This window comes from Peromyscus leucopus, chromosome 3 (genome assembly GCF_004664715.2).
Source record: "Peromyscus leucopus breed LL Stock chromosome 3, UCI_PerLeu_2.1, whole genome shotgun sequence".
In the NCBI taxonomy this organism is placed as follows: Eukaryota; Metazoa; Chordata; class Mammalia; order Rodentia; family Cricetidae; genus Peromyscus; species Peromyscus leucopus.
In genome coordinates, this window is record NC_051065.1 from 142,387,900 (window position 1) to 142,459,988 (window position 72,089).

General features: G+C 40.9%; 2 protein-coding genes and 1 long non-coding RNA gene across 4 annotated transcripts in view; 1 reads left to right on the forward strand and 2 right to left on the reverse strand.

Moving 5' to 3' along the window:
* Nucleotides 1-12,911: 12,911 nt before the first annotated feature.
* Nucleotides 12,912-38,473, reverse strand: LOC114701466 (C-type lectin domain family 2 member H-like). Its single transcript, XM_037204100.1, has 5 exons — nucleotides 37,887-38,473; nucleotides 17,489-17,626; nucleotides 15,246-15,412; nucleotides 14,593-14,699; nucleotides 12,912-13,647 (listed from the first exon to the last, which is right to left on the reverse strand). Exons 1-5 carry the CDS (start codon nucleotides 37,954-37,956, stop codon nucleotides 13,539-13,541), a joined length of 591 nt encoding a protein of 196 aa, XP_037059995.1. The 5' UTR covers nucleotides 37,957-38,473; the 3' UTR covers nucleotides 12,912-13,538.
* Nucleotides 38,474-63,180: 24,707 nt separating this feature from the next.
* The window catches only part of LOC114701467 (C-type lectin domain family 2 member D11-like), a 13,590-nt gene continuing 4,681 nt past the window's right edge, over nucleotides 63,181-72,089 (reverse strand). Inside the window, exons 2-5 of one of the 2 annotated variants that reach the window (XM_037204099.1) lie at nucleotides 68,485-68,610; nucleotides 65,022-65,104; nucleotides 64,361-64,467; nucleotides 63,181-63,401 (exon numbers count right to left, since the gene is read on the reverse strand). In XM_037204099.1, the coding sequence (XP_037059994.1) occupies nucleotides 63,248-63,401; nucleotides 64,361-64,467; nucleotides 65,022-65,104; nucleotides 68,485-68,610 (470 nt within the window). In that variant the 3' untranslated portion in view covers nucleotides 63,181-63,247. Of the gene's footprint in view, nucleotides 63,402-64,360; nucleotides 64,468-65,021; nucleotides 65,189-68,484; nucleotides 68,611-72,089 lie in introns of both variants that reach the window. The other variant, XM_037204098.1, reaches the window with a different exon arrangement.
* The window catches only part of LOC119087661, a 5,676-nt gene continuing 4,915 nt past the window's right edge, over nucleotides 71,329-72,089 (forward strand). The window contains exon 1 of the long non-coding RNA XR_005091170.1: nucleotides 71,329-71,643. This is a non-coding gene — a long non-coding RNA (uncharacterized LOC119087661). The remainder of the gene's footprint in view (nucleotides 71,644-72,089) is intronic.

A 72,089-nucleotide genomic window follows, 5' to 3' on the forward strand; every position in this document is an offset into this window, starting at 1 on the left:
CAGCAGTCAAAGGCAAGAACAGTTTCTTTACCTAACCATTGTGGCTAGACTTGCCACAATAAAAGCAAACTTCATAAGGAGTTTCTTCAGTGCCCATCATCTTCTCTGAAGTAAATTGGTACTACCACAAACAGATTTGTCTCATTGTCCTGAAAAATCCTAAGTTAACAAAACAGTTTAAATGCCACACTCTATAGGTCTTTGAAAGGTTTGAAGACCATCTTTCTATCTATCTAAAATATATGTCTATATGATCTGGAAAGCATACCTAACATATCTATAAATTTGATTGTTATAAATGACAAACCACTAACCTATTTTTCCTGATTATCCTATATAGTTTATAATAACAGCTTTCAAAAACTAGAATTTCACCCTACATTTTTACATAAACTGCATATGTACAATACCTTAAGCAAAAATAGAAACATATATACACTATGATATAACAAAAATAACCTTCAGTTTGTATCAATGTACAAAAATCCTTTAAGCAAGAGTAGAAACGTATATACAGTGTAACAAAAATAACTTTAAATTTGAGTCAATATTCTACACTCCCCTAAATGATAACAAACATCCATAACCCACAAAATAATAAGAGACCACCAACCCCATCATTTGGGAATGTGGGCATAGTATTCTCCATACTTCTTCCCACTGTCTGTGAATGAAGTATCTTTAGGGTCCCAAAGAGAAAATTTGAGATAATGACCAAGTACTGGGAAGACCAGCAGTAACTTTTACTGATAGATATCACCTGTCAATTGTCAGGAGGTCTTGCCTGATCAAACCTGATCCATATTAACCCTGAAGGAATCCACAGCCTCTCATCTCCTGTGGGAACAAAACTGCAAAGCATTTTTGATTTCCATTTGGCAAATATATTTTTGACTTCTTTTTTAAAGTTAAGGCATTTCTAAAATATCTAGATTGGTTCAATTTAGCAGTCCAGTTCACAATCCCATGTGTCCTAGCAGCTGTCTTTTGTTTCTCAACAGTCAAACAATTGAAAATCAACACATAGAGGATCGCGACAACCTGTGTATTTCCCATCTTACATGGCATTTTTCTTTTATATTACTTTTACTCTCTCTTTAAAGACTTTATTAATACTTTTAAACTATTCCTTTCTATGACCATCCATACCGTTTCTTAAGCCTACGCACATTGTAAAACACACTGGAACTCGATGAGCGTTTTTCTGTCGGAATCTCTTTTACTGTCTATCTTTCAACCTTTTTTGACTGCACAAGCAAACTTTTAAACTGATAAGGTACACCTGGAGTCTCTGTGTGCCTGTGGCTCTCAGCTGCCTCTGCCTGCTGCTTGGGTCAGGAAAGCCAAGCACATGGTGCTGCTTTTAGGAGCTTTGTCTGACAGGAACTGCATCCAAGCTCCCTAGAGCTCTGCACTGCTGATGCTCGCACTGCAGCAGGCGTTTTTACTTAGTTACTTGAGTTTTTTTCTCCTGCTTCACGTACTGGCTGCTCAAGAGCTTACTGACCAGCAGAAACTGTCTTGGTGAAAATCTTAAAGGAGTTGTTTCTCCAACTGCCTTCTCCTCTTCTTACTGAGAATATGGTTCTTTCTCTCTCTCTCTCTCTCTCTCTCTCTCTCTCTCTCTCTCTCTCTCTCTCTCTCTCTCTCTCTCTCTCTCTCTCTCTGGTGTCAAGGCCCAGCCCAGTGTTGGGGTTCAGCCCCTACCTACCAAAGGGTCCCTTGATAGGGAAAGGGAGGAATTGCTGGATAGGAAATACAGAAGAGGAAGAAAAAAGATAGAGACACAGGATAACTGCAGAAGGGCCCTGAGTCAATACCCAGCAGCCTCGACTTCATTTCTAATGGGCTCTTTATATGCTATCAAGGGGAGAGGAAAAAGACCTCCCCCTTTCAAGATCAAAGCACAAGCCAGGCAGTGGTGGTACACACCTTTAATCCCAGCACTCAGGAGGCAGAGCCAGGCAGATCTCTGTGAGTTCAAGGCCAGTCTGGTCTACAGAGCAAGATCCAAGACAGGCACCAAAACTACACAGAGAAACCCTGTCTCGAAAAAAAAAAAAAAATCAGAGCACAACATACAACCAAGTGTAGACTCTTCAAAATGCCTGGTAACCATGCCCCCACAGCAAAACATCTTGTTGTCAAGCCTTTATGTATAAGACACCTGATAACCATCCTTTGCACCTTATTATGTAGCCTTGGAGAATAACATAAACTCTGATTCAGTGATTTGGAAACAAACCACAAGCTGGGATTTTGTGGGCTCTGACATCCTGGGTTAATTGATATTATGCAAATCGTACTTATTTACAAAAATCTTGGTCACATCCAGGAACTTCTTGTTAACCCATTTGGAACCAAGTCACTAGGGAGAGAATGCTCTCCCCATGATTTGGGAAATTCTACAGGACTTTTGGGTTTAATTGAGATGTCCTGAGAACTAAAAGTCTTGCTCCATAAACAATTATTCTCCCTGCGTCTCTGCTCTCTGCATCTGACTGCATGCAATCTCCACTCTCATTTCAGCCTCCACCTTCACCGCTCCCACCCACCCTCCCACTCCGGGTGGTCCACCTAACTGAAGCAGGTACCCTGCTGACGCTTGCCTCTTACAACTAAAGTCTACAGTTCTCACCAAGACATCAAGATCTTCCCCTTTAACATTTTAAAATAACCTTTCCCCTCTCTTCCACCCATGAAACATCTGTTTTTGGTCTCTTTCCTGCACCTAATTTATCTCATAGTGCATTATGAATGATTTATAAGATTGCCAACTTCCCTATACATTTATGATTAAGAGCTTTCATTTTCATACTAAAACCACTTCAATTCAAACATTATTTTTTAGGCTAAATCTAGCAATAATAAAATATAAAGTTCTAAGTTTATACAGACAACTAACTTATACTATGCACTGTTAGAATAGATTTACTTAAACTTTAACCTATTAAACATAATTAAATAATATAACTTAATGTCTAGTCAGTCATCTACCCCTCACCCTATGGGATTTGGTACAACAGATGGGTATATGGCTGATGTCTTCTAATGAACTAGTATCACCTCAAATGTTACAGATGGAAATGAACACTGAAAAGGGCTTGGATAAACTTGCCCAGGATAAAATTGAGCCCATTATTCCAAAGATTAAAAATGACGGATCAGACATAGGATATCAAAATTTAACACAGGGGCCACTGTCCCTTTAACTACTGATCCCATTAACTGGAAGTCTAATGCTCCCCTCTGGGTGGGACAGTGGCCTTTACCCTGTGAAAAGAATCAGGTAGTTGCCTGTCTGGTAGAGGAACAAATTCAAAAGGGTCACATTGAGCCTTCCACCAGCCCTTAGAACACTCCAATTTTTCTTATTAAACAAAATCAGGCAAATAAGGATTGTTACAAGATCTTAGAAAATTAAATGAAATCATGGAGCCTATGGGCACTTTACAACCTGGTCTGCCATCACTGTCTGCCATCCCTAATGGCCACAATATAATAGTTATAGACTTACAAGATGGTTTCTTTACCCTACCATTACATCCCCAAGATGGTCAGGCTTTTGCCTTTAGCCTGCCTTCACCAAATTTTCAGAGACCTTCTCAGAGATATCAATGGAAAACTTTACCTCAAGAGAGCAGGACAAGCCTGACTTTATGTCAGAAGTTTCTAAATACAGCTCTCTTGCAAGTTCTTAAATAGTACTCTGCTTATCTTGTTCATTATGTGGATGATATATTGATTTCTCATGCTGATAGACTTTATGTACAGGAGGTGTTACAATTCCTAGTTCAACAGTTAACTTTATATGGGCTTCAGGTGGACCCTGAAAAAAATCAATTTCAGCCTCCATTTCCTATTTGGGACATGTTATTCACACAGACTTCATTTCTCTACAACCTTTTCAATTAGGGACTGACCATTTAAAAACTTTAAATGATTTCAAAAACTGCTTGGAGAAATGAATTAGATTTGTCCTTATCTGGATATACCCACAGCCAAATTCAAATCTTTATTCAATATTCTCCAAGGTGACCCTAATCCTAAGTCATCATGAAAGTTAACACCTGAAGCTCAAACTTCCTTGGCTCTTATAGAAGAAAAACTTAATTCTCAGAGACTTCTTCATGTAGATTATACTAACCCATGGAGTCTTGTTGTACTACCCACTGAATATATCCCCACTGCCTGTTTGTGGCAGAAAGAGCCACTGGAATTATAACATTTGCCAGCAACCCATAAAAAAAATTGTAACTGCCTTATCCCCTTTGCTTGCCTCATTACTAAGTAAAGGAAGAAAATGGAATACAGAATTGTTTGGGCAAGATGTTCATGACATAATAATCCTTACACAGCTAAACAACATAACATTTTGTCTTATGAGTCTGTAGAATGGCAATTTTCTGATATCAATTACCTGACCATTATGTGTTAAAACTCATATTAGTACATCCTGCTTTATTTCCTTATAGAACTAAATCAGCTCCACTTCCTCCTCCAGCTGCCTTTTCTTCACTGATGGCTCACCCTCACGTCAAGATGCATTGATTATCATTGGTCAAAAAGAGTCCTGTCCTACACAGGAAACCTCCGCATAGGGACTGGAATTAATAACAGTGATTAATGGTTTTGAAAGACCTTGTAATTTATGTACTGATTCTCAATACATGGTCAGATTGTTTCCTCACCTAGAATCTGCATCACTCCCAATCTAGCCAATAGCCTCAACTACTAACTGTTACAGATAACTTTTACTTAAATCATAACCTATTAAAAAGAAACAATTTAATACTTAATATGTTACAAATGATTATATTCTTATATTATATTATATGTATAATATATATTATTATATTCAAAACTATATCTCTAAACATGCTAAATATTAATATAAACAATTCCTTGCTTACCCCCTGACATTTAAAATGTTTAAACTTCTCACAATAAAGGAAACTGTGCCTTGTTTTGATTTCTATCAGGGCTCTACTTTAATTATGAATACTTTAGACTCAATAGCCTTCCTTTGTCTGATAAAAAGGTGGTGTCTATTCCCCAAGTTACTCCTTTACACAAAAATCTCAGACCTAAATTTAACAGCTAAAGGCCCATATTGCTCCTACTCACAACTAAAATCTACAATCATTGCCTCCAATAAAGCTATGGTGAAATATGATACACACCCTTCCTGAGGTTTCAGTTGCCTTCTCAACTTTTCTTATTAACTAAAAATCAGGCCACTGGCCTCACTTCCTTGTGTTAACGCCAAATCTGAGAACAAATAGTTATGCTACCAGATTCCAAATAAAAAATAAATTCCCTATACAGGTTTCAAAATAAGTTATTGTCTTACATTGACTCCCCTCGATAATCAACCACCTGTGTTTCCTGACAAATTAAATACAAAGAAGATATTTTAGGATATAAAGTTTGTACAAACTATAACAGCTTGAGCTTTGAGTGTGAAAGTTTAACTAAGTCATAAAGGTCTGAGTAAATGATTTTGGGGTTCAAAATAAGGACTGAGATATAAAAGCTAAAATTATATAAGTGAAGGAAAATGAATGATATGAGGTATACACTACACTATTCATCTAGCACTACTACTATTATCTTAGCCACAGGCTTGTTTTGTTGTTTTTGGTTGTTTTTTTACTATGCACTTAAAGATGCTTCCAATTATGTTGGGGGAATCTGTCTAATCTATATACATCCAGTTTTTCTGGATACAGAAAATGCTTTTACCAAAATCATTTTTAGTTTTCAAAACTCTTATTATGACTCAAACTATGCCTCTTTGCCTCTTCTACAACATGGATTTCAAAACAAATCATAAATAATAATAATGCTAACATATCTGACATTTTTGCCTCTTAAAAAGGGTCTTATAACCCTCAGGAAATCAACTTGGATCCATTATCACAGATCAAAATAAAATCAGATAAGTATTACTTATCAACAGTTTGTTTTCCCACCTGCCTAATTTGGGGAGGGGGAGAGATTGGGGACTGTCTTTTCTCACTGCCCTGGAATGCCCTTCTCTCATCTGCAAAAATGTACAATTAAAAATTCCAAATGTACAACTAAAACATAAGTTTCCTCTTTAAATTACCTTGACTTCACATTATGCCATTAATATATATTTGTCACCAGATTTCTAAACAATTAAAAATTTACAAATTGCTCCATCTGCCCTCTGACCTCCAGCTCAATATACCAGAGGGCCATGCTGCACCCTCCCAATGCGTACTGCTCCAAAGCTGCCTGTATGTCTATCAGAGCCTGGAAAATAAATGAAACAATCTACTCTTCCCAGGTTTCCAATCCATTCCAGATTGTGAGCCCAACACAGTTTTGCCCCCATATCAAAAGGAAGTAACCATGAGCAATTTCTATACCCCTGTCACTTACCCTTTTTCTATATTGAACTCTGTAGCTGCAAGTTTCTCTGTCCTGCCTGATCCTGCCAAACCTTGTGTTCCTCTGGCCTGGTGGTCCCACAGCCACTTATAAAATAATCACTGAGAAGCTTATATCAATTGTAACTGCTCCGCCATTAGCTCAGGCTTATTACTGACTAGCTCTTACACATAAATTAACCCATAATTCCTATCTATGTTTAGCCATGTAGCTTGGTCCCTTTTCTCAGTTCTGCCTTGTCACCTTGCTTCCTCTGGGTCAGGCTGGCAACTCCTAACTCCTTTTCCTCTTCCCAGAATTCTTCTCATCCTCTCACCCTGCCTGTACTTCCTGTCTGGCTACTGGCTAATCAGCATTGTATTTATCAACCAATCAGAACAACACATACACAGCATACAAAACAACATCCCACAGCACTTCCCCTCTTCTGTCTAATCAAAAGGGAAGGTTTTAACTTTAATATGGTAAAATTACATATAATAGAACAGTTATCAAGCAAGAATTAGAGTTACAATATCTAGTCTATTTATATTTGGCAAACTCAAAGAAAATATTCTACTTATCCTATATTTCTGAGTCTAAGGTTTTATATCTAATTTATCTTTTATCATAAAGGAAAGGAAAACTATAATTGTAACTATCTAGTCTTCAACTACATCAAAGACCTCAGAAGGATATAATATTACCTAAGTAAACAGGAAGAGCATTGTAAGCAACTTCCAAAAATCTAGAATGACAGAGACACCTGGCTACCTGGACAGTTACCCAAAGTTCCTCTCTAACGTTGGGACATCCATCTTCAGCCAACAGGACTAGAGTTTTTTAGTGGCTTCTCCCTGTGTCCTGTAGAATATTTGGCAGTCTCTTATGTGAAGCAGGAACCTGAAGGACCATTTCACCTTCTTTTAGCAAATTCAGTGGTCATTTTTCCATGGGTCTTGCACTTCAAGTGGATACAACATTTCGTCAAGCAGTTCAGGCAAGAAAAGTTTCTTACCCAAATAGCTATTTTTGCCAAAAAGAAGATAAACTCCATATGGAGTATTTTTGATGCCCATCCTCTTCTCTGAAGTAAATTGGTGCTGCCAGGAGTATACATGTCTCGTTGTCCAGAAAGTATAAGTCTTTTAAAACATTTTAAATGCCATATTCTGTAGGTCTTTGAAGTGTTTGAAGATTACATATCTAATTAAAATACATTTTTATATACCTAAAAAACTTAATTAACAAGACTATAAATTTGATTATCCTAGATGACTATTAATCTGTATTTCTTAATTATCCATTACAATTTAAATGAGTTACATAAACATAATACCTTAAATGAGAGTAGAAATATATATACAGTATAACAAAATTAACTTTAAATTTGTAATAAACTAATATGTATAGCAATTTAAAACAAGTTGTTGCTCCTTAAAAGTAGGTTCAATAATCTACCCTTTTATCCTATCATATGTATAATATCATCCCTTTTCTTCTTTAGAAAGAGATTGTATTTATAATCAGTCTGCTTTAAATAAAAACAAACATTTATACACAATTTTTTCAGAATATAAGCATAGCTTCTCATACTACTTCCTGCTGGTTGAGGGCACTGGCAATCTAATGGAGATCCTGAAATAATTAAGAATTAAGGTCAAGTCCTGACAGGACTAGTCTGTGGTACTGCATCGTCTGAGCCAGTTGCCTTGAAGCCGTTTTGGATGTTGGATCATTTGGGCCATGGTGTCATCAGAGACCTTTCAGGGGATCTTTGATGATCAAACCATATTAGCCTGGAAGTAATTAATAAGTTTTAATCTTCTGTGGAAACCAAAGCAACATAACCTTAGATCCAAGTTTTAAAGTCAAGATAACTTTAAAATATACTTTTTGGTTTAACTGAGAAGCCTTTTCAATCAAATGTCTCTCTCCAGTAAATATACCAAAAACATAATCCGGATTCTCTGTGTAATCTTCATCTTTACGTGGTTTAACATTTATATTACTTTTACTGTCTCTTTAAAGACTATTTTTTAAAACTATTTCTTAATATAACTCCTTTTCTATACTCCTTTTCCTCTCTCTTCCAAGCCAACAAATATTTTTACACATAATGTAAATCATCTAGGGGTTTATTTCATCTGAATCTGTCTTTTTGTGAATCTATTGTTTAAGCTGCAGCATGACTAGGACTGAAATGGCAGCTTTGGCTGCTGGATCCACCCACCTCAGCTTTCCAACTAGACGGAACTACATTTACTGCCAGCTCAGGGGGAACCATGCAGTGGATCTAGGCTTCCATCCATCAGTGTGTAGCCCCAAAACCTTTTCTTTCTTTTCTTATTTTTCTTTTTTTCCTTTCTTTTTATTTTATTTATTTATTTTTTTTTTTTGTATTTTTTTTTTTGTCTGTACTGGCAAAAGCTATTTCAACCATGCACCATGCTGCATGGCTTGCAGACGCCACTTCATACAGTGGCAAGAATCTGCAATGCTGTACTGAAACCCATACACTGTGAATCCACAATAGTAGCTCAAGTCCACATGCTACAGTATCTCTGTATGTTGGTGTCTCTATATCTCAATCCACATGAGACTTGAAGTAAAAAGCTGTTTTTTGGCTCCATTATTCTGTTTTTAGAAGCCCTTTTTAAACTCTTTTAGGCCTTATGGAAATTCAAGAGCCCCAGATTGGTATACCAAATGTAGCTGAAAGTTTCTCCATCCTGCCTGGTCCCACTAGACCCCATATTCCTCTGGTCTGGTGGTCCCAAAGCTGCTTATAAAATAATCACTCAGAAGCTTATATTAATTGTAACTACTCAGCCATTAGCTCAGGCTTATTACTGACTAGCTCTTACACCTAAATTAACCCATAATTCTTATTTATGTTTTGCCATGTGGCTTTGTACCTTTTCTCAGTTCTGCCTTGTCATCTTGTTTCCTCTGGATCAGGCTGGCAACTCCTGACTCCTTTCCTCTTCCCAGTATTCTCCTAGGCTGCTAGCCCCACCTATACTTCCTGCCTGGCTACTGGCCAATCAGAGTTTTATTTATCAACATTATAAATGTGTTATTTATGCAACACATTCACAACATACACAACAACATCCCACAGCAGAACTCTCCAGCCCAGGAGCTGGACTCTCTTTAAAAAATGTTCTATTACTAACTGTATAAATTGTGCCCATGATCCTGAAATGTATATACTATCAAACAATCTCCATACGTACTTCTGACAATTGTTCTGATATGTAAATCTTGCTATGTATACAATGAGACCAGTTGGTACTGCTCTCTCAGAGCTAAAATGGTTTATAATTGCTTTGGTTACAAGTTTAAGATATAAGACAACTTCACCTACAGCTTTTGTCCTACAGATGTACACCACTAATTCAGGTATACTCTTTATCCAAAAATGCTTCATTAAAATACAGACTAATCAAATTAATACAATTATTCAAAGATTAATGTTCTAAACTAAACTATTCTGTTTTTATAACTCATAATCATAATATTTAGACACACTTAACCACATCATATCATGCTAACTAATGATAGATTTTTATATTACTCCTCTGCCTTACTATAGATCAAAGGTATTCTGAGACCATATGCAACTATACCTACAGGGTGTTTACACTAGTTCTCAGCTTACCATCAGTATAGATAATTGATTATTAATTATAAATATGAACTATTGATTCATTATAAATATTGGTCATTAATAAAAAAGTTGATTACATGTCTATTGATTGATTCTTATTAATTTCAATATCATTACAATATTACTTATCATTCTTCAAATCATCTTTAGACTTTTAATTTATCCACATACTCACTGCCCTAAGAGAGATTTACATGCTTCCTTTTTATTAAATGAAAAAGGGGGAGGTGTTGGAGGCCGTGCAGGTATATAGCAGGTGAAAACTAGTGTTCAGCAGGTCTACCCACCAGACTGACTCCTTCATGGGAAGCCCCACTTGGCGAGGCCATGGGATCAATGACTGTAAATGACTGGTTGCTTCTGTCTGTAATTTTTCTCATGTGCCACTATATCTCTTTCCTAAAAACAGTTACGGGTATTCTCCCCAATGCTTGTGTATTTATCTTGTGAATAAATTCCATCTACTGGGCACACACACAGTTGTGGATGGTCTGGAAGTTGATTTCTACTGAAGATGTATAATTTTGATGAAGAGAATATCCTAGGATATGCTTTATAACTAGATCTATTGCCCCACAAGGACTGTAAGATACTTAAAAGCCTGCTTTGTTCCTTAAACTCAGACTAACATAAGAAAACAACAATTTCACCCCAGTCTATGATAAGCTAAATACATTTCACTGATTTGGAACCTCAGAGCAGTTTCAAACTAGACTGAATATTTCTGGAAATAAGTCATAACTTAAAAACTTTACAGATACGCACAAGGTCAGAGTTGCAGATGTCTAACCAGGGTTTTCTTTTCTTTCTTTTTTTTTTTCTTGGTTTATTAAGACAGGGATTCTCTGTGTAGCCTGGGGGCCTGTCCTGAAACTCACTCTGTAGACCAAGCTAACCTCGAATTCGCAGATATCTGCCTGCCTCTGCCTCCCAAGTGCTGGTTATTAACACAAAGACTCAAATATTATGTCAATTCTTCACTTGCCAAGTCTAGCCGATAAAGACCTGACTCCCTGTGCAGATCTCTCAGCAGCCTGTCTCACCACTGTGCCCCTAGTCTCAGGTCACAGTTGATACACAAGGAGCCTTGGAACATTGAGTTGCCATGGTGAATGGATCTGCCCCTTATTGTTTACTCAAGGATGCACTATGACCTTCAGAGGTAGCCTTGTAACTCTTTGTTATTGAAAAAAGCCTCCTGAAAAATATGTATATAGCTGTGCAGAACAGAACTAGAAAGAATTAGAACTTAGAAGGAATTAGAACTAAGAAGAATTAGAGCTGTAAAGAAAATTAGAGCTGAAGAATAAAGAGCATGACCTGACAAGATCGTATGTGAAGTTATAGAAATCTTTCTATCTTCACTCTTGAAAAGTCTGAGTTACTCTAGGTAGTGGCTTAGTAGCTGGATTCAAAGGCAGCTAAAATCAACATGGCCTCAGGCAGCAACAAGAACCACAGACACCTACATGGGCCCCAGTGGCAGGATGGACCACAGATATCAACATAGCCTCAGGCTGCAGCATAGATCATAGATGGCCTGTGATCTGTGTTACATCCACACAGCCTCTGGATGTAACACAGATCACAGACATCAACATGGCCTTCAGCAGCAGCATGGACAATGAACATCAACATGGCCTCAGACAGCAGACAAGGTCAATGGACATCCACTTGTCTTCTGGAAGAAGTATGGACCAAGAATATCAATATGGTCTAAGGCTGAATCATGGATCAGGGACACCAACATGGTCTCTATTGGCAACACAGACCACAGACATCAAACAAGGCCTCTGGTGGTAGCTCAGACCAGGGGCACCAACATGGGCTCCAATGGCAACAGGGACAATGGGCATCAACAAAGGCCTCCGGCAGTAGCAAAATCCACTGACTTCAGCATGGCCCCAGGTAGCATCATGAACAAGGGATGCCAACATGGCTTGATGTCAACTGTGACAGCACAGACCATGGACCAAATCATGAATATCAATATGGCCTCCAGTGGTAGCACAGACCACAGAGGCCAACAGGGTCCCTACTGGTAATAGGAGCCATGCTAATCAGCATGGCCCCCAGAAGCATCTCAGACTGTGGACAGGAGCACGGCCTCAGGGGGCAGCACAGACTAGAACATCAACACAGCTCCAGGCGAGAACACAGACCAGGGACGTCCGATTGGTCTCCAGTAACAATATGCTCCATGGGTATCAACACAGCCTGCAACGGCAGACAGAACCATGACTCCAGAAGAGCCCCAGCTGTAGCACGGACCACGTAAAGCACCATGGAGTCTGGTGGCAGCACACACCATGGAGATTTTCTGAGAAGGCCCAATCCAGAAAATGAACCATTCTCCATCTTGGATATCCCAACGTTGCTCAGATTCAGGGGGGTCGTGGAGCTGGGTAGTGCATTGTGGGCAGAGGTGGCAAGAGATCCAGGCTGCTGTTTACCACCCTGCCAGCACCAGGTTTCCTGAGGAGGCCCAATCCAGAAAATGAACTGTTCTCCATCACAGATCCTGATGTTCCTCAGAGCCTGGGTGATCGTAGACTATCACTAGGACTGGTCTGGGATATCCTGTGGTTGCCCAGAGACAGGGTGATCTTTCGGCTGGGCAGGGTATCTGAGGCAGGACCCACTCGAGCTCCAGGCCTCTGCACATCTCTCTGTCCTTGGTGAAGGTCGTCCTGCTGACTTATTGGGTATGACCATCATACCTGTGGCCCATGGGCAGCTCCACAGCAGTGTTGTCTCCAGTTGGAACCAAGAACCCACCCTACAAACCAACCTCTTGAATCAGCCTTCAAACATTTTTTAAAGGTTCTGACAACAGATATTCCAGACATGTGAGAGCACATTTACTGAAGATACAACCATTCTCTCTGACACTTTTCCCTGACTTTCTAACAGAAGGACATCACTCTTGCTTTGGCTTGGGTTGCTGAGGCTGTGGCATTGGAGTGTGAGGCTCCTCCTTGGTGGTTGCAGACCAGTGACGTGGCCTGGTGCAGGATACCCAGAGCTGTGGGGGAAGGGTGCAGGAGGATGCCTCCCCTCTAGCCCTCTATAGCAGCCATGTATGCTGCAGCCATCTTGGCTCAATATTGTCCTCCCCTCATTTTTTTAAGGTCTCAGTGATTCAAAGGAAAAACTAATGGAAAAAATCATATCTGGTCATAAAAGAGAAGGTCACTAATGCTGACAGGATTGCTATTCACATTTAAGATATGAGTACCAACTCATACCAAAGCACTGAAATTAATTTAGAATCTCTCAAAGATACCCAAACACTCTTAAGTATAGATGTCTATGATGGTTTTCATCTTGGATATCACCACGGATTATGAATTGACTTTGATAATTTTAGAAGATAAACAAATGAGTCAGTGACTATAGATAACATGTTACAGGTCTCTCATGATATCTTTGACACAAGCTATGAAACTTCTGGGCACTATAAAGTTTAGCTCTTGGGCTTGCTACAAATCCACTTCCTGGGCATGTACTCCTTGCCACTGCTGATCCCTCTGTCACTCAGGTAGGCATATTGTCCTTCTCCTCGGATGGGAACCCTAAAACAAAAAACAAAATTTCTGCAGAGTCTGTCATTGCATTCACTTCTGCAATGATAGCTCACTCGTCTCCACTGCTTATTTATAACATGGATCACATAAAGGCAGAGCCAGGAGGAATCACCAGCACGAGATTTACACCTAGTGACTTTTGCATTCTCAGGGTTTGATGTGATGACCAGACCTTTGACATTCGTCCATGTTGAAGCCTGAACTGTGTCTACAAAGCATTGACTGGTACTTGCTGCCATGTTCAAATGAACTTCAGCCATGGGTAGCACCACAGGGTGATCATCAATTCTATCTTGAAGTATTTTTCACATGTATAAAAGTGGGAGGAAACATACCACTTAGTAAATTGCTGAAAGGTCTTTAATGATGGACATGACTAGGGCTCTATTTCACTGTTCCAGTAAAATGGGCCTATTCAAATGGCTATGCTCACATCCAGGAGCTGTCTGGGGTGCTCTTTGATGATGAGACTTCAGAGGAGGTTCCCAAAGCCCCTGGAGTCTCTGCTTCTGTGACAGGTGCAGCTGTGCAAACAGCTGTCTGACAAGTCCCAGCTGTTCTGCAGTGGCTTCCTGGGGTTTCAGAGCCCTTAGCAGCCATCAGCAGTTCTGCCTACACCCCACAAGGGCAGTCATCAGCAAGGAAAGATTTTCAAGTGGTGATAGCACAAAACATCTACCCCAGGTGCCACCATCATCCTTAAGATTTGGAGTAAAACAACACTAAGTAAATCCAATGGATTTAAATTTGTCCAGATGTGGAGTTCACTGGAGATTGACTGTGGCATGTACCACCAACCTACCCCTCAAGGCACACCTCCAGCCTAAAGGTTTATGTTTCCAGTACAACTGGCTCCACATGACACTGCCTTTCATTTCTCATAACCACAACTCACACACATCACAACACAAGAAAAGAGGTCTGAAAACATACAAGTCGTTATATTTAGTGTTGTCTGTCCACGTCCATGGGTGTTGTGTTGACTCTCTGTGCAGGCCAATCCAGTAGGCAGAATCATTCTTGTGTCCATTTAGGAAATCCTGTCATAATACACAGGAAGCAAATACATGTGTCTCTCAGCTTCAGATGACCATGGAGTCTCTGCCCTACAGCCTCCTCTCAGGATGGCAACAGGTTTGAACTCAGGATAATCGACTAAATAGCCCTCAGTTCTCAGTGGATGCATTTTACTACCGTAATCCATAGTACACTGACCACCACCCACCCTTCTGCAGCTGAGCAAGTCCCTTGTTAAGCCTGTATTCGCAATTATTAATAGTTGTCACCTTAAGTATGCAACACCTGCCAACTTGGACAAAGACTGACAGGACCACCATGTCTCTCAGTCAAACATATGTCTGGCCATGCAGGTTGACTATTAGCATTACAGGACAGAATATCTTTGGAATGTCTCAGGGCTCCAGACAGATGAGTTATCATCATAAATGGCACATACTACCATGTGTCCCATGTCCCTCAATTCCTAGGGTGTAATCCTTCCTCACACTTCAGCTTGGAGCTCCCTATCTCAAAGAAGTAAATATTCAACAGAACAAACAACAAACCAATTCCTGATCCTTTCTTACCAGATCCTCCTGGCTCTCAAATTGAGCTAGTTGAGCATTGTGTTCCACACAGAATTTCTGGCTGGATATCCAGTCTGTTAGGTTTTCAGAAAAATAGAAATATTTACTCCCATTTCCAATCCAGTCAATTGAGCAAGCAGTATGGTTATTTTCATTCTTTCCTCCTCCTGTAATGACAACATAAAGAAAACTCTTCACTTCTCTGGATTTAATTATGGTTAAATACCAGTATGCAAATCACGACATGGTCAAAATAGGTTTTTGATACCAAAACTTTGATCAAGGATTTCCTCTTATCATGTACACACACATGAAATCCATATGAAAATATACTGGCTATCATTAGAGGATGTCAGAACGGCAATCATTAAGAAATCTCACAACAGATGTCAGAACTCTGGGCAGAAATTGGGACAATTATTCACTTCTGGAGAAAGTATAACTTGTACATCCAGTATGGAGTCTCCTTTAAAAATTACAAATCGACCTTTTGTGTCTAAGCTATAACACTCCTGGGCAAATATCAAGAGAACACTACATCATAACACAGAGATACTTGCACATCCATGCTTATTAATGGCTCTCTATTTACAATAGTAACAAAATGAACGAAATAGATGCCCATCAATTGACTAACAGAACATGACAATGAATTACATATATAAACTCAGACATAAAGAACAATGAAAGTTGCAGCAAAGTGGAGGACCTAGAAAATATAATATTAAATAAGGTCACACAAACTCAGAAAAGACCCCATGCACTCCCCCATATGCTTATCCTAACCCATAATGTACAGTGTAAACAGCTGTGAGTATGGGCATAGTGTAACACCAAGAACAAGGAAGAGTAGCATAAGGTGAAGAGGAAGGACAGGATGCAGCAAAGGGCACATAAGCTATGAACAGGGTTATAAAGAGCATTATTTTTCTAGTTTCAACTTTGCTGGTGTTTTTTTTTATACTTTGTGACTGATAAGTGTATAACAATGTAAATACAGCAAAAGTCTAAAACCATAACCCAAGTTCCTTGGCTTCAGGTTGTCTATTCTCACTGTGTGGAAGTTCATTGAGATATATAGGGTTTGGAACTTTCAAGTGCTGGAGTGGTTATGTTGATGGAGCTTTGTGATATGTTCATTTGTGAGTCTATTATAATAAGCTGGGGTGTGTGTGTGTGTGTGTGTGTGTGTGTGTGTGTGTGTGTGTGTAAGAATTTCTGAATGTGTGTGTGTGTGCACGAATATGTGTAAGAAACCCTGAATGCAGCAAGTTTTCAGAGGGCTGCTTAGAAAAATAAAAACATTTTTCTTTCATAACTTTGTATTTTTCTCCTTTAACAGATAAGAACAAATGCATGGCTCTTTGAAGGGATTTTGAGCCTAGAAATGAGTAATTTGATAAGAAATATTAAATACTAGAAATGACCCACATGCACACACACACTCACTTATTTTTAGTGTAGGGCAACTTGTTGTAGCTGTTCCCTGTTCTCGTGTGCAGTACCATGAGGCTTTAATGAAAGGGACAAATACAACAGGAAAGGAAGATTACTGTGTCTTCTTTTTATCTGACTCTTTTCACAGTTACATAACAGTTTAGGTTACACTGACTGTCTTCTTGGGAAATGTTTGTCCAAGTTTAGACTTGTGTATTATTCATTGACATTGTTAAAGTTGATTTTATAAAACAGTATCATGAATCATTTATTCTAGCTATGGCAGGAAAGCTATACAATATTTTATCACATTATTCAAAAGAGTCTAAAAATGAGAGCTTGGGAATCACATATTTCTGGAACATTCGATTTAATATTTTCAGACCATGGTTGAAGATCATGGTTGGGGTGGGGTTCTGTACTTTGCCCAACCACATTGCTCTTCACTCCCCTCACTTCCCTTAGCTGCAGCAGCCTCCTTGAGGCTACTCCTTTGGGTTTTCCTTTCCTTGTTCTCTGACTTCATTTGGTCTCCCATGTGGACATATGTCTCCAGCATCTCTGTCTAGAGGTTGCCGAATGCCATCTTCCCAGGGATGCTGAGCCTGGCCTCCTGTGCACACCACAGCCTGTGCTGATCCTTCACTGCATCTTCTTGCTAGACCCCAAGTTCCCAGAGAACAGGAATTTCCAGTGAGTTTTCTCCCCAGCCCTCCCCACAGTGCCTGGCTCACAGTGGTCAGTAAGTCTAAGTGACAATGTGGATGTGGACAGAACGCTGCAGAATCTGGAGATGAGTCACTCACCTGACGGTGACAAAACTAAGGGAAACACAACTGCAGCTACAACAACCATAAAGATGATGATCCCTGCCCAGCAGCAGAGACGCTTAACAGGAAACACAGACTCGATGATTCTGTGAAATTTTCCTTGGAGCTTTTCACCTGTAAAATATGAATATAGGAATGCCAACTTCTTAAGGAAAACGAAAGAAACTGACCACAAAAACCCACTTCACAACTGCCCACAAGTACCTGAAAGGACACTGCAAATCCCTTTCAGAGAAGGTCCTGGTCCATAAAGGATGCCATGGTGGAAAGAAGACTAGAGAGGGTGGAAACAGAACCTTGACCAGGGTCTTCCAGTTCCTGAACTAAGGGTGAATCATCAAAGAGCAAGAAACAACAGGAGTGAGGAGCAGTGGGAAGCAACAACAATAGTCAGCTGGATTTCTCTCCATAAAGTGTTCTGGTTAGAAGGAGGAACAGACACATTAGGGGAAAATCAGTGTAATTAGACCTATGAACAAACTAAGAAAAGAAGAAAAATAGAAATATCTCAATAAACACACCAAAAGTGTGTGAAAATTAGGAATCAGAGGAACTTCCTCAACCCTACAAAAGTTATCCATTAAAAACAAAACGATAAGCCGGGCGGTGGTGGCGCACACCTTTAATCCCAGCACTCGGGAGGCAGAGGCAGGTGGATCTCTGGGAGTTCGAGGCCAGCCTGGGCTACCAAGTGAGTTCCAGGAAAGGCGCAAAGCTACGCAGAGAAACCCTGTCTCGAAAAAAACAAAAACAAAAAAAAAAAAAAAAAAAACCGATAAATCCAACTGCAGTCTGCTTCATTCTTAAAGGTGCAGTTATAAAGGCTTTATCAGCAATCAGGAGCAGGAGTAGGATGTCTGCTCACTACTACAGGATGACTTTTCACAGGAGGGCCTCACCAGAGCAAGGAAATGGGGTCATGTGGGTGGAGAATGGCTCAGCAGTTAAGACCATTGGCTTCTCTTCCAGAGGACACAGGCTCAATTACTAGCACCTACAAAGTAGCTTTCAACTGTGCACAACTCCAGTTCCAGGAGACACATCACCCTATTCTGGCTTCTATAGTCACCAGGATGCATGTGATGAACAAATGTGTGGGCCAAACAGCCATACACATAAAAAGAAAGTTTCTTAACGAAAGATGGAAAGTTTACACTTCTTGAAAACAGATGAAAGTGTTTCTCTTCACAGATGACATGGTCCTATGTGCATAAAAATTCTAACAACTCTATAAAAGACTACTGGATGTAAAAAATGAGTTTACAAAGCTGCAGGACACAATGTCAGCATGGCAAAGTCAGTTGCATTTTACTGTCAAAAGGAAGTTAACATGTAAGACCGCACCATTTACAGTAATGCCAAAAACCACAAAATTATAAATCTAAAAAAAAGTTCATAATCAGCATAATAAAAACTACATGTAAAATTATGAAGAAATCAGGACAGGGCTGGAGAGTTAGCTCAGTGGTGAAGAGCACTTGTTGCTCTTGCAGAGGATCTGGGTTTGATTCCAGCACCCACATAGTAGCTTACAATCATCTTTAATTCCAGTTTCAGAAATCTGATACCTTTCCTGACCTTGGTGGGCATTAGGAATGCATGTGATGCATAGATATTTCTGCAGGGAAAACACTCATATGCATAAAATTTTTAAATTAAAAAAAAGAAATCAAGGCAGATCTAAACACATAATTGTTGCAGGATATTTGTTCACACAGACACTCCAAGACTGCCAATAAAGTGTAACATTGAATCATGGGCAGAGCTAGTGACTAGCTGACCAGAATTAGCCATGGATGTTGTGTAGGACCTGAGAGAGAGAGAGAGAGAGAGAGAGAGAGAGAGAGAGAGAGAGAGAGAGAGAGAGAGAGAGAGAGTAGGGAGGGCCTAAGAAAGATTCCCAGGCCATTTTGGATTGGGGAAGGCAAGAGACAGGAGGCAATTGTTCGCTTCTCCACTGCTTCTCTGATCAATCACGTTTTTTTACCCCATTACTTGACTGTGGGGCATTTACCCACCAACCCCACAGTTCCCCAGAGTTTTCTTGAGTGTGAGCAGCAGGAAATATTAGATAGAAGGATTTAGATTATGGAGATAAACAGATAGAAAATAAAGGATAGCCTCGAGAGGGCCTGGAACCTATTCCAATGAGCCCTGACTGTTTCTGCCCCAGAATATTTATGGAGACACCAAGGGGTGGAGCAAAAGACCTCCCCCACCCCCACCTCCCACCCCCGCCCCAAACACAGCCAAGTGCAGACCATTTCAGACATCTGAACTCAGGCCCCTGGCCCTAATCATCCTCTATGCGGACGGACGTGCTAGGTAAAGCCACAAGGAACCTGAAAATGAGCTCCCACAGGTCCCCCTTTCTTAATATATAAAAAATTACTCATTATTAATAGTTTACAGCATTCTCCATAGCTGTTACACCTCCCAGTATGGGAGTAGAAGATGATAAAGATGGTATTTCTTTTTTTGATTAGGTCCAAGATGATTACAGCAGTCTTAGGTGCATCAAGCCCTTTCTAAACCAAAAACTTAATGCAATCGCACACTTAAAGAATCCCTTAGCATCATCATTACCATTACCAGGTTAATATAAATATTGCTATGCATATTCACAGCTCTCCCAATCTTACACAACTCAAAGCAAATTCTTAACAGAACCATTTGAATTAACAAATATAGTGCTATATATAGTTAACAATTTTCTCAATCTTACAACTTTAACTCTTAATAGAATCATTTGAATTTTCTTGCTAACAGAACATAGGAAAAACTTCGATGTATTCACATCAAACTTAAATATTTCCTTAACTCCACAAAACCAGGGTACATTAATATCAATAGGTTAAACATAATTTCTGCAAACATGCATTTAAATAGACTAAGGAATATTAACTCTCCCCTTTATAATTTTTTAAGCAAAATCTCTAGCCTAGTTAGAAAACCCAAACTTTTCTATTTAAACAGTTCCATTTGCAACACAAAACCAGTTCCATAAATAATTCCATTTTTATATAAACAGTTCCATAAAACAATTCATGAATCACCAATTAATAAAGCATATATGCATACATAAATTACATCTTGATTCTAGGTAGAAACAATAAATTTCTTAATTTAAACAGTTCCAGAAAACAGTTCCTAGGTCATTACTATAAGTACATTCAAAAGTATCCCATTGCAATGAAATCACTATTGTTCATTTCATTTATTAAATCCCAAAATTCAAATACATTATGGTACTAGCCTTCCAAATATGAAGAAATTCATAACCAAAATCTTTTTGTAGTTTTATCTCATTATTTTAAGTTCAAAAAAAGTAAATTCTGATATCAGACTTCAACTTCCAAATATGAAGAGACGTTTTACAACCAGAACTTTTTGCAGTTAAAATTTTAGTTCAAACAAGCGTCTCTGCAACTTTCGTTCTCAAGAACAGAGATCTTTTCAGTTACAGTAGTATTCTAAATCCCATCATTTTTGGTGTTAGCTCAGGTTTTTCTGTGTTGTGTTGATTTTCCATGGATCTCAGCTGCGGATGCCTTGTTGTGCTGGTTCTGGCATCCGCCATTCTTAGCTTCTTAGCAGTTTCTGGAGCTTTTGAAACCATTCAGACTGCCTACTTTGCAGTCTACTGGGACACTAACCTTCTGTGTCTCAGGTTCTTTCACCATATACATTAAGAATAGACTCACACTTAACATTTACACTTTTTTACAAACTCACATATAACATATTTTGCCTTGCAAAGCATTTAGACTCACATTCAACTGTGGTATTGTATTCCCCCAAATATTGTGCATGCTAATAAACTTATCTGGGGTCAGAGACAGAGCAGCCACAATCTTAAACATAAAGGATAGGCAGTGGTAGCACATGCCTTTAATCCTAGCATTCCAGAGGCAGAGATCCATGTGCTCAAGGATACAGCCAGGCATGGTGACTCATCACGCCTTTAATCCCAGAAATAAGTCTTTAATCCGAGGGAGTGGTGGTAGAAAGCAGAAAGATATATAAGGCATGAGGACCAGAAACTAGAAGCATTTGGCTAGCAGCATTTGGCTGGTTAAGCATTTGGCTGGTTAAGCATTCAGGCTTTTGAGCAGCAGTTCAGCTGAGACCCATTCAGGATGAGAACTCAGAGGCCTCCAGTCTGAGGAGACAAGAACAGCTGAGCATCCGGCTAGGTGAGGTAGCTGTGGCTTGTTCTGTCTCTCTGATATTCCAGTGTTCACCCCAATAACTGGCCTCAGGTTTGATTTTATTAATAAGAACTTTTAAGATTCATGCTACATCTTACACTTTTTTACAAACTCACATATAACATTAACATCTACTTATTTATACTTCTTAAGGAAACTATAGAACTACTTTAGCAAATATATTTCTTATTTACTTCTTATTTTCATCTTTTACAACTAGAATCTTTACTTATTTACGTATATTTACATATACAAATTCTTATTTAAACTTACATTTACAGCTAGCATCTTTACTTCTTACAAGCTTATTACTACATGTCTTAAGACTACCTTAGATACTTCTTGCAAGCTTATATTCTTAGAGGAACTCTATAGATCCATTTTACAAACTTATATAGGGCTACAATTAGCATATATTTAACTTAGTAAACACCTAAAGATTTCTTAACACAGATCTAACAAAACAAAATAATTTCTACAAACTCACATATCTTATTTTCATTTTTTTCTACTACTGTTAATTATCATCACTATTCTCTATAAGAAAGATTCTCTTAACTAGACAGGAAGTACGTACATCATTTCTAAAGTTTAGAGTTTGTAGTCAGCTTTGCTATACAACACTGGGATTTAGTGAGTGTTGTTGTTATAGAATTGTGATAGTTGTTGCTAGGGGACTGCAACCTTCCCAGTTCGAAGCCACATCCTAAAGTTGTCGAGTTCTCTCACCCATTCCAGAACCGGCAGAGATGCACTGTCAGCGGTAGACAGTCTTTAACTAGAGGCTGTCCCTTCACCCAAATTCATAATAGCTCCCCTAAGTGCTTCAATTCAGACAAACGTTTCTATTACAGCAGTACTTTGGGTTTGTTCTACCGAAATACTTCACTTCATGCTGAGGGTGAAATTACTGTATTTAGCTGCTATAAAGCTCTTCGCCAAATACTGCACAGCTATTAGGTGATATAAAGTATTTTTCTAAAGGAGCTAGTAAAGCCTAAAGCAGCACAGCTCCTAACTCTATTTCCTCACTGTTTGCATTAACCAGTGACAAAACCTCAGAAACACTAATGGAGCCACTTTCATTCTGGTTCCTTTATAGGAATGTCATTGGAGCTGACCTTCCTTAGTTCCACGCTCCTTACCAAAGCTCCTTACCAAAGCTCCGGTAACCATCGAGCTTCATTCTCCTCTTGTGAAAAAACACAAACATGTCCTGGACCCCATATTAACACAGGATCGGGATCCTTCCATAATCCTGAGCAGGAATCATTCCATTTCACTTGAGCAAAGTCTCTTGGATGCCACTGTGCCAAAATCTATCTGTGGCAGACTGCTCACAGACATCCATATTCAAAAAGTTCAGAATAAAAAGAGCATGATTTAATGCATTATGTGGTGATTGAAGGTAAATTTCTTTTTTGTCTTTCTGAAAGTTAAAGGCTCTAGTTTTTAAGTTTAAGACAACTTTTTGTTTGAGAGAGAAAGATTAAGGCTTTTTAGAGAGATTTTTTTCCCCAAAATTTTCCAAGAAAAGCTTTTTAGTTTAAGAGAAAGAGTTTTCTTTTCCCAAGAGAGAAAGACCAACTTTTCCAAAACTTCTAAACTCTAAACTTTGGCTTTTTACAACCCCATTTTTGCCTCAGGGAGAAAACACTTTCTCCTGCTGCTTGGACTTAGCATTTCAGCTGTCCCCAGGTCAAAAGCTTCCATAAGAAACTTTTTCTTCCCCATAAGCTCAAAGAAGAGCTTTTTTTTACTACCCATAAGCTCAAAGGAAGTTTTTTCCCCCAGTTTGCATTCATAACCCCCAAAATTAGAAAATTGAAGAGTTTTTCTGTCTAGTTGCTTTTAGTTACTTAAATTTTTCCTACATGATCTTACATTTCTAAGTTTTTCCTACACTATATTACTACACTATACTTTATATTTTTCACAGATAGAAATTGAAAAATAGAAGATAGAAAATTTTGACAGAAGAGAATTTTTTGCACTGCAGCATCGGACATCTAGTCCATTTTTCCTGTTCTCTCAAGGATAAAACCCCTGCCCCTCAACTATACATATATATATATATATATATATATATATATATATATATATATATATATATTTCATAACACTGGCATGCCACTTTCCACTAGCAGGGCTGACTCACACTTTTGCCAAAAACTCTGTAATAAAACTATTATTTTCCTTCTTCTTTAGTCCCTATTACTTTGTCTTTAGTCCCTGTTAATTTGTCTTTAGTTCCTCCCCCTTTTTTGTCTTTAGTCCCCCTTTTTTTCTTTAGTCCCTTTTTTCTTTTTTCTTTAGTCTCTGTTTATAGCGCCATTTTGAGGGGTATTTACCCACCAACCCCACCATCCCCAGAGTTTTCTTGAGTGTGAGCAGCAGGAAATATTAGATAGAAAGATTTAGATTGTGAAGATAAACAGGTAGAAAATAAAGGATAGCCTCGAGAGGGCCTGGAATCTAATGAGCCCTGACTGTCTCTGCCCCAGGGTATTTATAGAGATGCCAAGAGATGGAGCAAAAGACCTCCCCCACACCCCCACCAACACAGCCAAGTGCAGACCATTTCAGACCTGCACTCAGGCCCCTGGCCCTAATCATCCTCTATGCGGACCTGCTGGGTAAAGCCATGAGGAACCTGAAAATGGGCTCCCACACTTGACTCCCAAGTTTTATTCAACAACAGAACAATATAAGTAAATACTTCACATAATAAACTGGAACACTCAATATTGCTCATATGTCAACAATTCCTGGGCAGTTTATATATGCAACAGTTTCACTGCCTGGGGGGTGATTACCTTCAGAAAAAAAATTCATAGCACCAAATTACATGAAAGGTACTATGAAAATTTAAAAAAGAAACTAGAACAGTCCAAAATGATTCTGAAAAAGAAGGGACGAATTCAGAGATCATTCTGCCTAATCTCATTACTTATGGGAACAGGAATAAAGACAGCCTGGTGCTTGCAAAAGAGTAGACACTAGAACAATACAGCAGAAAAAAAAGACTCAGAAGTTAGATCAAACATGTGTGGTCAACAGATATTTAACAGAGATGTACGGTTGTTAGACAGGGAAAGGGTGGCACCGCTCCATATGTGCTACTGAAACAACCTGGTGTCTGTCTGCTAAAAACAAGACGCGAGATAGACTGTAGACCCAAGCATGGAGCTTAATATTATTTTGTTTGTTATTTGTTTGTTATTGTTTTTGTTTTTGGAGACAGGGCTTCTTTGTGTAGCTTTGGAACCTGTCCCAGAACTCACTCTGTAGCCCAGGCTGGCCTTGAACTCACAGAAATCCACCTCCCTCTGGCTCCTGAGTGCTAGGATTAAAGGCATGTGCCACCAATGCCTGGCCAAAGCTTAATATTGTAAAGTCATTTAATTCCTTAAAAAGTGAAGAGAATGTCTCTGAACTTGTCTTAGGCAAAAATCATCTTAGATTCAAGAGAAATTTGACTGTCTATATAACAGGAGGTTGATGTGACTCTAACGCCTTTCTTTTAGAAAGGCAAAATTGTGCAGCCACTATAAAACTATGCAAGAACTGCACAATATGGTGGTGTGCCCCCATCCTACCCATATAAACCCATACTGAAAGGAAAGACTGCATTGAAGTTTTAGAAAAAAGAAAAAGAAACTTTTATATGTATATTTGTAGCAGCTTTAAGGATCATTGTTGAAAGAAAGAAAGAAAGAAAGAAAGAGAGAGAGAGAGAAATTAAGAAAGAAAGAATGAATGAATGAATGAATGAAAGAAATGCAACATTTGCAATCATTCAAATGTCCCTAAGCTGATGACAATGTAAACAAATCTCTCAACAGAAGAAACAAGTCAGACCCCAAGCCTGCACTTGCCTATTTCTCATACCACTTTACCAGGCTAAATGTCCCAAGGCTTCTGACTCAAAAGTCTCTAAACTAAACTTATCAAGTTTAAGCAAGCTTAAAGGCAGGGACCTGCAAGAAACTGCCTCCTTCTGTTTACTTTGAAAAGCGACTCAAACTGCCATGAGTCAGGTAGACAGGCCAGGCAGTGGAGGCCAACAGGGACATTCAGGCCGGGCAGTAGCCAGCAGAGACATACAGGCCCAGCAGCGGCCCACAGAGGTAGACAGCCTAGCGACAGAGACAAGCAGACACAGCTTGGAACAGGGACACCTCTAACCCCAACACCCAGGGAAGAAGCTATCTCCATGGGACGGAACCAGAACGAATCTGAACATTCCATCTGAGGACAACCCAGGGCCCAGCTGCTGATCCTGCAAAACCCAACAACTTGGAGGTGTTGGTGAGACTACCCCACTCAGCTGAAACCCATCTAGGAGAGGATTCAGATCCCTACAGTTTGAAGTCTGAAGAAACAAGATCAGCTGAGGAGTTGATGAATGAATAAAACGTGACCTGGGAACACAGAAGAAGGCCCTGCCCAGCCAACAAACCAGATCACCAGAATCATAAGTATATACTTCACTGACTGAGATCAGCTGCCCCTGAAGAAACAGCCCAATAACACCAATTTAACCAAGAACTCCTACTAAACCAAGATTAAAAATTAGAACAAGAGAGGCACTCTCAGACACAGATACTACCTGCACCGCACAGAGGAAGAGATGAGTAGACACCAGTGCAAAAATACAGGCAACAACATAAAGACCTATATGGCAACATCAGAATGTAGTGATTCTACACCTGCAAGACCTGAACATACCAAGACAGAAGAAACAGAAGAAATCAACCCTAAAAATGACTTTAAGAAGATGATAGAGGCCCTTAAAGAAGAAATAAAACATTCCCTCAAAGAGGAAATAAAAACTTCCCTTAAAGAGGAAAAGAAAAACGCCATTAAAGAGGAAATAAAAAACTTCCCTTACAGAGGAAATGAAAAACTCCATTAAAGAGGAAATAAAAAACTCCCTTAAAGAAATGGAAGAAAAAACGAACAAAAAATGGGAAGAAATCAAAGAAAGCCAAGAAAAATCAATTAAACAAATGAAAGAAACATTCCAAGATCCCAAGACCTGAAAAATGAATTTGAGACAATAAAGAAAACACATGCTGAGGGAATGCTGGAAATAGAAATCCTGACCAGATGAGCAGGAACTACAGAAACAAGCATGATCAACTGATTACAAGAGATGGAACAGAGAATCTCTGACACTGAAGACACAATAGAGAAAATAAATTTGTCAGTCAAAGAAAACACTAAAGAAAAAAAAGTCATAACACAAAACGTCCAGGAATTTTGGGACACCATGAAAAGACCATAGAAGAAGGAGAAGAATACCAACTCAAAGGCACAGAAAATATATTCAACAAAATCATAGAAGAAAACTTTCCTAATCTAAAGAAAGAAATACCTATGAAGATACAAGAAGCTTACAGAACACCGAATAGGCTGGATCCAAAAAAAAAAAAAATCCCCTCACCACATAATAATCAAAACACTAAACACACAGAAAAAGAAAAAATATTAAGAGCCGCAAAGGAAAAAGACCAAGTAACATATAAAGGCAAACCCATCAGAATAACACCAGACTTCTCAATAGAGACTATAAAAGCTAGAAGATCATGGACAAATCTCATGCAGAGACCACGGATGCCAACCCAGACTATTATACCCAGCAAAACTCTCAGTCACCATAGGCGGAGTAAACAAAATACTCCAGAATAAAACCAGATTTAATCAATACCTGTCCACAAACCCAGCCCTACAGAAAGCACTAGAAGGGAAAATCCAACCCAAAGAAGCTAAACACATCCATGAAAAATCAAGCAATAGATAATCCCACACCAACATACACCACAGAAGGACAACACAACACAACCACAAAAAATAACAGGAATTAACAATCACTGGTCATTAATACCCATCAATATCAATGGTCTGAACTCACCTATAAAAAGACACAGGCTAACAGAATGGATAAGAAAACAGGACCCATCCATCTGTAGCATACAAGAAACACACCTTAACTTCAAAGACAGACGCTACCTCTGAGTAAAGGGCTGGGAAAAGGCTTTCCAAGCAAATGGACCTAAGAAACAAGCTGTTGTAGCTATCCTAATATCTAATAAAATAGACTTCAAACTAAAATCAATCAAAAGAGACCAGGATGGACATTACATATTTATCACAGGAAAAATCCACCAAGATGAAGTCTCGATTCTAAACATTTATGCTTCAAATACAAAAGCACCCACATTCATAAAAGAAACACTACTAAAGTTTAAAACGCACATCAAACCCCACACATTAGTAGTGGGAGATTTTAACACACCACTTTCACCAAAAGATAGATCTACCAGACTGAAACTTAACAAAGAAATAAAGGACCTAACAGATGTTATGACTCAAATGGACCTAATAGATATCTACAGAATATTCCATCCTAACACAAAAGAATATACCTTCTTCTCAGCACCCCATGGAACCTTCTCAAAAATTGACCACATGCTTGGACACAAAAGAAATCTCAACAGATACAAAAAAAATTGGAATAACCTCCTGTATCTTATCAGACCACCATGCCTTAAAGTTAGACCTCAACAACAACAAAAATTATAGAAAACCCACAAACTCATGGAAACTGAATAATGCCCACCTGAAACATCAATGGGTCAAGGAAGAAATAAAGAAAGAAATTAAAGAGTTCCTAGAATTCAATGAAAATAAAAGTACAACATACCCAAACTTATGGGACACTATGAAAGCAGTGCTAAGAGGAAAATTCATAGCTCTAAATGCACACATAAAGAAGATGGAGCAATCCCATACCAATGAATTAAAAGCACAACTGAAAGCTCTAGAACAAAAAGAAACAAACTCACCCAGGAGAAATAGACGCCAGGAAATAATCAAATTGAGGACTGAAATCAACGAAATAGAAAACAAGAGAACAATACAAAAAATCAATGAAACAAAGAGTTGGTTCTTTGAAAAAATCAACAAGATAGACAAACCCCTAGCCAAATTATCCAAAAGGCAAAGAGAGAGCACCCAAATTCACAAAATCAGAAATGAAAAGGGAGATATAACAACAGACAACGAGGAAATCCAGAGAATCATCAGATCATACTTCAAAAACCTGTACTCCACAAAAATGGAAAACCAGGAAGAAATGGACAATTTTCTGGATAAATACCACATACCAAAATTAAATCAAGACCAGATAAACCATTTAAATAGACCAATAACCCCTAAAGAAATAGAAACAGTCATCAAAAGTCTCCCAACCAAAAAAAGCCCAGGACCAGATGGTTTCCGTGCAGAATTCTACCAGACTTTCAAAGAAGAACTAATACCAATACTCTTCAAAGTGTTCCACACAATAGAAACAGAAGGAACACTACCGAACTCTTTTTATGAGGCTACAATTACCCTGTTACCCAAACCACACAAAGATGCAACAAAGAAAGAGAACTACAGACCAATTTCCCTCATGAACATTGATGCAAAAATACTCAACAAAATTTTGGCAAACCGAATCCAAGAATACATCAAAACAATCATCCATCACGACCAAGTAGGATTCATCCCAGGGATGCAAGGATGGTTCAACATATGAAAATCAATCAATGTAATACACCATATAAACAAACTGAAAGAAAAAAACCACATGATCATCTCCTTAGATGCTGAAAAAGCCTTTAACAAAATCCAACACCCCTTCATGATAAAGGTCTTAGAAAGATCAGGAATACAAGGAACATTTCTAAACATAATAAAAGCAATTTATAGCAAGCCAACAGCAAACATCAAATTAAATGGAGAGAAACTCAAAGCGATACCACTAAATTCAGGAACAAGACAAAGCTGTCCACTCTCCCCATATTTATTCAATATAGTACTAGAAGTTCTAGCTAGAGCAAGAAGACAACAAAAGGAGATCAAAGGGATACAAATTGGCAAGGAACAAGTCAAACTTTCACTATTTGCAGATGATATGATAGTATACATAAGTGACCCCAAAAACTCTACCAGGGAACTCCTACAGCTGATAAACTCCTTCAGTAAAGTGGCAGGATACAAGATCAACTCAAAAAAATCAGTAGCCCTCCTATACACAAATGATAAAAGATCTGAGAAAGAAGTCAGAGAAACATCACCCTTTACAATAGCCACAAATAATATAAAATACCTTGGGATAACACTAACGAAACAAGTGAAGGACCTTTTTGATAAGAACTTTAAATCTCTAAAGAAAGAAATTGAAGAAGATATCAGAAAATTGGAAGGATCTCCCATGCTCATGGATAGGTAGGATTAACATAGTAAAAATGGCAATCTTACCAAAAGCAATCTACAGATTCAATGCAATCCCCATCAAAATCCCAACACAATTCTTCACAGACTTGGAAAGAAAAATACTCAACTTCATATGGAAAAACAAAAGACCCAGGATAGCTAAAAGAATCCTATACGATAAAGCAACCTTTGGAGGCATCACCATCCCTGACCTCAAACTCTACTATAGAGCTATAGTAATAAAAACAGCTTGGTACTGGTATAAAAACCGACATATGGACCAATGGAATCGAATTGAATACTCTGACATTAATCCATGCACATATGAACACCTGGTTTTTGACAAAGGAGCCAAAACTATACAATGGAAAAAAGAAAGTATCTTCAACAAATGGTGCTGGCATAACTGGATGTCAATATGTAAAAGATTACAAATAGATCCATATCTGTCACCATGCACAAAACTCAAGTCCAAGTGAATCAAAGACCTGAACATAAATCCAGTTACACTAAACTTAATAGAAAAGAAAATAGGAAGCACTCTTGAACGCATTGGCACCGGAGACCTTTTCCTAAATAAAACACCAACAGCACAGACCCTGAGCACAATTAATAAATGGGACCTCTCAAAATTGAGAAGATTTTGCAGGGCAAAAGACACAGTCAATAAGACAAAAAGACAGCCAACAGAATGGGAAAAGATCTTCACTAACCCCACATCTGACAGAGGATTGATCTCCACAGTATATAAAGAACTCAAGAAACTAGACATCAAAATACTGAACAGTCCAATTAAAAAAATGGGCTAAAGAGCTAAACAGAGAATTCACAAAACAAGAACTACAAATGGCTGAAAGACATTTAAAGAAATGCTCAACATCCTTAATCATCAGAGAAATGCAAATCAAAATGACTCTGAGATACCACCTTACACCTGTTAGAATGGCTATAATCAAAAACACCAATGACAACCAATGTTGGAGAGGATGTGGAGCAAAGGGAACACTCCTCCACTGTTGGTGGGAATGTAAACTTGTACAACCACTGTGGAAATTAGTATGGCAGTTTCTCAGAAAATTAGGAATAGAACTACCTCAAGACCCAGCCATCCCACTCTTGGGCATATACCCAAGGAATGCTGATTCATACCATAAAGATACATGCTCAGCTATGTTCATAGCAGCACTATTTGTAATAGCCAGAACCTGGAAACAACCTAGATGCCCATCAACGGAAGAATGGATGGAAAAAATGTGGTACATATACACAATGGAGTACTACTCAGCAGAGAAAAACAATGAAAGCATGAAAATTGCAGGCAAATGGATGGAACTAGAAAAAATCATCCTAAGTGAGGTAACCCAAACCCAGAAAGACAGTTATGGTATGTACTCACTCATAAGTGGATTCTAGATATAAAATAAAGAACAATCAGACCACAACCCATAGAACCATAGAGGCTACATATATAGCATGGAGGTCCCTAGGATGACTGTGGCTTATAATAAATTTTGGTTTTACTCAATTATTGAAAAAAAATAGCCAAATGAATGGAAACACATGAACTATGAACCAAAGGCTGAGGGGCTCCCAGCTGGATCAGGCCCTCTGAATAGGTGAGACAGTTGATTGGCTTGATCAGTTTGGGAGGCATCTAGGCAGTGGGACCAAGTCCTGTGCTCATTGCATGAGTTGGTTGTTTGAAACCTGGAGCTTATGCAGGGACACTTGGCTCAGTCTGGGAGGAAGGGACTGGACCTGCCTGGACTGAGTCTACCAGGTTGATCGCAGTCCTCAGGAGAGGACTTGCCCTGGAGGAGGTGGGAATGGGGGTAGGCTGGGGTAAGGGGAGGGAGTGGGAGGGGGGAGAATAGGGGAACCCGTGGCTGATATGTAGAAATGAATGTAAAATAAAATAAAGTAAAAAAAAAAAAACTGCCATGATTCACTTCCTCTTCTCACTTCTTTACAAGTTTCCTGCCAGATTTTCTTAAGTTCTTGGTATAACATTTGATTATGTGGTGCTTGTGTACTTCTGAATTCAGAGCACTGCTCCTGTGCCGGTGGTGCTGTGGACTGTCTCTTAGATCTAGCCAGCGGTGTGTCTGACACACTATTGATAGACACTGTACTATGTGAAGAGCAGAATGCAATGCTGTGTTGACGTGAAAGAAGTCAAATGTGAAGTCTCTGCCTCAGGGATCCGTTTTGTGGCATTCTGGAAAAGTAAGTGTGTAAGGGCTGGGGGCAGAGGTACAGAGTGTCTGCAACAGGGAATGGGGAAGTTGGAGTAGGGTAGGGGGCAGGGAGTCTATATCCTTTGTAAACTATTGTCTTAGATCTATTTTATGTGTATGAGTGTTTTGTCTGTGTGTATGTGTATATGTGTACTACATGCATGCCTAGTGTGGGGGGTTCTGAGAAGTGTGTTAGATCCCTGGAATTGGAGTTAGAGGTGAGTGTGTGAGCCACCATATAGATGCTGGGAATCAAACCCAGTCCTCTGTAAGAGCAATAAATGTTCTTAATGGTTGAGCCAACTCTCCAGCCCCTATATATCTTGACGAAGAATGCATGATTATATGTTTTCCAAAGTGATGAAGATGTACATCAAGTGAATTATTTTTACTGAATGCAAACTATACCTTTTTACAAAGTTTCCACTGACTTTAACCATACCTTTTGCTTGGTTTCACATATCTAAAATACCAGGAAGTCTCTCCCTTTAACAAAGGAGGAGAGGATATGTAGGACTGGAAGGCTTTAAGCACTAAACTGTGGCCTTTGAATTTTGGGTCCACACAAAACACTCAACCTTCATTCTTCCCAGTTATACAAAGATATAGGGTAATTCTCACGTGATCATTTCCAGCCCTAGCTCTTCTCAGCATGTGAGCATTCTGGTTTCCCTGGGTTCTACCCCTCATAGCTCCTTACACTCCCTATAGAAAGTAAATCTTGGGAGATTTCTAAACTCCTCCTTATTTTGAATACATAGACTTCCTTATGATTTCTAGTTTTGCATCGTACTAAAAAAAAAAAAAAATGTTTCCAAATCTAAGAAAATAATATAAACTCCTGTCTGATTTTAGCTAGTTCTTTCAAACTAACAAGCAGTGTTAGGTTTCAATGCCTGACCAATTTCTCTCGACATGTCATCCAGATTCACCCATGTTATCACTAAAGAGGACATCCTCTCTTATTGGTGCGTAGTTTATCATTATATATGAGAGTTGATAAGTTTTGGATTCTCAGTTATTGGATATCCTCCACCACTGATGCAATAAGTCAATCAAGCAGAATTTGTAAATCCAGGTTTATTCTGAACAGAGCAAAGCATCTCCCTAGTGTTTCTTGTACAGCCTGTAGGTGTGGTCTTGGTCATCTCCAGGAGGGACTGATTTGGCAGGCTTTCTAAGGGGAGGGGCCACTACTTGGTGGGCTTTCTGAGGGGGCAGGGTCTGGAAAGGAAAGAGTAGAACCAAAGCATGGGCCTCCACCACCTCCAGCTAGAGATGCCCCAACAGGAGTATGGATCACAATTTTCCTCATTTATTCACTGATAGATGAAGATGTGTTCCATGGTCTAGCTATTGTGAACAGTGTTATAATACACAATCAAGTACAAATATCTCTTGGGGGAGGTAGAGAGGAAGTAGACATTATTTACTATAAAAAGGTATCAGGCCTGGTGTTTAAAGGCACAGTAGGATGAGTACAGTTTACAAAAACATACAGTATTTCTAAAAATAGCTGAGAGGGTTTCAATATATTCACCATAATGAAACAAGGAGTGTGTGTTAATTCTAATGTGCCAATCAAAAAACACATCCTACTCTGTGTTGGAATTCCCAGTCACTCCTCCAGCTATATTGTGATACCTCAGTAAAACACCCCACTCTATCCCCTACAGACAAAGAGAAGCTTAAACCAGGATTCCTAAGTGTAGATAAAAACTTAGACCCCTTTTCCCCAGGTGGCTGTATCTGCTACAGGGACTTTGGAAAACACAGAATCAGGATATTCGACCAAAAGACTAAAAAAAGGGAGGCGGGTTAAAATAAATTATATGGTCTGTGCCTTTAAGAACTAGCCTCACAAGGTAAGGGGAGTGCTCCTTCCAACCTCCCTGCTGTGAGTGAGATATTTGGAAGAGCCTCCCTGGAGGCTTGTAAACTTAGAAAACACCTTACTTTTGCATTCTGTACCTAAAGTCTCCAGTGGCAGCTTTGGGAATGCTATCTAGGCACAACAAGACCCTCACTCTATTGTCTCAAAAAGGGGGCCTTAGACAAAGATATCTCAATATAGATAGACCCACGCCAGTTTCAAGTCCCCAGAAATGATGGTGCCAGCCCCAGGAACTCAAAAGAACAAAGTCAGGATGTCTGATGGTAACCAATTAACAAGATGCCCCTCTCCGGAGATAACATGACCAGACCCACAGAGGAGTTGTAAAACTCCTGACAGGGCAAACAGATAAGCTAGAATAAGATAAAATCCAGGCCCTGGAAAAACTGGACCAATCAAGGATGGACCCGTACTAACCCCCTCCCCTCTAAGAAATTTTATGGGTTTTGCCTATAAAAACTAACTTCCCCAAGAAAGAGTAACTCTTCCCTGCCTCACTTGAGATGGCTTGAGATGAGTTCCCTGTCATGACCTGCAGCAGAAGTAAACCTTGCTTTTGCATTCTGGTATGCTCTTCCTTGGTGGTCTCTCTGGGGGTTATGATCTGGGCACAACAATATGACCACACATGTGCAGTTCAGTAGCCTTATGTCCTACATTAATCCCTGCACTGCCTTATCATGCAATGTGCACATGTGTGGTGTAGCTCCCTAAGCCCATATGCACATGTGCAGGGGAATCCATAAAAAGCAGGACACAGACCTCTCCTCCTCTTCTTCCTTCTCTTTCTCCCCTCTCCCCCCTCCTCCTCTCTCTTCCCCTACCCTTACCCCCTCCCCTCTCCCCTCTCCTCCTACCCCCTACCCCCCTCCCTCTCTTCCAGAGGCCTGGTCATGCTATCTTCTGTCCCTCCCCTCTCCCTTCTAATAAAATTCAGCTCTAATAAAGGATTTTGTCGTGACTCGTGACATTTCCTAGCATGCTAAAAGCACCTCCTTAAAACCAACACTCTGGCCCTGAGCTGTTGGGACTGGTTGACCAACAGAGCCCCCACTGGCAGGAGAAAAACCTTGCTGGGTTTGGTTTAAGCCGCCCTGGGCTTTGTCTCCAGCCTGGAAGGTGATGAAGAAGGCCGCCATCTTGGGGGTTCACCATCTGTTCACCTGAGTCACAGCCTTCACGGCATTTATCTAACCCCTGATCCCTCAGAAGTATATGACTTACCTGAGAAACAGTAGTATTATTCATGGGCTTTCTCTTTTGGTATTAGTCAGAGGAGGTTAAACTGTTACAGAACCTGTGGTGGGTTCGAGAGAGTGGAGTCCACCAGAGGCAGAGGAAAAGATGAAAGTGTTAGAGAAGTTGCAGGGGGCCCGAGACAGCTGAGTCCACAGACAGCAGATGCCACAACTTTCTCCTAAGTCAGTTTGTTTAAGGACGTTGTCCACTGCTGTGAGGACTTGCCCGCCGTTTCCAACCCACAGAAAAGTCTGGAGAAGGAAGGAAATCTTTACTTTGGTAACTTTTCCAAGCACAGTAAGTGCTCTGACTTACAGGAGGAGTATGTGACTTGCAGGCACCTGGAGGGCCCAGCCACAACTCAAAGTCAGGGGCAGCAGAGGACGCGGACACCTCTGGATCTCCCCTAAGCAGGGTGGGTTCTTCAGTCTGTTTAAGGGTCCTGGGTAGGTGTGAAGAACCAAAGCACCCCCATTTCAAGCAAGCCTCTCACCCCAGCATGAAACAGGCCTGAGTTTCAAGATTCTCAGAGCTGCTGACACGGGTCCCAGGACAAAGTCAGGATGTTTGAAGAGCCATCTGGTAGCAATTGATTAACCACAGAATGCCCCAATTCCGGAGATGGTCAAAGAACAAAGTCAGGATGTTTGAAGGACTATCTGGTAATAATTGATTAACCACAGAATGCACCAATGCCAGAGGGAGTCTATAAAGTTTGACCAACAACCAGTTTAAACTACAAAGCAAGATAACACAGAAATCCTGGAAAGCCCCTAAAACCTGAGCCAATCAGAATTGTACCCGTACTAGCACCCCTAACAGATGTAACCTTGTGGTTTTTCCCTTTAAAAACTGAGCTTGTGGGCACCTCCTCCAGCCTCTACTAAGTTGGATGGCTTGACAAGGTCCCTGCTGCGCAGCTTGACCTACTTCAACAAACCTTGATTTTGCATTTCGGTGAGTTCCTGTCTCTGGTGGTCTCTTGGGGGTCTCGCACTCAGGGCACAACAGGTGTGGAGGAGGGGCACTTTAGGTGTGCACTGGATGGCCCAGATAGGGCCCAGGGATTCCAGGGAGGCCTGGTTAGATTGCCTTCCTCTTCACTTTGTCCCCCAGCTCCCAGACTGTGTTTCCCACCACCACAGCAGGGGGCTGTCCACCTAGAGGAACTTGGCTTGATCTCCTGAGGCTGACACTAGACCCCTGAGCTAACAATAATTGTGAACTCTGTTTTTCAAGAACTATTCTATTCCTAAACAAAAATATGAAAGTGGGGGTGAAGCCATGGCTCAGATGTGGAGAGCGCTTGCTGCCCTTGGAGAGAGAGGACTCAGTTCATTTCCAGCACCCACATGGTGGCTCACAATTGTCTAAGTCCAGTTCCAGGGGATTCAACACCTTCTTCTGACCTCTGTGAGCACCAGGCATGCATGTGGTGCACTAACAGGCAGGCAAAACTCCCACACACATAAAATAAAGTGAAACTTTAAAAAATTAAAGGTAAATGGATTTAAAGAATGAAATATAACTGCTTTTTTTAAAATGAGAAGATACAGTTTTAAAGTAGAATTCTCCAATGTCCTTTTCCCACCATTTACCATAAAGTAAAACTGCAGATGGATTTGAGGGTGGGATTGATCTCCCATTCTGCCCTACTGAAAAACCTGGCATGTAACAATAGGAACAGTAGGATTGAGATTGTTCCCTGATGCCACAGAATCATTTAAGGCCAGGAATATACGGGTGCCCTAAGGGAGGGGGAGAATTTCTGACAGCCCTGAAGTCTGGGGTAAAGGCGCACATGGGGAGGAGAGCAGGAGGGACAGAGGACATGGGCTGTGGGTTCAGGAATGGAGGTGGAGGGGAGGTTGGAAGAGGGGCACTTTAGGTGTGCACTGGATAGCAGGGATGTGTCTGAGCATGTCCAAGGTCCTCCCACCAATCCTCTAGTAATCCGGATGCCTTCTTTGCTTTAGAAACTCAGAAGGGCTATTTATCTCTCTCCCTGAGGTAGCTGGGTTCTCAGAATCAAGTAGGAATGCGGGGGCCGGGCGGCGGCAAGTGTCTCTAAGACTACAGGGAAATGCAATCTGATGGGCGGCTATTTCAATCCTAACTCCTATAACATATCGCTACAGTTCTTTTAATTACTGTGAGTGAGGCAAGAGTTAATCCCAGCCTCACAGGCTACTTCTGTCTACACACACATTACCTCACTCTGGCGGAAACCAGTGGATCGAAAATTCCAGATACCGGAGAAGAGTGCACCAACAAGTTGGCTGTTGGTTGCTCTTCCCCAAACGTATTTAAGTAACATACGCCATGAAAGAGAATACAGAATTACACAGGTGCGTTCTTACCCACCCTAGAGCTCCTCACCACCCCACCCCAACCAATACCCACCCCACCCCCGCTCCCCAGCTGCTACAGATCTCTAGAGACACCTGTGGCAGGCTAACACAGGAAGATTCTGCTCCCCTAGTGAAGTTCCATCTCTCCCTTAAACTTAGTTATTAAATACATACGGTTTTCTCCCACGCCAACTGGCAAGGAGGACTCTGCAGTTAACTTTCTCTTGAAGGCTTTATAGCTCATATCTTCTTCCTTGTAAAGCAAATCTCAAATGGATGAAGAGGTTTGTGGTGGGCGGGTTTTCAAACCAGCTGACTTGGAGGCTCTGCCCAGCTCGGCAGTGATTTGTAGACAGATTAATCAATCCTGAATATATCCGCCCTTTGGGCACATAAAACCTGCTTTTGGGAGAAACAAATTTGGAGAGGGATTGTGACAGGAAATTTGGTATACCATAAAAGAAATAAACAGAGCTAAGACATGTTTTAGATTTTGACACTGCAAAATGCTTATTAATTACAGCAACTTCACACACTTTACCCTTCTGCCAAGGTGGGATGACAGGGGATGTCTCACTGTCCTGCGGAAATCAACCTAAAAACAAAACAACTACAAAAGGGGGATATGTAATTGCCAGCCCTTTTAAGCCTTGTGGAAATGGAAGTTTCTGGAAAGAAACAGCAACTTCCACAGAACCTTCCACACCCCTGAGTGATTAACACTTAGTCACACTAGATGGTTTGAAAATCTGTGAGTTCAGAGCTATTTTTAGCCCTCTTTAAAAAAAAAAAAATCCAGGCCAGCCTGGTCTACAGAGGGAGATCCAGGACAAACAACAAAACTACACAAGGAAACCCTGTCTTGAAGAAAAGAAAAAAAAAAAATTATTTTACCTTATGCATATTAGTGTTTTCCGGGCATATATGTGTGTGCACCTTGTACATGCCTGGTACTCATGGAGGTCAAAGAGGGCATCAGATCTCCTCGACCTAACTGAGCCACCTCTCCAGCCCTCCATCTTTAGCCCTCTCAATACCTGTTTATTGCTCTTCTCTGTCCCTGACCTTTATGACCAGAAGACTAGCTTTCCTTGGAATATATTAAGAGACAGAAAGCTCCCACAAACTCAAGGGCTAAGAGCATCATCAGGTACCATCTGACCCCTGGGACAAGGTCCCCTCACTTTGCTGTAACCCCTCTCTGATGTTTCCACCATGTGCTTGAAGTGTCTTTATGTATGGCTTCCTTTGTTCTGTGACTATAAAGACTCTACTACCACCTTGGAACATGGAATTTGGGGTAATGTAAATCTTGTTCCTGGGCCATGGTCACTCATTTTGTTTCTGTAGTAAACTCTTAACCCCTCTGAGGTGAGAGTTGTGATTCTGCAGACAATGGACAGTGACTCTGGGAAGGGATAGGAGAGCACATTGTCTCTGTAGGAATAGTGAGGCAGAGAAGAGGTAGACTAGATACCAGTTAGGGGGCCAATCTTTCCAAGACATGAAGTTTGAGCACATTTTGGGAAGCTGGTGTGTGTGTGTGTGTGTGTGTGTGTGTGTGTGTGTGTGTGTGTGTGTCTACCAGAACATTGAAGCTGTGTTTGTGGTCTGATTGGAAGCAGATGAGTTGTTTTTACTACCCAGTGATATTGTTTCTGCAGCTGGAGCTAAACTCTGAGCTGAACCCTGAACTCTGGGGCTAAGCAATTCTTTATGGATGGGACTACAGCCTAACACATCCTGACTCACTTCCTCATGTCCTGAGGCTCTTACTCAAAATATCCCAACTCTGTTAGGGTGAAATAGAAAATGGGGGAGAGGAGTCATCATTTGGAGAGGCTGCTGGTGGGTCCCAAAGGTGGGGTGAGCATATTGAGGATGCTCCTCTGAGGAGGAGGCTGGGAAGGGAGAGAGAGATTGTTCCCAGAATGCCCCTTGCTTCTGCAGTGCTTCCTGTTGTCTGATGAGGCCATGTGCCTGCTGCATTCAGCCTGGAGTGATGCAACCCCACTGCTCACTGGGCAGTTAACTGCAGATCACAATGAAGATGATTTCCCCTGTGGGTGCGTCAGTCCAATAGTTTACCCATCCATGTCTTCTCTCCAGTGTCTCTGACCTCCTGGGAGCCTGCTGGGGGCTGGACCCTCCACAGCAGGGTTCCCTTGAAGTACAGCACATCCTGCTGTGGAAGGGTCTGTTTTAGGCTGTGCCCATCTGTCAACAGCCTGGGGCTTCTTCAGGGGGTGATCAAATTCATGGGCAAAAGGGTTGGAAGGAGGTCAAGTGTCTCAAAGCAAGAGTGAAGGAGATCAGAGGATGTGGGGGGTTATGGAGAGGTGGTGTGGGGTTGGTAGCGGGCATGGCTCCAATATGAGGCTGTGATGTAATATCAGTAAGTCTGGAGAAGCTGTACTCTGGATGGAGGGAGAGTCGGGAAATCTCAGTGGTTGATGAGGCCCCTGAGTGAGTGTATGAGGATATGCAGGGGACTGTGAACTGAGATTTTTTTCGCCCTTCGGGAAAGGCAGTGCCATTGTGGCCATGGTCTAGGGGCAAAGTGGCCAGCCTATGCTGACTATGTCTAGTTGTTTAGAGACATAGTCCATTGGATATGTGTCCCCTCTCAACTTTTGGCAAAGTATTTTGAGGGCTCATCCTTGGTTAGCATGTGAAAAGAGATAGAAGGGCTTGCATGGGTCCAGAAAGGCTAGTGTAGAATCCAGAGAATAGACTGAAGTATGTTTATAGGGGGAAGGAGGGATTGAAGGGGAGAGAGACTCCTCTAGGGGCTGCTTTGTGGCATAATAAAGAAGCTGAGCAGCAAGGAAAATGTTAAGGACCCATGTGCAGAGAAATTAAAGAGTTTGGTAACAGAAGCAGCTCACATTTGGTTTGTGGGGTGGGGAAGGCAAGGAGTTCCTCTAACCTGGCTCTGGGTAAACTTCTCCCTCTTGTGAGACTGACAGGCCCAGATAGGTGACTGATGGCTGGAAGATCTGGGCCTTGTGTCTGGAAATCATATAGCCATAAGAAGCCAGGTAAGAAGGGTCATGGAACCAGCTTGTGGTGGCACATGCCTTTAATCCCAGCACTTGAGAAACAGAGGCAGATAGATCACTGTGAGTCCCAAGGGGGAAAAAAAAGGTCTTGGGGTGCTGGAGAAATGCCTTGCTCATGGGCCACAATGATGGTGCTAGAGGAAGTTGGACACGCAGAGATTAGATTGGATACAGAAATCAGGCCAGATGATGTCAGCACATAAACAGCTCATCGACAAAATAATGAGTATAGGGTGCCTGAATGTGCCATAGGGTGACTTTTAAAAGGAATGATTGGTTCTTTCTACCGGCTCCTAGTGTTCTGCAGTTTTCTGCTTTAAAAGATGCTCACTGCTGAATAACAAATGGGTTCCTGCTTGACTTGACCGCCCGCTGTGTCTGATTGTCTCTGGGACAAAAGGGAGGCTAGGGACCAGCCAGGAGCATCACCCTATGTGGCCCTGCAGAGGGACCTGTGTGACCTGGATAAAGACCAGCCTTCTGCCTAGGGATGAGGATTGGGGGAAGCAACCTTTACTGAGGCTTATCTGTCAAGGAAGGGCCACAAGGGACTCTGCCCCCAGGCTGCTGGGCTAGGTCCCCCAAGCCTTTTGGGTCAACCTGGCTCCAGGGGCTAATAGGTCCCTAGAATGGTACCCATGAGATGTCAAAGATCTTAAAGGGTTCCCTAAGGCAGTGGCTAAGGTCGGCCCAAATTCTCCTTGGCCCAGACTCTGTTGCAGGACATTGCCTACCACCTGTGTGTCCCTAAGAACTGGCCATCCTCACTAGCTCTCAGTTCATCAAATGGTATGCCTTTTTAAAAGAGGAATGCAGGGTGGGGGCGGGGGCCAACCAACAAGCCCATCCCACGATTCTAATAACCTAGGCTCTGTTGGCGATTCTAATAACCTAGGCTCTGTTGGAGGGGACACGAGAGAGGTACTCCACTGGAGTACAGCAAGCCATGATACCCTGCCCATATCGGGATCAAGTGAGACAAGCAGGGCTTAATGCCTGGTACAAATTGGATGAAGGGCCTACCTAGTCCCCTATAGCATGGATGAGGCAAAAACCTGGTGAGCCTTTGCCAGACTTTATAGACTGGGTCCAGCAGAGTGTTCATCACAAGCTACTGGCAGAAGACCTCCAAGATAAGTTTGTAAAGTTGCTGGTTTGGGAGGGAATGAATGCAGACCACCACACAGCCTGCACGGGGCTGAGGAACGCTCCCTAAGCAGATGGGTAGTGGCCTCCCAGGGTGTAATATGGCCTATTTCACATAAAACTCTATATATAATTGTAGTTGTTATATGTTCTAGCTTTCACCTGAAAGAACTACCCCCATTGACGCTTCGGTAACTGTCATGTCCACAAGGTGGGGCTGAGACAGGAGCCCTTAAGACCTGAGATCCGGATATGCCAGCTCTTTTGGTTCCTGGATCCTGGACACTGGAGGTAGACTGAGCAGAGTTTTCTAGAGAACACGGCTGGACTGCACTACACCTTTCCCAGATCTTGTAACCTATCCCTTTACTCGTAAGTTACCCCACAAAATAAACCTCCCTTTTAACTATGTGGAATTGCCTGAATACTACAACTAATACGTGGCACCCAACATGGGGCCCGATTCCATGACCCAGAGATTAAAATGGATAAGTATTAGATTATGGTAGATTATTGTATATACTAGTAAACAAATTTAGTAAAATAGCAGCCTTAGATAATTTGCACTTTTATGGATTCTTGCATATTGGTACAAATTTAAACTATTTTTATATTCCTGTTTAAGATAATTTGGATATTGATACAAATACAGAACAATATTTGTTGTAATACACAAATATTTCTACTCTTATTTGAAATATTTTGTAAATTTACAACATCTGTCATACTGTATGTATGTTCTACCTCTGTTTAGGACATTTTGTATATTGATATATATTTAGGATTATTTTCATATTGCAGAACTGCACTATACATTCCTACCTCTGTTATAAATTCCTTGTGTATTGTCACAATTTTGAAGTCATCATCCTTTACTGCACATTTGCTTACAGACTGTTTACCTCGTTTACATGAAGCCTTAGTCCTTAGGTTATTTTGGTAGATAAGACTTATAGATTTATAGTCACCTATGCTTGTCATCTCTATAGTCATGTTAGTTAGGTTATCCAGATTTACAGATACATAGGTCAGATGGACAGGTAATCTTCAAACACTTCATTGACCTAGAGATTATGGCATATAAATAACTTAGAATTTTGTTGACACAAGGCACAATTGCTCCTGGCAGCACCAATTTGATCCCGAGAGAAGGTTGGGCATTTCCATTTGTAAGTTTGTCTTCTTGGCACAAAATGGCCTATTGGGCAAAGAACTGCCCTTGCCTTGACTGCTGACAGTATGAATGCTGTCCTTTCTGGACAAGCAGGACACAAGGAAAAGTGACTACTGAACTCTGCCAAGACAGGGTAAGATGGTCTTTCAAAATTTCTGCTTCTGAAAATGGTTTGTCAGATACTCTAGGCCTATAGCCAATTTGAATGCACCAACAATGCTGAGAAACATTAGGTGACTGTCCAGGCTGCCAGCTGTCTCGGTCTACTCTTGCAAGACTCCCAAAAGTTGCTTGCATCCATCTTCCATTTCTCAGGTATCATTTTATTCCTTCTCAGGTCTTTGATAGGGTTTAAGACTAGCAGTTATATTTACAACTTTATATATATTTGGAATGATCTTTGTAACATGCCATTTACCTATGCTCCAGACTTCTCTGGATTTTAGAATGTGTCTCTTGTTTGATATTGTTCGTGTTGGTTGTAGTTCCATCTTATCTAGGTCATTATCCCTTATTACTCCTGGACAATATTTGATAATCATTCCTATTGTAAAAAGTCTTGTATTAGGTTAGAACCTTCTTAATTAGAAAAAGGAGGAGTTGTAGTGGGTAGCTGTTCCAGCTATGACCTGAAAGTACTACCCCCATTGAGGCTTCAGTAACTGTCATGCCTACAAGGCAGAACTAAGATAGAAGCCCTAAAGACCTGAGATCCAGATGTGCCTGTTCTCTTGGTTCCTGGATCCTGGAAGCTGGAGGTACACTGAGCAGAGTTTTCCAGAGAACACTGCTGGACTGGGCTACACCTTTCCTGGACCCTGTAACCTATTCCTTTGCTTTTAATTTACCCCACAAAATAAACCTCCCTTTTAACTACATGGAGTTGCCTTAATAGTACAAGCAATATATAATCTTTAGCATGGCCAGTCAATATCATATATCTACTATCAGAGGAGTGTCTTTCCTACTCCCTGATAAAAGGAGTCTTCATTGATAAGAATTAAAGTGCAATACAGTCATTAAACATAACTATCATTTGGATTAGTCCTTGTTGTTAGCCCAAAGCCTCAGCTTAATGAGTTAATGTCCTGTCCTGATGTCTCCCCACATTATTTGCTTACTCTTCCCCTCTTAATAGATCTGTCATTCATCTTCAGAGATGTCAATCTTCTGGTGGTCTCTAGATGTCCTGGTTGAATGTTTTAGATGTTTCCTTTCTCCAGTGGTCTCTGGATGTCCTGGTCGGATGCATCAGATCAGGAGCCTTCAGGGACTTTGTTCATATTCTGAAAAGACTCAAGCATCCCCTCACCTCAATGTTAGAATGTCAGGCTCTTTCTTTTTACTTAACATTTACTTTCAGTTGTGTCTCCTTTGGGGCAAATGCTTTTGGGCAGAAGAAATAGCATTACATTTTAAAATGAAATTCCTAGCAATAAATTAAAGTTAATAGTGGTAAGTATGACTACATTTCCTTACATGCAGACACTCAGTTTGACCAGCACTATTTGTTGAAGATGCTGTCTTTTTTTTTTTCTAATGCATACATATGGCTTCTTTATTTAAAAAAAAAAATCACGTGTCCATAGATTTGTGGACTTATGTCTCTGTACTCAATGCAATGCTGATGACCAAATGTGTCTGTTTTTACACCAATACTAAGCTGTTTTTCTTACTATAGCTATGTAGCACAATTTGGGGATGCCTACAGCAGTTCTTTTGTTGTTCAGGATTGTTTTAGCTATCGTGGGATTTTTTGTGTTTCCATATGAGCCTGAGAACTGTCCTTTCAAGACTTGTGAAGAATTGTGTTGGGATTTTGTCGAGGAGTGCATTGAATCTGTAAATTGCTTCATGTAGAACAGCCATTTTCACTATATTAATCCTACCAATCTGTGAGCATGCAAGATCTTTCCATCTTCTGATATCTTCAATTTCTTTCTTTTTTTTTTTTTTTTTTTTTTGGTTTTTCGAGACAGGGTTTCTCTGTGCAGTTTTACACCTTTCCTGGAACTCACTTGGTAGCCCAGGCTGGCCTCGAACTCACAGAGATCCACCTGCCTCTGCCTCCCAAGTGCTGGGATTAAAAGCGTGGGCCACCACCGCCCGGCCCTAGTAGAATTTTTAAGATCATTTATGTATACTATCATATCATCTGCAACTAAAGATATGTTTACTTCTTCCTTGCCTATTTGTATCCCTTGGTTGCTGCAGTTGTCTTTATTGTTCTAGCTAAGAGGTCAAGTACTTTATTGACTAGGTATGGACAGAGTGGACATCCTTTCTTGTTCTTGATTTTAGTGTAAATGCTTTGAGTTGTGCTCCATTCAGATTGATGCTGGCTGTGGGCTAGCTGTAAACTGCCCTTGTTGTGTTGACATATGTCCCTGGTAGCCATAGTCTCTCCAGGATTTTATCATGAAAGGATGTTGGATTTGTTCCAAAGGCCTTTTCTTCATCTAATGAGATGATTAGGTGGTTTTTGTTTTTCAGTCTGAATATCTAGTAGATGACATTTATTGAGTTATGTATGTTGAATCATCCCTGCATCTCTGGGATGAAGCCGACTTGATCATGGTAGATGATCTTTTTGATGTGCTCTTGGGATTCTATTTGCAAGTATTTTATTGAGCCTCTTTGCATCTCTGTTCATAAGGGAAATTTGTCTGCAATACTCTTTTTTGATGGATCTTTATCTAGTTTAGGTATCAGGGTAATTGTGGCCTCATAAACAGAATGAGGCAATGTTCTTTCTGTTTCTATTTTGTGGGATAATTTGAGGAATATTGGCATTAATTTTTCTATAAAAATATGGTACAATTCTCTTCTGAACTCATCTGGCCCCGAACTTTTTGTTGTTGTTGTTGGTGGTGGTGGTGGTGGTGGTGGTAGTGGTGGTGGTGGTGGTGGTGGTGGTTTTTTTGTTTTGGTTTTTGGTTTTTTGGTTTTTGAGGGTTTTTTGGAATAGTAAAGCATTAATTGCTGCTTCTATTTTACTACAGGTTGTAGGCCTATTTAAATGTTTGTCTGATCTTGATTTAACTTTGGTAGGTGATATGCATCAACAAGTTTATCCATTTCTTTTATATTTTCTAATTTGATGGACTACAGATTTCTAAAGTTTGTCCTTATTAGTCTGGATTTCTTCATTATCTGTTATTATATCCCCCTATTGGTTTCTAATTTTATTTCTTGGAATTTCTCTGTGTGTCTTTTAGTTTGGGGTAAGAGTTTATGGATCTTACTGATTTTCTCAAAGAACCACCTCTGATTCTTCGCATGATTTTTTTGTTCATCTCTATTTTATTGATACTAGCCCTGAGTCTGATTATTTCTTTCCATCTGCTTTCCAAGTATTATAAGGTATCCAGCAGAGAAGAACATTCAAAGACAGATTCAAGCAAACAGAAAGTCTTTATTATCCATCCAGCAACTAAACTGGTTGTTCAGGACCCTAGTACAGTCCCAAGTCTTTCTCAGAATGAGCTTCTGAGCACAAAAAAAAAAAAAAAAAAAAAAAAAAAAAAAAAAAAAAAAAAAAAAAAAAACATGCTGGGTTGACAACATCATTTAGTATTTAGTAAGAACAGTTAGCCAGAAGCAAACTACAGAAGCCAAAAACCAAGACTAGTACATTTAGAGACTTTCCTAGAACCATGGACTTTGATGGATTGTACATTCTCATTTTGGCAGGTATTGCTGCCTATATGTTGGGTTCCAAGGCTTGAATGGAACTTCTCTCATGGTGTCAGTTGTGCTAATGTTTGGTGACCTATTAAGTTCTAGGGTCCTGTTTCATTTACCATAGATCCCCTGGATATATGGGCCTGAGTCAAATCATGGATTCACCTGGGTGCAGAGAATTATTTTGTCTCCTTGGCACCATGTTTCAACAGAATTTATTCTGTGTTATACAGCTGAATAGACAGTTGAGTAAACAGGGTCCTACAATGAGAGATGGGAGCAAAAGGAGTAGCTGCCACGATGGCCTTAAGTAGCCCAGGAGAACAAAGTTTGGTAACAGTTCTTAGATTCTTGATGTTTCTTTCCTTTCTCTTCCCTGAATGTTATTTCTGACCATAGCTAAACTTTCTCTAATTATCAGATTGGCATACAAACAAGTAAAAAATCTCACAGGTATGACCTCCATTTCTAGATTGCAGTTCATTCCAAATTCAGTCAAGTTGACAACCAAGAATAGCCATTGAAGGCTTCCAACAGAAGGTGTGGCCCAGATTAAAGGTGGGTTTTCACAACTCAAATGACCTGGATTAAAGGCTTCCTACCTCAATGATCCAGATTAGAAATGAATCTTCCTACTCCAAATTAAGCAAAAATCCCTCACAGTTGTGCTCTCCATTTTGGAGTTTTACTTAATTCCAGATATAGTCAAGTTGACAACCAAGAATAGCCATCACATAGGCTGAACAGATTTAGAAGCAGAAATCCCAAAGGTGGAAAATTCCAATTCTTTTTGGGTAGAAGTAGGAAACTTTGTTTCTGTCCTATTCAGAAATGCCAGAAGGAGCTCTGGTTTCTTATATCTTAGAGGTGCTCCCTGCCTGTTTACTGTGCATGAGTTTCTAACTGACACTAAACTAAGCATGTCTGCTGAACAGTTTTAAAAATTTCCTAGCAGAAATACACTGTATCAATTCCTCAGGGTTAGCCCATAATTTAAATGACTTTTGGGTCTAGTGAGCAGGGAATGTTACAGTAGCCTTTGAGGCCATGGAAGATTGACACTGTGCTCTATTTCCTCCTGGAAAAAGAATGGCATCTACCTCTTTTCCTGCATAGACATGACACACCATTGTGTCCTGTCATAAGAGTCCTGCTGGGCCTGTCACTTACCTGGCCAAGAGACCACCCCTCAGGAAGGCTGGTTCATCTAAAGCCATGCTAAAGAGGTGGCAGGAGGAAGATTTCTTTAGGGAGCCAAAGTGTTTTTCCTTCCCTGAAACTCCACTCTGTGGTCACCTGTGGAGCAGCAGCCAGCAGTCTGTGAAGCTCACTGGCTTTTCTGAGTTCTAAATCAGAAGATCTTAGTTTCACCATGTTCTGAATCTCTTTCTCTTTAAGATCCTGGCCAAAGCCAGACTCTTTCCCTTTTTCTCTGAACCCACCTGGCTGCTTGCTGTCACTCCTTATTGATCTTCATGGTTGAGTAAATGTGGTCAACTAACTTAACAGGCCTTTTCTCCTCTTCTCCATGTCACTTTCCATCACAAGACACCCACTGTGGCTTCCCAGATTACAATTTGTCTCTCTTGTCATTTTCTCCCAAATTCTAATAATATTGGGCTTCAGGGTTTTTGTTTTGGGGTTGTTGTGGGTTTTGTTTTGTTTTGTTTTGTTTTTGTTTTTTTTTTTAAATCTTCTTTATTATTAAGACAAGCCAAGAAGTAACTTCCAATTTTCATGTTAACAAATGGTGCTTAATGTGGGGTCCTCCATAGTTTCTGGTGACAGCATATTCAATATCTCTTAGAGTTTGGCTCCACAGAAAATTCTCCACCCTCTCTCCTTCCAGATGTACATTAAACAAAGATTTCATTTGTATTCAGTGCATTAGGATTTTCACAACATCTTTCACTTTTAATCAGGTTATATGAAACTCTTACTTTAAATATCCCCAGTAAAGACCAATTTGGCTCCTAAAAGTTATTTGTCTATTTACCCACATATGTAGCTTTTCTTGCTTTCTTTCTTTACTATTTTTTTAATTTAAATTCAAAGTGTTTATAATGGAAAATCTCAAGTATATACAAAACCAAATAAAATGGTATGACAGATTTCCAGTCTTGGCTAACTTCTCTCAAAGAACCGGGAGTTGTGGCAAGGGAAAAGAAAGAAAATGGTTTCAGTTATGGGAATACTTGGCTTACCTGAAAAATATCTAATTCCTCATGAGCTTGCTTCGTTGCTTTGTATGAATAGTTCTCTAGGATACCCAATATTCTTTTACTGAAACAAACAACTGAGCAAAGAAAAATTAAAGTAAGGGAAGAGGGAAGAAAGGAATAAAAATGAAAGAATGAAACAGACAGTTTTCAAAATACAGAAGACAGTTTTCTTCCTCAAGACTGAAACAGAAGTCCCACAGCATCCTTCATTTCCTTAATTTACCACAAACCAGAAATGCCAGAGAATTTGCTGGTGAATGGGGGATCAGCCTCTCACTATACCTCCCCTGTCTACTTTTCCTTTGAATCACAGATCTGTAAACCACAAGCCCCACCACACACAAAAACACAGAAACATATATAGAGAGAGAGGAAGGGGAGAGAGAGAGAGAGAGAGAGAGAGAGAGAGAGAGAATATATATACATGTATATATATATATATATATATATATATATATATATATATATATATGTATATTAAAAAATAAAAGAAAAACGTGAGCCCAAATAAACCAACTGTTGCTGTGGGATGATCTGTATGTTAAATTACTCTGATGGGTCAATAAATAAAACACTGATTGTCCATGGCTAGGCAGGAAGTATAGGCGGGACTAACAGAGAGGAAAAAGAAAGAACAGGAAGGCAGAAGGAGTCACTGCCAGCCATCGTCATGACAAGCAGCATATGAAGATGCCGGTAAACCACAAGCCATGTGGCAAGGTATAGATTTATAGAAATGGGTTAATTTAAGATATAAGAAGAGTTAGCAAGAAGCCTGCCATGGCCATACAGATGTAAGCAATATAAGTCTCTGTGTTTACTTGGTTGGGTCTGAGCAGCTGTGGGACTGGCAGGTGACAAAGATTTGTCCTGATTGTGGGCAAGGCAGGAAAACTCTAGTTACAAATGGTGCCCAATGTGTTGGCAAGAGTTTCCACCTAAAACCTGAGAAAAAAGATTCTAAAACAGAGCTTAAAACAGTTCCTAGTTGTTTCTCTCAAGTTAGTGGCAGCCTGTGTGTTTGAGCTACTATGGCGGGTTTCTGGCATATGTAACCTGCAGTTTGGCGGGAATGAGGCCTCTGCAAGTGGCACATTAAGCTGTGTCCTGGATTTAGCCTTTGCTAGTACAAAACAAAAAAGAGGTTTCTGGGCTACACGCTGCTTTGATAGAAGCATAGACCCACTATTTCTGAGAATTGATGGCTCCCAGAGCTGGTGGAAAATGTACCATCGCCATGTTGGGAAGCTGAAGTGGGCAGAGCCAACAGCCACAGCACCAATGCCATTTCAGTCTTAGAAGGCTGCAGTTTAAAGCAATAGACTCAAGGTAATATAAAAAATAAGCCACATAAAGATGGCAACCACACAGAGAATCTGGATTATGTTCTTTTGATATTTGTAACTGAAGAAAAACATTTGATTGCAAAAGCTGTTGAGTTATGCCAAAATGTATATTTTAAAGGTACCTTGACTTCAAAATTTGGATGTAAGGATATGTTGCTTTGGAAAGGAGGCTCTGCTTTTGTTTCCACAGAAAGTCAGAGGCTATGGGTTTGTTCCAGATTAAGATACATCAGGTTTGACCAGCCAAGACCCCCTGAAAGGTCTCCGATGACACCAAGGCCCAGATGACCCAACATCCAGAACCGTTTCAAGGACATTGGCTCAGACGATACACCCTCACAAACTACTCCATAATCCTAAAATTTTCTTTGTGTCCCCATAAGATACAGAACCCCCCTCCAGCAGGAAGTAGTAAGAGAAGCTACACCCAAATTCCCAAATATACCAAGCTGGCTTTGGAGATGTGTAAAAGTTAAAACCTTCCTCTTTAAAAAAAGAAAAAGAAAAGGGGAAGTGCTGTGGGATGGTCTGTATGTCAAATTACTCTGATTGGTCAATAAATAAAACACTGATTGTCCAGTGGCCAGGCAGGAAGTATAGGCAGGACTAACAGAGAGGAGAAAAGAAAGAACAGGAAGGCAAAAGGAGTTACTGTCAGCCGCCGCCATGACAAGCAGTATGTGAAGATACCGGTAAGCCACGAGCCACATGGCAAGGTATAGATTTATGGAAATGGATTAATACAGTTTGTAAGCAATAAAAGTCTCTGTGTTTATTTGGTTGGGTCTGAGTGGCTGCGGGACTGGCAGGTGACAAATATTTGCCCAGACTGTGGGCAAGGCAGGAAAACTCTAGTTACAAACTGTCAGTCTCCTGGGAGAGGTAACTATATCATTTGTTGCCCAGTCTCTACATAGTTTGAAAGCGCAGCACTTGTCTCAAGTCCTTGCTTGAGTAGTCTGTGGGGCTAGATCATCTCAGTTAGCCATCTCGAAATTGTCCTGAGCAGTTTGTAGTCCAAAGCCAATCTTTGGGTGGTATTTTTCAGCTTTGTGGTATTATTATCATCCTGATGGAATCCTCGTTGTGGGGCCCCATCATCTTTTTGGAGACTTCAAATTTGCTGTTAGGCCTGGTCATTGTTCACTGTAGAAAACTGATAGAGACTCAAACTCAAAAACATGTACAAGCAGCTAGATGAGGCCTTTTTCTAGAATTAGTTAGTACTCTGTATGACCATTAATATCATGACAAAAGTTTAATATATAAATCTTATAAATTTTGATATAAAATTTATACCTTAAGAAAAGTTTTAAAGAATCAAAATAAAATCAAAAAATTGTGAGATTAATGGCAATAGAATATAGTCCCTTAAGTTTGGTTTTCTTCTGTCCCATATCAGGTGGCTCTTCTGACATTATGCTGAGATTTTGTGTTTTCTTTTAACAAGCATGCTTGGGTTTAGAGAAGGAGAGAGCCATTCTCCAACTCCAAAGCCAGCTTTAATTTTTAATTAAACTGGGACTACACAGGTCCAGAAGAAGCTCAGGACAGACGGCTGACTTTCATGCCAACTAGCATACCAAATGCATGCTGGCCTCCAGGCTCACTCAGTACCTGTGACTCCTCTCAGCTCTTCTTACCCTGGCCCCTACTCTAAACTTCTCCAGCTCAGGGCTCCCTTCCCCCAGTCTCTCATTCCTACATAACCCTGACATTTCAGCCATGCTCTCTCTTTTATTTTCCTCTCTTTGTCCTCCTCTCTCACTCTCCTCCCCTCTTTATTCTCTTATGGCCAAGTTGAATCTGCTGGCCATATTTAGTCTACTACTTTCTCTCCCTGATATGGACTCTGTAAGATGCTTCTGGATGTACTCTCCTTCATATCTACAATAAAACCTTCCCCTCGAACCTACCTTGGAATGGTCATGTCCTCACTTTATTCACTGACCAAACAAAAACTGACTCAGGCCTTATAATTAATTCATCATTCATTTCTCTTGCCCACTTTTATTTATTACATTAATATAGACTAATATAACAGAGGCTCCCAAGCATCTCCTCTTCTGCAGAGAGAGGCCCACTGTGACAAACTAACTAACATTCATGAGGTTCAGCTCCTCTGTGATTCCTCTGTGAAGCTCCTCTCTGCCCTTTCAGTTTCATTCATATTGCATTAAACACAGACCTATCTATCCCTCTTACAGGAGGTCTGGTGTAATGGCTGTGTCTTCAGAGTGCCCAAAGACTTGGCAGCCTCTGCAGCCTGTAGATGTAACCGTCTTATTAAATAAGAAACACAGAGCCAACGCAGAGATGAAAGCCCAAGAGGTCAGCTAAGAGCCTTACCCTTCACTGCTGCTGTTGTCCTCTTCAGCAAGAGACCTACTTCCTGTCTGTCTTTTTTATAGACTTTCTATTCTGCCTTCTCATTAGTTGTAAACCCAACCACATGACCTCCTCGTCGCTGCCTGTCTGTACAGACTTCCAGGTCTTCTATGGTTGGTATTGAGATGAAAGGTGTGTGTCTCCATGCTGGTGGTGTACTTGAACACACAGAGATCCGCCTAGCTCTGCCTCCCAAGAGCTGGGATTAAAGGCGTGCACCACCACCGCCCAGGTTCTGCTATGGCTTGCTATTAGCTCTGACACCTGGGCAACTTTATTTATTAATATACGAATAAAATCACATTTCAGTACAAATAAAATATCACCACATTAGCCTCATCTCTGATTGTGTCTCAGCTACAGGAAGATAGAAATTGAATCATGGAGGGGGTGCAATAGAGAGGAGGAGATGGGGAGTGAGAACATGCGGGAATGGGATGGTCACATTGGGGGAGGGATGGAGTAGGGGAGCAATGAAAGAGATATCTTGATAGAGGGAGAGATTATGGGGTTAGGAAGAAACCTGGTACTACGGAAAACCCCAGGAATCCACAAAGATGACCCCAGCTTAGACTCCTAGCAATAGCGGAGAGGGTGCATGAACTGGCCTTCCCCTGTAATCAGATTGGTCAATACCCTATGTAGAGCCTTCATCCAGTAACAGTTGGAAGCAGATGCAGAGATCCACAGTCAAGCATCAGGCCAAGCTCTGGGAGTCCTTTCAAAGAGAGAGAAGAGGGATTATATGAGCAAGGGAGGAAGTGGGGGAAGGGGAGAAAGGGGGTCAAGTTCAGAAACAACTGAACCAAACTTGTGGGAACTCACGAAGTTTAGACTGACAACTGTGAAGCCTGCATGGGACCAGACTAGGCTCTTTGCAAATGGGAAACAGTTGTGTAGCTTGGTCTGTTTGAGGGGCCCCTGGCAGTGGGATCAGGATCTATCCCTGGTGCATGAGCTGGCTTTTTGGAGCCCACTACCTATGGTGGGTCACCTTGCTCAGTCTTGAGGGGGGAGGGGCTTGGTCCTGCCTCAACACAATGTACCAGGTTTTGCTGACTCCCCATGGGAGGCCTTACCCTTTTGGAGGAGGGGATAGGGGGAGGTTGGAGAGGGGGAGGTAAGGGGAGGCAGGTAGGAGAGTGGTAGGAGGGAAGGGAGGGAGAACTGTCGTTGGTATATAAAATGAATTAAAAAAAATTCTTTAAAAACATTTGAAGAGGGGCTGGAGACATGGCTCAGAGGTTAAGAGCACTGGCTGTTCTTCCATAGGTCCTGAGTTCAATTCCCAGCAACCACATGGTGGCTCACAACCATCTGTAATGAGATCTGGCTCCCTCTTCTGGCCTGAAGGGACACATGCAAGCAGAACACTGTATACATAATAAATAAATCTTTTAAAAAAAAAATATTTGAGGAGCTGAAGAGATGGCTCAGCAGTTAAGAGCACTAACTGCTCTCCTAGAGGTCCTGAGTTCAATTCCCAACAACCACATGGTGGCTCACAACATTCTGTAATGAGATCTAGCATCCTCTTCTGTCCTTCAGGCATACATGCAAACAGAACATAAAATAATTATAACTGCTAAATTCAAAATAATTTCAATATGAGGAAGTATGTATTTATTTTAGAAATAATCACACTATCTGAAATAAAATGGATTGCAAAAAAAACTAAATGAAGTAGGAATAGAGCACTGAGAAACGTTATTTTCCTAAATGAGATAAACTTGCATTTTTTCTAATAATGAAAACATAGACTCAAGACAGGCACAGTCTATTAGAACTTCACATTTTTTATTTTATTATTTATTTATTTTGCCTATATGCATTCAGCACAAGTTACAAGATCACAGGACAACTTTATGGGATTGGTTTTCTTCTTCTACCATGTGAATCCAGGGGTCAAACTCAGGTCATCAGACTTAGTGGCAGGTACCTTTACCTTCTGAGCCATGTCATTGGCCCTAAACATATACTTTAATAAAGAGTAGGCATGTCTTACTTGGTGATACACAACTCTAATTTGAGCTATCTGGGGATCACATGGAGATCTTGTTACAAAACAAAATTTACAAAAAGGAATAGGGTCTATATTAGTAGTGGATACTTCCAGGCATATGTAAGAAGGCTTAATATATGCCAATATAAGAGTCAAGAAAAAAGATGCATGTAACCTATTATTTTGTCCTTTGGGGGACTTGTCAATGCAGTGTAGTAAATGATTAAACAAACAGATTTTGCTTTTACAGTTCAAGAATATGTAAACCATTGCAAGATTAGGCATGAAATGCTTAAGAAGGCTCAGTAATTAGTTTTCTCCTGATTGTAAGTAAACATAATAAAAATAAAATTAAAATAGCATACATAGTTACTTATGAAATTCTCAAAAATATTCAAGCAAGAAAGTAAAATGGCATTCTTTGTAACATGTTCTTTGTCCAGTCATTAAAAATGAAAACTGGGAGGTAAATCCAGAACAATTTTTGACAAACATTCCTTATTAATTAAATTGCAGTGTTCAATGTTGGTTGAAATCATATCTAGGTCTCTCTTCATGTTGGCCATTGAATTTTGTGAAAGAATGTTAACTGTTTCTAAAACTATGTGGAGGCCACAGACCAGTAATCATCATCTTGTGATTAATGAATTACTTCAAGGTTTCATTCACCCTTCATTTTCTTTCTAACATTATTTTTATGGATTATTTGGAAATTTCATACTATGTATCCTGATCACACTTGCTTCCCATTCCTCCCAGGTCCACCCTCCCACCCTTATTCTACCTCCTCCCCACCCCCACTAAAAATAGTACTCCAAGTACTATTTGTGTTGCCTGTACACTACTCATTGGAGCATGATCAAATTACCAGTGGCCAGCCCCTTAAAGATTGCTGAATCCTTTCCCATTCCTCACCCCAGGCAGAAGCCAACAACTGTGAAGAGCTATACTTCAGCATCTTTATTACAATTTTTAAGGACTCTCCTCTATTGCGGGTTTTTTTTTATTGTTTTATTAATTTTTTAAAAGGGGGGTCTGGACTCAGTTATTAGGGTAAAATCTGATAGATCCACAGAGTGACAAAGAAAACAATCAGTGACCTCTACTCTGCTTGCTTTCCCCACTCCAAGGGCCCCACTCCACTCCTACGTACCCTTGTGTTCCTCTTGTGTGTTTGTCTCCTCTGAATCAGCTAGCAAACTCTACAGTCCTCTCTTGCCAGCTGAATTTGGAACTCACTCTCTGAGCCAAGGCCCAACTCCATTGGTGGTCTTGGAGCAACAACACAAGCAATTCTCTAGCAACACTCCCCATGGCTTCCTGTCTAGACTGTTTTTCTTTTTCCTTTTTTTTTTTTTTTTTTTTTTTTTTTTTTTTTTTGTAGGGAGGTTGTTGCAGAAGCCTTTACAATTAAGAGTCTGGAGTCATCGATACTACCCCATCAGATGATTCCTTCCCTGTAACAGCCAGTAACAGCATATACCACAGACATCAATATGGTCTCAGCACAACATGGTTTCCAGTGACAGCATAGACCACAGACTTCCACGTGGCCTCTGGCTGCACCATGGAAGATAACCTTCAACATGATCCCTGGTGTCAGCATGGACAATAGGCCTCACCATGTCCTTGAAGCAGCACAGACCATGGAAATCAACATAGATTCTTGTGGCAGGGTAGACCACACACATTGGCATTGTCTGAGGGGGCAGTAGAGACCACAGACATCAACATAGCCTCAGACTGCAACACAGGCCACACATATCAACATGGCCTCCAGCAGCAACAAGGACCACAGACACCTACAGTAGCAGGATGGACCACAGACATCAACATGGCCTTCAGCAGCAGTATGAACAACAAACATCAACATGGTCAAGAAGCAGCCCAGGCCATGGACATCCACTTGTCTTCAGGAGATAGAATGAACCAAGAACCTCAACATGGTCGAAGGCTGCAGTATGGATCAGGGACATCAACAAGGCCTCAGGTGGAGCTCAGATCAGGGGCACCAACATGGGCTCCGATGGCAACATGAACCATAGACATCAACAAAGGCCTCTAGCAGTAGCACAAACTACTGACATCAGTATGATCCCCAGTGGCATCGTGGACAAGGGATGCCAACATGGCTTGAGGTGGCAGTACAAGGCATGGACCAAACCATGATGCATGAACATCAACATGGCCTCCAGTGGTAGCACAGACCACAGAAGCCAACAGGGCCCCTGGTGGTAACAGGAACCTTGCATATCAACATGGCCCCCAGCAGCAATCAGACTGTGGACACTAACGTGGCCTCAAGGGGCAGCACATAAACATCAACATAACCCCAGGCAAGAGCTCAGGCCAGGGACATCCATATAGTCTCCAGTAACAACATGGTCCACCAATATCAACACAGCCTGCAGCAGCAGACAGAACCAAGGACACTGAAAGACCCCCCACCACCAAAGGCCCAGACACAGTTCCCCCAGAAACCCAAAAGAGCTGAGGGAAGAGATATCTTAAAATAAACAGAATTGAGTCAGTTTCCCCTTCCTGGAGAGGGTGAAGTCAGGTGTTTTCAAAAGAAGAAAGTCAAGATGTCTGGTGGTGACTGATTAACCATGAGATGCACTCTACAGGGATAACATGACCAGACCCCGGAGATGGGTTGCAAAACTCCTGACAGGGCAAACAGATAAGCTGAAATAAGACAAAGTCCAGGCCTGGGAAAAACTGGACCAATCAAGGATGGACCCGTACTAACCCCCTCCCCTCTAAAAATTTTGTGGTTGTTGCCTATAAAAACTAACTTCCCCAAGAAAGAGTAACTCTTCCCTGCCTAGCTGCATTGGGTGTGGTGGACGAGAGTTCCCTGCTAGCTTGAACTACGTACATGCGCTGAATCAAATAAACCTTGCTATTGCATTCTGGACATATTCGGTCTCCAGTGGTCTCTGTGGGGGTCCTAATCTGGGCAGAACAGACACCAGGAAAGCCCCAGCTGTACCATGGAACACATATAGTAACATGGAGTCTGGTGGCAGCACACACCATGGAGATTCTTTGAGAAGGCCTAATCCTGAAAATGAACCATTCTCCATCTTGGATATCCCGCCATTACTCAGATCCTTGTGCATTAGGGGGGGAGAAGTGGGGAGAGATCCAGGCTGCTGCTTACCACCCTGCCAGTGCTAGGTTTATTTGAGGAGGCACAACCCAGAAAATGAACTGTTCTCTGTCATGGACAACCTGATGTTGCTCAGAGCCAGGGTGATCATAGACTATCAATGAAACTGCTCTGAGATATCCTGTGGTTGCCCAGAGATGGGGTGATCTTTTGGCTGGGCAGGGTATCTGAAGCAGGACCCACTACTGTACATCTCTCTGTCCTCAGTAAAGGCCACCCTGCTAGCTCATTAGATATGACCATTGTACCTGTGGCCCTAGGGCAGCTCCATAGCAGTGGTGGCTCCAGCTGGAAACCAAAAATCCACCCTCTGAGCCACCATCTTGAATTAATCTTCAAATATTTTTTAAAAGGTTCTGATAACAGAAATTACAGATGTGCCAGGGCACATTTACCAGGGATACAGCCATTCTCTCTGACACTCTTCCCTGATTTTCTAACAGCAGGACACCACTGTGGCTTTGGCTTGAGTTGCAGAGGGTGTGGCATTGGTGACTGAGGCTCCTCCTTGGTAGCTGTAGACCAGCGATGAGTCTATACCCTGTAGTGGGTAGCCATTCCAGCTTGGATCTGGAAGTTCCAACCCCCATTGAGACTCTGGCAACTGTCACTCCTACGAGGCGGGGCCAGGGGAGGCACCTGGGGACCCAAGAGCTGGATGGGCCAGCACTCTCTATTCTATTACAGCAGTATTTTTGGTTTGTTCTACCGAAAAACTTCACTTCACGCTGAGGGTGAAATTACCGAATTTAGCTGCTGTAAAGCTCTTCGCCAAAAACTGCACAGCTATTAGGTGATATTTTAAGGATTTTAAAGTGACTTGTTTGCTCTTATAAGTAGCGTTTTGTCATCCAACTACCGTAAAAACTTTGCACAGCTATTAGGGTAAATAAGGCATTTTACCAACAGAGCCCCAAACCATGAAGCATGTAGTTCCGTATCTTTTCAATTTTTCATTGGAACTGACATTTAGACGATTTTCCTCCTTACTCTTTTAAAAGCTATATTTTAAGTTTACCATGAATGTATTTTCAAGCTGACAAAAGTGTTTCAGGGCAATGTCGCCATCTTTATCGGAAAAACTACCTTTCCCAGAATGCATTTCCCTTATATCAGTCCCTAATAATATCAGTCCCTTGTATCAGTCATTTCCCATAGTTCTTTTTGGGTCTGAGAGTCAACTGATTCTCTTTTACCAGACTTGCCTGGGACGTTTGAACAAAGTCTCTTGCCTTTGCAACGGGAGATTTGAACACGCATTTTACATTTTCAGCTATGGCACATTGGGAGGTTTCTATTCGCTCGTCAGCTGGCTTCAACAGGTGTCTCTCCTTCATTTGACACTGGCCCCAGATCAGAACCGCACCTGCCTTGTTAATGCGCATTGAGGCTGCCATTTCTGATAGCAACTTTCCTCGGGGCTTGTGTTTGTTTTAGCCAGTCAGTGAAAAACAAGATCATTTGCAACAGAGCTTTTCCATAGCTCCTTCTTGTTCCTCCCCCCCCCCCCCCCCCAGATGCAGAGCTTCAGCTACCTGTCTGCCGCTCTGTTCCTCTGCTAGCTGCCTTTGGAGGTAGGGGCTTTTTTTTCTCCCCTGAATCTGCCTCAAACTCTAGCAGCTTTGTCAGGTCATGCATTTTCTGGGGAGGAATCTGTCCCCTCTGTTTCTTCAGAGTCTTTCTCCCTGACAGTTCCCAGTTTGGTCTCAATTTATCCCCTCTACCCCAGAAACCATTTCCGACACTACAGTGGCGGCTTTCCCTGCTACTGAAGGTAGGGGTTTTTTTGTTCGTTTCTGTTTTCGGAGTCTGTATGGTTTGTGTACAGACTGAAAATCTAACAAGGGAGGTTTTTGCCATCTCTAAACTCCCATTGGACAGGTGCTTTGCCTCATCAGGCCTTCACCTGGCCCAATCCCCCAGTGGGTTGCATTTGCTTGTCTAGGTGCTCCAGGACAGAGCTTATGCCAGAGGCAATCACCCCTCAGGGCTACACTCCCTCATCTCATCGGGAGTCAGTTGAAACAAAGCTTTTCTCAAAGAGGTGCTTTCTCCGACAGAAAAGAAAGCTTTACTCCTGGATAGTTCTGTTCTGCCCTGGCTGGGCTCTTTCCCCAGACAGCATTCTGACCCAGCAGCACAACTGCTTCAGACACAGTTCAGCTTTACTGTTTTCCCAGAAAGGTTCCTTCTCTGATAGGAAAGCTTTTCTCAGATTTCTTTTTGCAGCTGTGGACCTATCAACTTGGGACTTGTAGGAAAGCAGACAACTGTGCCATTCCCACCAGCTTTAGTTTTGTTCATTAGTAATCTTCCCCTGGGTCCTGCACCTTCCTGCCTCAGCTCTGTGCCCCAGGAAGTTTACAACTGCAGGAACCCTAGTATCCCCAAAATGCACTCCAACTCAGAGATGCTGGCCAGTCACCTCTGGGTTTTTGGTCAGAAGCGAGGATACAATGCTAACAGTTTGCATTGCTTCAGGGGATCTTTGCATTAGGGCGATGAGGAGCACCTTTTCATTCTGAAATGCTCACTCAAAACCTTTGCTGCCTCAGCTCGGCTGTAACTGAAAAGCTTGACTTTTTTGCTTTTCTCAGGTAAAGTTTCCGGCCCTTTTGGGCTCTCTGTAGCTCTTTACCCACTCTCCCAAGCGTTTCCCTCAGGGTACTCTGAGCCACTGTCTTTTACTAGCTTGAAGAGACAGAGCTTAGAAGAGGTTTTTAGAAACTTGTCCCTGCCTCCTGCATTGCAGGGAGGATTGTTAAAGCTTGAAAGAACTTAGGTTTTGCTGTCTTAAATTTGTTGTTTTCCCTTAGAGCTAATCACAGGTGGTCCCCATACTAATATCTTCAGGTGATTCTAATTTTTGTCCTTCTGAGAGAAAGTTAAAGGCTTTAGTTTTTAAGTTTAAGAGAGCTTTTGAGAAAGATTAAGGCTTTTTAGAGAAATTTTCCCCCCAAATTTTCCAAGAAAAGTTTTATAGTTTAAGAGAAAGATTTTTTTTTCCCCAGTAGAGAGACCAACTTTCCCCAAAACTTCTGAACTTTAAACTTTTTGGCTTTCTACACTCCCATTTTTGCCTCAGGGAGAAAACACTTTCTCCTGCCGCTTGGACTTAGCATTTCAGCTGTCCCATGGTCAAAAGCTTCCATAGGAAACTTTTTCTTCCCCATAAGCTCAAAGAAGAGCTTTTTTACTTCCCGTAAAGCCCAAAGAAAGATTTTTTTCCCCCAGTTTGCTTTCATAGCCCCTAAAGTTATAAAATTGAAGTTTTTCTGTCTAGTTGCCTTACTTATTTTTTCCTACACAATCTTACACTTCCAAGTTTTTCCTAAACTATATTACTACCCTATACCTTATACTTATTTTTCACAGATAGAAACTGAGAAAGGGATAGAAGATAGAAAATTTTGACAGAAGAGAATTTCGCTGCAGCATAGGACATCCTTCCAGTCTGCTTTCCTTTTCTCTGGAGTATAAAACCCCTGCCTCTCAAAAATATATATAAAAAATATATATTTTCCATAACACCGGCATGCTTTTCCACTGGCAGGGCTGACAGCACTTTCACCAAAAACTCTGTAATAAAACTATTATTTTCCTTTATCTTTAGTCCCTATTACTTTGTCTTTAGTCCTCCCTTTTTTTGTTCCCCCTTTTTTTCTTTAGTCCCTTTTTTTTTTCTTTTTTCTTTAGTCCCTGTTCAGGCGCCATTCTGTGGGGCGTTTACCCACCACCACCACAGTTCCCCAGAGTTTTCTTGAGTGCGAGCAGCAGGAAAGTGCAGACCATCTCAGACACCTGCACTCAGGCCCGTGGTCCTGATCATCCTCTATTCGGACCTGCTAGGTAAAGCCACGAGGAACCCAAGAACGGGCTCCCACAGTTGATATATTATACACCCCAATAAATTTATCTGGGGGTCAGGGAACAGAACAGCCACTATATTAAACATCAAGGTTAGGCAGTGGTTGCACATGCCTTTAATCCTAGCATTCAAGGCCACATTGGAACAGCCAGGCATGGTGACACACACCTTTAATCCCAGGAAGTGATGGCAGGAAGCAGAAAGGTATATAAGGCGAAAGGACCAGGAACTAGAGGCTTTTAAGGTTTTAGACTTTTAGCAGCAGTTCAGCTGAAATCTATTCAGATGAGGACTCAGAAGCTTCCTGTTTGAGGAAACGGGATTGGCTGAGAAGTTGTCGAGGTTAGCTGTGGCTTGTTCTGCTTCTCTGATCTTTCAGTGTTCACCCCAATACCTGGCCCAGGTTTTTTATTAATAAGACTTTTTAAGATTCGTGTTACAGACCCACAAGTATAGTTCTCTCTGATAGTTTTCATCTTTGACTGTGGGAGTCCAGCTCCTACCTGTTGAAGGGTTCTTGGAGGGAAGAGAGAGGAATGAGAAAGTATTAGAAATATAGATGGAGGCAACAAAAGATAGAGACAAAGGATCGCTTCAATGAAAGACCCTAACCCTTCAGGCTTATACCCCCCAAGCCCCAGGAGAATAAGGAACTAAAAAGAAAACTAGTTCCAAGGGCAACCTGACTCAGCCATTATTCAACCACCCCTGCCACAATGTAACAATGTAAAGAGATTTCTGTTAAGAGATGTGCTCAACTGTGACTGGGATAGTTGCAAGTGTTCCAGGAAGGACCACTGTGACCTTTGTGTAAACTCCACTCCAGCCCTGATAACCCCCTTGAGGTTTCAGGAAGAATGTGCACGCAGATGTGACTGTACCCACTCTGTGATCACACTGTGATCAGGCCATGAAATTGTATGGGAATTGTAATCTTGTGGGGTTTGTGGGGTTTTCCTTTAAAAACATCCATATGGCTGCAATAAGATGTGACTCTTGCTCTCTGGAGCTGAGTTTGCCCAACTGTACAGCCGCATTAATAAACACCTCTTGCTGTTCCATCAACTGGATCGGAGTCTGGGTTCTTGGGGCACCCACTCAAGACCCTAAACTTTGGGGTCTAACACAAGAGGGTCCTGAGTCAATACCCAGATGCCTTGAGCTTATTTCTAATGGGCTTTTTAAACACTAGCAAGGGGAGAAGCAAAAGATATCTCCCTTTCAAGATCAAAATACAAGGTACCAACAAGTGTAGACCCTTCAAATGCCTGGTAACCATGCCTTTGGCCAAATCATATAATGCAGCCTTGCTGGGCAAAGCAAGATCAGGCTTTCTGAACTTAAGGCCTTACTAGGGAGCATCTGTGGGCCCCCACATTTGATGTCACCACAGATTATGAATTGATTTTGATAATTTTATAAGATAAAGAAATGAGGCTGCAACTATAGACAACATGTTACAGATCTCTCATGATTGCTTTGAAACAAGCTGTGAAACTACTGGGCACTGTAAATAGCTGTTGGGCTTGCTACAAATCCACTTCCTGGGCATGTACTCCTTGCCACTGCTGATCCCTCTGTCACTCAGGTAGGCATATTGTCCTTCTCCTCGGATGGGAACCCTAAAACAAAAAACAAACAAAATTTCTGCAGAGTCTGCCATTGCATTCACTTCTGCAATGATAGCTCACTCGTCTCCACTGCTTATTTATAACATAGATCACATAAAGGCAGAGTCCAGGAGGAATCACCAACACGAGATTTACACCTAGTGACTTTTGCATTCTCAGGGTTTGATGTGATGACCAGACCTTTGTCATTCGTCCATGTTGAACCCTGAACTGTGTCTACAAAGCATTGACTGGTACCTGCTGCCATGTTCAAGTGAACTTCAGGCATGGGTAGCACCACAGGGTGATCATCAATTCTATCTTGAAGTATTTTTCACATGTATAAAAGTGTGAGGAAACGTACCACTTAGTAAATTGCTGAAAGGTCTTTAATGATGGACATGACTGGGGCTCTATTTCACTGTTCCAGTAAAATGGGCCTGTTCAAATGGTTATGCTCACATCCAGGAGCTGTCTGGGGTGCTCTTTGATGATGAGACTTGAGAGGAGGTTCCCAAAGCCCCTGGAGTCTCTGCTTCTATGACAGGTGCAGCTGTGCAAACAGCTGTCTGACAAGTCTTACCCCAGCTGTTCTGCAGTGGCTTCCTGGGGTTTCAGAGCCCTTAGGAGCCATCAGCAGTTCTGCCTACATCCCACAAGGGCAGTCATCAGCAAGGAAAGATTTTCAGGTGTGATAGCACAAAACATCTACCCCACATGCCATCATCATGCAAAAGATTTGGATTGAAATAACACTAAGTAAATCCAAAAAATATAAATTTCTCAGGATGTGGAGTTTACAGGATATTAGCTGATACATGTAACACACAACCTACCCCAAGGAACACCTCCAGCCCAAGGGTTTATTTTTATTCCTTTCACATGGCACTGTATTTCATCTCTCATAGCCACAACTCACAAACATCACAATACATGAACACAATAGAAGGAAAAGAGTTCTGAAAACATACAAGTTGTTGTATTTGGTACTGTCCGTCCACCTCCAAGGATTTTGTGATGTCTCTCTGTGCAGGCCGATCCAGTGGGTAGAGTCACCCTTGTATCTTATCAGGAAATTCTGTCATAAAATACCAAAAGCAAATACATGTGTCTCTCAGCTTCAGATAACCATGGAGTCTCTGCCCTACAGCCTCCCCTCAGGATGGCAGCAGGTTTGAACTTAGGATAATCGACTTTGGAGTCTAAATAACTCTCAGTTCTCAGTGGATGCATTTTACTACCGTAATCCATAGTAAACTGCCACCACCCACCCTTCTGCAGCTGAGCAAGTCCCTTGTTAAGCCTGTATTTGTAATTATTAATAGTTGTCACCTGAAGTATACAACACCTGCCAACTTGGACAAAGACTTACATGACCACCATGTCTCTCAGTCAAACATATGTCTGACCATGCAGGTTGAATATTAGCAATGAAGGAGAGAACATCTTTGGAATGTCTCAGGGCTACAGAGAGATATGTTACCATCACAAATGGACCATACTACCATGTGTCCCATGTCCCTCAATGCCTAGGGTGGGAACCTTCCTCATGCCTCAGCTTTAAGCTCTCTATCTCAAGGCAATACACATTCAACAGAACAAACAACAAACCAATTCCTGATCCTTTCTTACCAGCTCCTCCAGGCTGTCAAATTGAGCTAGATGGGCCTCTTGTGCCATGCAGAAGGTCTGGCTGGATGGCCAGTTTGTCATGTCTTTGGAAAAATAAAAACATTTACTTCCAAATCCAATCCAGTCTCTCGGGCAATTGGCATGGGCAGCTTCAGGTTTTGTAATACCTTGTAGATGTAAGATCTTATTATTAAATAAGAAACACACAGCCAAATAGAGAGTTAAAAGCCCAAGAGGTCAGAGCAGTAGTAAGAACCGCCTTTCTTACCCTTTGCTGCCGCTGTTGTCCTTCCCCTCAGAAAGAGACCTACTTCCTGTGTATCTGTCTTTTTATTGACTTTCTGTTCTGCCTTCTCATTGGGTGTAAACCCAACCACATGACTTCCTCATCACTGCCTGTTTATACAGACCTCTAGGTCTTCTATGGTTGGTATTGACATTAAAGGCATGTGTCTCCATGCTGGCTGTATCCTTGAACACACAGAGATCTGCCTGTCATGTGATCTGGATTAAAGGCGTGCACCATCACCACCCGGCTTCTGCTATGGCTTGCTGTTAGCTCTGACACCCAGGCAACTTTATTTATTAACATACAAATAAAATCACATTTCAGTGCAAATAAAATATCACCATAGTACCTGTTTTTTCCTTTCTCACTAAAATATACAAAATGCAGTGACATGTCATAAATAAACATTTCCATGAATTGTCTCTTCAGCTAACCATCCAATCTCAGTTGAGGTGTGTGTTTGGACTATAGCTTTCATTACTAATCACTAAGAGACTCCTCCTAGCATGGTCATCTCCAATCAAGAGCCTTCATGTGGGACTCTAAGGAAATTTTTTTCTTCTTTGTATTTACAGTTTGGGGACAGAATCTCTCTATGTCTGCCTGGTCCAGATCTCACTCTGTTGACTGTATTTGTCTCGATTTTGTAGTATTCCTCCTGGCTGTACCTCTTGAGTTCAGACTAAAGACCATACCCCTGCACAAAATCATAGGTCCTTAAACCATTAGGACTGTTCCTGATTCCTGGAATCCTACAGGCTCTCTTCCTATATTCCTCCTTCACATCCTCCTTTTGTAATGAGAAAAAAAAAGAAAACTCCTCACTTCTCTGGATTCAACTATGGATAAATACCAGCATGCAAAACATGACATGGTCAAAATAATATTTTGATACCAAAACTTTGATCATGGATTTTCTCTTATCATGTACACACACATTAAATCCATATGAAAATATACTGGCTATCATTAGAGGCTGTCAGAACAGCAATCATCAAGATATCTCACAACAGATGTCAGAACACTGGCCAGAAATAGGGACACTTATTCACTGCTGGAGAAAGTATAACTTATACATCCAGTATGGAGGCTCCTTTAAAATTTACAAATTGACCTTTTGTGACTAAGCTATGCCGCACTCTTGGGCAAATATCGAGAGAACACTACATCATAACACAGAGATACTTACACATCCATGCTTATTAATAGCTCCCCTATTTACAATAGTAACAAAATGAACCTGACCAAGATGCCCATCAACTGACTAACAGAACATGAAAATGAATTACATGTACAAACACAATGTTATTCGGACATAAAGAAAAATGAAAAGTTGCAGCAAAGTGGAGGACCTAGAAAATATAATATTAAATAAGGTCACACAAACTCAGAAAAGACCCCATGCATTCCCCCATATGCTTATCCTAAACCATAATGTACAGTGTAAACAGCTGTGAGTGTGGGCATAGTGTAACACCAAGAACAAGGAAGAGTAGCATAAGGTGAAGAGGAAGGACAGGATGCAGCAAAGGGCACATAAGCTATGAACAGGGTTATAAAGAGCATTATTTTTCTAGTTTCAACTTTGCTGGTGTTTTTTTCTAGTTTGTGGCTGATAAGTGTATAAAAATGTAAATATAGTGAAAATCTAAAACCATGACCAATGTTCTTTGGCTTCAGGTTGTCTATTCTAACTGTGTGGAAGTTCAATGAGATACATAGGGTTTGGAACTCAGCAAGTGTTGGAGTGTCTGTGTTGATGGACCTGTGTGATGTGTTCATTTGTGAGTCTATTATAATAAAATGATAATGCATGTGTGTGTATGTGTGTGTGTGTAAGAAGCCCTGAATATGTGTGTGTGTGTGTATGTGTGTGTGTGTGTGAGTGAGTGTGTGTGAGTGTGTGTGTGTGTGTGTGTGTGTGAAGCCCTGAATATGGCCAGGCAGTGGTGGCACATACCTTTAATCCCAGCACTTGGGAGGCAGAGCCAGGCAGATTTCTAGGAGTTTCCAGGCCAGTCTGGTCTACAGAGCGAGATCCAGGACAGGCACCAAAACTACACAGAGAACCCTGTCTCGAAAAACCAAAAAAAAAAAAAAGAGAGAGAGAGAGAGAAGAAGCCCTGAATGTGTGTGTGTGTATAAGCCCTGAATGCAGCAAGCTTTCAGAATGCTGCTTAAAAAAATAACAGACATTTTTTTCATAAGTTTGTACCTTTAATAATAAGAACAAATGCATGGCTCCTTTGAAGGGCTATTGAGCCTAGAAACAAGTGATGTGATAAGAAACATTAAATACTAGAAAACACACACACACACACACATACACACACACACGCACACGCACACGCACATGCACACGCACACACACACACTCACTTATTTTTAGTGTAGGGCAACTTGTTGTAGCTGTTCCCTGTTCTCGTGTGCAGTACCATGAGGCTTTAATGAAAGGGACAAATACAACAGGAAAGGAAGGTGACTGTATCTTCTCTTTTTCTGACTGTTTCCACAGCTACATAACAGTTTAGGTTACACTGACTAAGTGTTCTTGGCAAATGTTTGTCTAAGTTTAGACTTGAGTGTTATTCATTGACATGGTTAAAGTTGATTTTATAAAACAGTATCATGAATCATTTACTCTAGCTATGGCAGGAAAGCTATACAAGATTTTATCACATTATTCAGAATAGTCTAACAATGAAAGCTTGGAAATCACCTATTTCTGGAACATTCTATTTAATATTTTCAGATCATGGTTGAAGATCATGGTTGGGGTGGTGGTTCTGTACCTTCCCCAACCACATTGCTCTTCACTCCCCTCACTTCCCTTAGCTGCAGCAGCCTCCTTGAGGCTACTCCTTTGGGCTTTCCTTTCCTTGTTCTCTGCCTTGAATAGATCTCCCAGGAGGACATATGTCTCCTGCATCTCTCTAGAGGTTGCTGAATGCCATCTTCCCAGGGATGCTGAGCCTGGCCTCCTGTGCACACCACAGCCTGTGCTGATCCTTCACTGCATCTTCCTGCTAGACCCCAACTTCCCAGAAAACAGGAATTTCCAGGGTGTTTTCTCTCCAGCCCTCCCCACAGTGCCTGGCTCACAGTGGTCAGTAAGTCTAAGTGACAATGTGGATGTGGACAGAATGCTGCAGAACCTGGAGATGAGTCACTCACCTGACAAAGCAACAGACAGTGCAATTACAGATGTAGCGAGGATGGCGATCACTGCATAACAGCAGTAGAGCTTAGCAGGGGACTCAGAGGAGATAATTCTGAGAAATTTTCCTTGGAGCTTTTTACCTGTAAAATATGAATATAGGAATGCCAACTTCTTAAGAAAAACAAAAGAAACTGACCACAAAAACCCACTTTACAACTGCCCACCAGTACCTGAAAGGAAACTGCAAACCCCTTTCAGAGAAGGTCCTGGTCCATAAAGGATGCTATGGTGGAAAGAAGACTAGAGAGGGTGGAAACAGAACCTTGACCAGGGTCTTCCAGTTCCTGAACTAAGGGTGAATCATCAAAGAGCAAGAAACAACAGGAGTGAGGAGCAGTGGGAAGCAATAACAACAGTCAGCTGGATTTCTCTCCATAAAGTGTTCTGGTTAGAAGGAGGAACAGACACATTAGGGGAAAATCAGTGTAATTAGACCTATGAACAAACTAAGAAAAGAAGAAAAATAGAAATATCTCAATAAACACACCAAAAGTGTGTGAAAATTAGGAATCAGAGGAACTTCCTCAACCCTACAAAAGTTATCCATTACAAACAAAACAAGAAATCCAACCGCAGTCTGCTTGATTCCCAAGGGTACAGTTGAGAATTCTTTCCCAGAAATCAGGAGCAGGAGTAGGATGTCTGCTCATTACTCCAGGATGACTTTTCACAGGAGGGCCTCACCAGGGCAAAGAAATAGGGTCATGTGGCTGGAGAATGGCTCAGCAGTTAAGACTATTTGTCTTCCAGAGAACACAGGTTCAATTCCTAGCACCTACAAAGTAGCTTTCAACTGTGCACAACTCCAGTTCCAGGAGACCCATCACACTCTTCTGGCTTCTATAGTTACCAGGACACATGTGATCAGAAAATGTGTGGATAAAACAGCCATATACATAAAAAGAAACTTTCTTAAAGAAAGAAAGAAAGTTTACACTTTTTGAAAACACATGAAAGTGTTTCTCTTCACAGATGACATGGTCCTATCTGAATAAAAATTCTAACAACTCCAGAAAAGACTACTAGATGTAAAAAAATGAGTTTACAAAGCTGCAGGACACAATGTCAGCATGGCAAAGTCAGTTAGTTGCATTTTACTGTCAAAAGGAAGTTGACATGTAAGACCTCATCATTTACAGTAATGCCAAAAAACATAAAATTATCATCTAAAAAAAGTTCATAATAGGCATAATAAAAATTACATGTAAAATTATGAAGAAATCAGGACAGGGCTGGAGAGTTAGCTCAGGACCTGGGATGATTCCAGCACCCACATAATAGCTTACAACCATCTATAATTCCAGTTTCAGAAATCTGACACTGTTTCCTGACCGTGGTCAGACCTAGGAATGCATGCGATGCTAGATATTTATTCAGGCAAAACACTCATATGCATAATTTTTTAAATTAAAAAAAAAGAAATCAAGGAAGATCTAAACACATAATTGTTGTAGGATATTTGTTCACACAGACACTCCAAGACTGCCAATAAATTGTAACATTGAATCATGGGCAGAGCTAGTGATTAGCTGACCAGAATTAGCCATGGATGTTTTGTAGGATCCAAGATACATATATATAGAGAGAGACAAGGTAAGGGTCTAAGAAAGATCCCAGGCCATTTTGGACTGGGGAAGGCAAGAGACAGGAGGTCATTGGTCTCTTCTCCACTGCTTCTCTGATCAATCAGATTTTTACCCCCATTACTTGACTCCCTTGTTTTATTCAATAAAAGAACAATATAAATAAATGCTTCACATAATAAACTGGAACACTCAATATTGCTCATATGCCACAATTTCTTAGCAAGTTTATATATACAACAGTTTCACTTCCTGAGAAATGATTGCCTTCAGAAAAAATGAAATTCATAGCACCAAATTATATGAAAGGTACTATGAGAACTAAAAAGAAACGAATAGTCCAAAATGATTCTGAAAAAGAAGGGTCGAATTCAGAGATCATTCTGCCTAATCTCTTGACTTATGGGAACAGGAATAAATAAATAGCACCAGAGCCTGGTGCTAGGAAAAGAGTAGACACTGGAACAATACAGCAGAAAAAAATAAAAAAGACTCCAGAAGTTATATCGAACACGTGGGGTCAACACATATTTAACAGAAATGTATGGTTTATAGACTGGGAAAGGATGGCATCATTACAGTATGTGCTACATAAAAACAACCTGGTGTCTGTCTGCTAAAAACAAGACGTGAGAAAGACTGTAGACCCAAGCACAAAGCTTGATATTGTAAAGTCATTTGATTCCTCAAAAAGTGAGAGGAATGTCTCTGAACTTGTCTTGGGCAAAAATCATCTTAGATTCAAGAGAAAATTGACTGTCTATATAACAGGAGGTTGATGAATTCGATGTTGATGTGACTCCAGCGCCCTTCTTTTAGAAAGGCAAAATTGTGAAACTACTATGAAGCTATTTGTGCAGGGACTGCACAATATGGTGATGTGCCCCCATCCTGCCCACATATCCCCATACTGAAAGGAAAGCCTGCATTTAAGATTTAACAAAAAAAAGAAAAAGAAAGCTATATGTGTATATTTGTAGCAGCTTTAGGGATCACTGTAAAAAAAAAAAAAACACATTTGCAATCATCCAAATGTCCTTAAGCTGATGACAAGTTAAACAAACTCTCAAACAGAGGAAATAAGTTAGAACACAAGCCTGCACTTGCCTGTTTCGATACAACTTTACCAGGCATTGTCCCAAGGCTTCTGATCCAAAACTAAACATATAAACAAGTATAAGCAAGCTTATAGGCAGTGGGCCACAGGAAGCTGTCTCCTTCCTGCTTATTTGAAAAGAAACCCAAACTGCCATGACTCGCTTCCTCTTCTCACTTCTCTACAAGCTTCCTGCCAGATTTTCTTAACTTCTTTGTGTAACATTTGACTATGTGGTGCTTGCACACTTGTGAATTCAGAGCACTGCTCCTGTGCCGGTGGTGCTGTGGACTGTCTCTTAGATCTAGCCAGTGGTGTGTCTGACACACTATTGATAGACCCTGCACTGTCTGAAGAGCAATGCTGCATGGACGGGAAAGAAGTCAAATGTGAAGTCTCTGCCTCAGGGATCCGTTTTGTGGCATTCTGGAAAAGTAAGTGTGTAAGGGCTGGGGGCAGAGGTACAGAGTGTCTGCAACAGGGAATGGAGAAGTTGGAGTAGGGTAGGGGGCAGGGAGTCTATATCCTTTGTAAACTATTGTCTTAGATCTATTTTATGTGTATGAGTGTTTTGTCTGTGTGTATGTGTATATGTGTACTACATGCATGCCTAGTGTTGGGGGGTTCTGAGAAATGTGTTAGATCCCTGGAATTGGAGTTAGGGGTGAGCCACCATATAGATGCTGGGGAATCAAACCCAGTCCTCTGTAAGAGCAATAAATGCTCTTAATGGTTGAACCAACTCTCTAGCCCCTATATATCTTGGCGAAGAATGCATTATTATATGTTTTCAAAAGTGATGAAGATGTACATCAAGTGAATTAATTTTACTGAATGCAAACTATACTTTTTACAAAGTCCCCTGACTTTAACCATTGCC

Bases quoted from the DNA above. Each gene is read 5' to 3' on its own strand.
- LOC114701466 (XM_037204100.1), bottom strand. From the start codon at position 37,956: ATGAGCTATAAAGCCTTCAAGAGAAAGTTAACTGCAGAGTCCTCCTTG. The intron at 14,700-15,245 runs GTAAGAAAGGAT...GTATTATGACAG, and splicing joins TTGAGAGCCAGGAGGATCTG to GATTTCCTAAATGGACACAA. The intron at 13,648-14,592 runs GTATGTTTTCAG...TTTTTGTTTTAG, and splicing joins AACACTAAATATAACGACTT to GGTTCCCATCCGAGGAGAAG.